At 43.2% G+C, this 72,089-nt stretch overlaps 1 protein-coding gene across 1 annotated transcript; it reads right to left on the reverse strand.

Moving 5' to 3' along the window:
• Positions 1-8,628: 8,628 nt before the first annotated feature.
• NUDT12 (nudix hydrolase 12) lies at positions 8,629-49,003 on the reverse strand. Its single transcript, XM_030193451.1, is given in 11 exon segments — positions 8,629-9,720; positions 15,028-15,227; positions 21,191-21,304; positions 27,049-27,216; positions 29,103-29,256; positions 29,258-29,699; positions 33,727-33,751; positions 33,754-33,822; positions 33,825-33,937; positions 44,957-45,087; positions 48,941-49,003. Coding segments are annotated over 10 exon segments (1,479 nt in total). The 5' UTR covers positions 45,043-45,087; positions 48,941-49,003; the 3' UTR covers positions 8,629-9,612.
• Between the last annotated feature and the right edge of the window lie 23,086 nt (positions 49,004-72,089).

Here is a 72,089-nt window from a genome sequence, read left to right on the forward strand (position 1 = left end):
CCTGCAAAAAACTAACATGGGAGCTTTAACTGCCTCCTATTTAGGAGGTTCTAAGTGTTCTCATATTAACCCTGTAATATCCAGTTAGTGTGTGCTAATGCATACACACTAGGTAGATAATGCAGGAATGCCTACTTTCTGCCTATGACATCCCCCTTGTTAAAAAAAAAAAAGTTTATAAAAACAGTTAACACATGCTTAGCACACACAAACAGGCAAAATACCACAACATGCTTTAACGTGTTCTATAATAGCCTATTTTTCCCAAGCTAAGCATGTGAGGAACTGAGTTCGATTCCCGGCACAGGCAGCTCCTTGTGACTCTGGGCAAGTCACTTAACCCTCCATTGCCCCATGTAAGCCGCATTGAGCCTGCCATGAGTGGGAAAGCGCGGGGTACAAATGTAACAACAATAATAATAATAATGTGTTAGGGCTTAACACCCTTTAGCAATGGTGTCACAATGTACATTAACAGCGTTAGCGCATATTAAAATAGTAGAATGTTAGTAACTCTAGTTGTTAGTATCCCTTTATTGCTGCCTCTGCCCCTCCAGGTTTTCCTTTTCTCCAGTCTAACCTTCCATTCTGTTTTCTCTCTTACAGTCTAGTCTGTTTCCAATTTCTTTTCTGTCTTCATAGTTCACACTAGCTTACAGTTGTGAAAATGCTCAGTCAATGATGATGTTGATTTGGTAAGAGTTCTCTTCTCTTTCCCAACTACTACTTTACATTTCTAAAGCGCTACTAGGGTTACGCAGTGCTGTACAATTTAACACAGAAGGACAGTCCCTGCTCAAAGGAGCTTACAATCTAAAGGACAAATGTACAGTCAGTCAAATAGGGGCAGTCTAGATTTCATCATTACAATCCTCTGTTATCTAGATTTATTAACCCCTTTTTCTTTTTTTTTTTTTTAAAGAAATTCACCCTCCACTTTTCTCCTAATTATATACATTTTTTTTGTTACATTTGTACCCCACGCTTTCCCACTCATGGCAGGCTCAATGCAGCTTACATGGGGCAATGGAGGGTTAAGTGACTTCCCCAGAGTCACAAGGAGCTGCCTGTGCCTGAAGTGGGAATCGAACTCAGTTCCTCAGTTCCCCAGGACCAAAGTCCACCACCCTAAAACCATAAATGTCTCCCCATTCCATTTCCCTATCTGTTTTCCCATATTTCCCTCTCCAAGTCATCTTTTCTATCTCCCTCTGTTCTCTTGCTTGGTATCCTCTCTCTCCTTGCCTTCTTCTCCACTCAGCTCCCTTCCATCTGCTTTTAGGCCTTCCTCTATAAGAACAGCCATACTGGGGCAGGCCGATGGTCCATCTAGCCTTTCACCACTTTTCTCTGCATCCTGAATTCCTTATCTCATGTCTGATCCTAGGGCAAGATGAAGCCACTATGACAGTACAGAATGCTGAGCAAATACAGCGCTCTGTATCCCTAGCCATCTTTCCTGGGCATTGCACATTTCCATATCAACTAGGAGCAAGTGGGAATAGAAGTGGCAGCATAAAGACAAAGAATGCAGCACTCATCCCTTGTCCTGGTGGCCCATCCTGCTCTGGTACTGAGACAGGAGACATGCAGACAACACAGAGTTAGACCCTCAGTTTGTTCAAGGATTGGCAGCTGTAAAAACACTGAGCACAGCTACAACCAGGTGCTAGGCTCCAGCTTCATAAAACTGCTCACTGTAATTCAAAAAAAGCAATTAGTGAAATAAAAATAATAGTTTACGAAATACAAAAAAAAAATCTCATTTCATGTTATAATCAACTTGAAAATTATAATATGAACTTACAGTTATACATAAACTATTTTAACTGTTGTTTTCGTTGTGAAAGAACTCAGAACTGTTTTTCTATTACAGGAACCACCAATGTGGAATTTGTTACTGCTAAATGTTTATACTATGTAATTTAAGAAATTGTTAAAACATCATTTATTTGTTAAGGCCTATCATTTATTGTGTGTTGCTGTGAGTAGCTCCTGCTTGGGGGGGGGGGTCATATATATGATGGTTATCATTTTAGATTGTGTTATGCCAGAAGTTGTTGTGATTTGTGTTTTTATTACGTATGTTATTTGTGCTCCACTTCGATTTAAGCAATGATAGCTACTGTACAATAATTCAGTTTGTCCAACATATTTTATCCACAGTTTATTGGCAGTGTTTTCATTTAGTTATAGATCATATGACCTACACAGTGAAGGCATCAAATGGACACCAGGAGGAATTAATTATATAAACATTACAAAACTGGACACCAGGAGGAATTAATTATATAAACATTACAAATCTAAACCAAACAGCACTAATAGCCTAGTGGTTAGTGCAGTGGACTTTGATCCTGGGGAACTGAGTTCAATTCCCACTACAGCTCTTTGTGACTCTGGGCAAGTCACTTAACCCTCCATTGCCCCTGGTACAAAATAAGTACCTGAATATACGTAAACCGGTTTGAATGTAGTTGCAAAAAACCTCAGAAAGGCGGTATATCAAGTCCCATTTCCCTTTCCACTAATGTAGTATGCTGGATATAAATGCATAGGAAGGGCAATTCTGTAACAAGCCACATGACTTGTGTGGCAGGAATCTTCATAAGTTCTACTAGTTTTCTAAGGCAAAGCATGTGCACACTTTCCCTTTTGAACATTACCCCACGGAAAATACACAAGCAGATTTACACCTACTGTTTATACACCTTTCCATTGTATTTTACATACATATGCATAAAAGGACTCACCTCTCCCCAACCCTATCCCTCAGAACACTTCCACTAAGATTAGATGAATTTATGTGCATCAGCTTAGGCACACATACCATGAGAAAGTTTAGAAAAGGCTATTTCTATGCATAAAATGAAGTTACTTAAATATATAGCAGGTGTTCTCCAAGGACAGCAGGGCATAAATCTTCACTCATAGATGACACCACTGATGGAGCCAGGCGCAGGAAACACCCAGCAACTTTTATAAAAGCCTTTAAGCAGGCCTATTGTACGCATGCACGGGTTCCCATCTGCTGCTACCACGCAGGATCTTCTCAGTCTACTCTGAGCTAGAATACAACTCCTTGGAGAGGCAGGAGGGTTGAGAGAATTTATGATTACTGTCCTTGGAGAACACCTATTTATTTGTTACATTTTGTATCCCGCATTTTCCTACATATTTGCAGGCTCAATGTGGCTTACATAGTACCGGGAGGCAATTGCCGGTTCCGGTGAAACAAGGTGATATAATGGTAGGATAAAGTTCATGTGGCGCAGCCACAGTTAAGGACATGTACGGGAAGGAGTTGGAGTTTGTCCAATTACATACTTTAGTTTTGATGTGTCGCAGAGGTTAGGGGGTTTAGGTTGGATCCGCGGGGTATGCCTTTTTGAATAGGTTAGTTTTTAATGATTTCCGGAAAGTTAGGTGGTCGTACGCCGTTTTCAAGGCTTTTGGTAGTGTGTTCCAGAGTTGTGTGCTTATGTAGGAGAAGCTGGATGCATATGTTGATTTGTATTTGAGGCCTTTGCAGATTGGTTAGTGCAGATTTAGGTAGGTTCAAGATGATTTGGATGTATTTCTAGTTGGTAAGTCAATCAGGTCTGTCATGTATCCTGGGGCTTCACTATATACCTACTATAGGTAAGCAACTTTGCTGTCTCTGAGGACAAGCAGGACTGATAAATCCTCACTCTGGGACTTCCTAGTTACAGGCTGCCTTCTTCAGAATAAAGGGGAAAACAATGCAACAACTGATATTGCAACAAACACCAAATTAGTTTTGGTGGCAATGAGCCATGCTTTCATTTTATTTTTGTAGAAAGCAACCTGAACTGAAAGTGAAGGGCTTGGAGCAATGGATTCTGAACACCAAATAGATACTGGAGGCCTTTCTGGCAAAACCTATTGTGACACTGGGAGTCCTGCTCTAAGCAAAAGTATGATGTGAATGTATGGACAGACATCCATGTCACAGCTTTGCAAATCTCTTCTTATGGAGGCCAACGTCAAGTGGGCTACCATTACAACCATGGCTCTAACACTGTGAACCATGACATGGAGTCAGTCAATTGGAAAATGTTTGTTAATGGTGGCCCCCATCCTACTGGGGTCAAAAGAAAAATGTTTGACCTGCATGAGAACCTGGGACTAAAGCCCATAGAAAGTTCACCAAAGGATGCAGTGCATGTTCACCTTTGTGGGCATGAGGTTTTGGAAAAAAGTTGAAAGGCTATTGATTGGTTAAGATGAGACATCAACAAAACTTTGGGAAGGAACTTTAGATGGTTGCACTGGACCACTAATGTTAAAAAAAAAAATTGTTTTAAGGTGGCTAAGTCAACAGGGCCTAGGCGTTACTAACCCTGTAAGGTGAAGTAACTGCCACCAAAAATAATATGTTCCAGGTCAGGTAACTTCTAATTATAGGCATCTACTGGCTCAAATGGAACTGTAATAAACTGGGTCCAATGACACAGTGGGAGGCTTGACATACGGCTTCTATAGAAGCAAGCCCCACAAAAAATGAACTAAAGGCTATACACAAATGGGTTCACCTTCTGTGCAATGATTGTAAGTAGCAATTGTAGGAAGACAACTCCTAACCAAGCTGGTCTTGCAACCTACCTCCAACAGATTCAGAGGATATTCATACAGGTTTTGTATAGGGCAAAGTAAAAGGAAATATGGCTCTGCCCTCACTCAAGATGGAAAACCTCTTCCATTTAAATCCATATGCTCTCTTAGTGGGATCCTTGCTGGCAGCCGGCAAGCCCTGTGAAAGACTGTTTGGGAAATTTAGGGAAGCTAATTTTAACTTCTCAACATCCAAGCTGTGACAGATAGGGACTTGATGCTGGGTTGCAACATTGTGCCCTGCTCTTGAGCGATCAGTGTTGGAAAACACTCTAGCCTCATAGGCCATGTGTTGTATAAGTGGGAAATATACCTGTCTTGGCCAATATGGAGTGATTATAATCATGGTTCCATGATCTTATCTGAGTTTCAGGATGGTCTTCACTATTAGAGGAATAGGAAGATACACATACAGAAGGCCCCCTCCACCCCATGCAGAAGGAAGGCATCTGAGGCCAGTTTGCCATGCAACCCTATCTGTGAGCAAAACTAAAGAGCTCATTGAATGAAGTGGCAAAAAGATCTACTGAGGGGGTCATCCTACTCCCGAAACATCCTATGAAGATCCTTGTTATCCACTTGTGGGGTCAGAGCAGAAGCCAGCAGGCCTTGATCATGTGCAGATAATAGAGGATCCTTCTGAAATTCTGCATAATACAGAGTTGTTGCTCCAATTATAGAGTTGAAGGAGGTAAGGAAAGAAACCCCTCATTGGGTGGGGGGGGGGGGGGGGAAGAAAATTTTGGGGGTGCCTTTGCATCCGTTGCTTCCCCAATCTGATGCCTATGGTAGGATGCTATGTGGGACATAAAGATATCATTCTGAAACAGTCTCTTCCCAAAAGATTTCAATGTCTGAACCTTCCATCTAGGGGGCCGCAAGGAGTGAGTCTTGAACTCTTAGCTCTTTTGACTGGATTTGACCACCATGGAAGGGTGAGGAAACTGTTGCTTCTCGAATTCTAGTGTCTTTTGGACTCTGTACATAGTCAACAGCCTTATTAATAGGAGATACAGAGAGAGGGTATCTCATATTACATCCTTCAGGATTCTGTAAATGGGTACTATCACAGCCTCCTTTTTTTTGTGGGGGGGGGGGGGGCGGGAGAATCTGCCTTGGGCTCCTCTAGCTCAAACTGAAATGGGATGGCCTCAGCCAATCTCCCAAACAAATCAATGAAAAAGCTCAACCAGTGGGCATTTGCATCTGTCATGTGTTGGTGATGAATCTGATCTGGATGGAGATACACATTTACCCCCTCATAAGAACATAAGCATTGCCATACTGGTACAGACCGAAGGTGCATCAAGCCCAGTATCCTGTTTCCAACAGTGGCCAATCCAGGTCACAACTACCTGGCAAGATCCCAAAAGAGTAAAACAGACTTTATGCTGCTGATCAAAAAAGATTTAGCAGAATTAGAAAAGGTTTGGGCAACGAAAATGATAAAGGGGATGGGATAACTTCCTTATGAAGAAAGGCTAAGGGGGTCTGTTAGTAAAGTTTAGCTTGAGTTGTCTGCAGCAGGGCCCATAGGAATAAAATGGGCCCTGCTACAGATAACTCCATCTAAGCTTTAGTAACAGACCCCCTCGGAGAAGAGATGGCTGAGGGGAGACATGTTAGAGATCTATAAAATACTGTGGAGTGGAACAGGTAAATGTGAATTGCTTGATTACCCTTTCCAAAAATACTAGGACTAGGGGACATGCAATGAAGCTAAGTAGTAAATTTAAAACTGGAGAAAATATTTTTTCACATAACGTGTATTTAAACTCTGAAATTCCATGTCAGAGAATGTAGTAAAAGCAGTTAGCTTAGCAGTGTTTAAAAAAAAAAAAAAAAAAAAAAAAAAAAAAATATGGCTAATTTCCTAAAAGATAAGCCCATAAACCAGAAATAAGCAGTGGACTTATGAAAATCCACTGCTTATTTCTAGGATATGCAGCATGAAATCTGATTCACTCTTTTTGGGATCTTGCTAGGTACTTGTGACCTGGATTGGACACTGCTGGAAACAGGATACTTCGGTTTGTCCCAGTATGGCATCGCTTATGTCCTTACCCTAGAAATAAGCAACAGATTTTCCCAAGTACATCTTAATAATGGCTTATGGACCTTTCTTTTAGGAAATTATCTGAACTTCTTTTAAACCCTGCTAAATTTAGTAGCTTATAACTTGAGGAACTAAATTTAAGCATCATGTGCATTCTAAAATTATAAAACACTAGCACTTACGTGGGTAAGTATACACTCAGTGCTATTCTATAAATGACGTGTGCAACTTGCTTAGAATACTGTAATTTATATGCTAAACTGCTGCATTTAGACATATGCATTTACTCCTGCTATTGACATGGTGCAAGCCAGTGTATAGATGCCGACTCATGCTAGGATTCTGCAACAGAATCTCTGCACCCAGATGCCATTATAGAATTTACACTCGGTGCATTGCAACTAGGCACCTATCTTATAGCATCCAATTCTACAATTTCTTTCTTAATGGCATTAGCACGCACTACTGCAGCCGCATACATTAGTAAATCTAGCCATCAATGCATTAAAGATCCTTCCTCTGCTCTCATTACAAGACAAGATCCTCGACTGTACTTCTAAACTACTACTACTCCCCTAGGATAACATACTTCTCAAGTATGGTAGAATGCTCTGTGACAGGTACTTTAGACAGATTACTATCCAATTTCTTCCCTTGAAAACAAAAGATAATCCTAAAAAAAGTGAAACCTAGAGAAGAAGGCTGAGTGAATAATGGTATAATTGACAAAGTTAATAGAAGGGGTTCTTAGTAGCCCCTACAGAGGGTCGGGCAGGGCTCCAAGACATCCTGTCAGGTGGTTGTAATTACCTGGAAAGCAGCTCTCTCAGAGCTACAGCAGTCAGACAGCTTGAGCTGGTTAATTGGTCTCCTGAAGACAATCTTGGAAACCCAGCTAGAGTGAAAAGCCAAGCTGTTACAGGGAGTTACACCCAGTGAGCTGGCGGAGCTATGAGAGTCAGTGAACCAGAAACTGAAGCCAAAAGCTAGCTCAGCTGCCAGAGGCACACACATATGCCAAACTCTGAAGGCAAGATGTCTTCTTTGTAAAGAATTCCTATGTACTGAGGAAAGAGCAGAAGTCCAGCATGTTGATGGCTGGCGAAAAATAGGGGGATGATGAAGCTATTCATTCCAGTCAACAATTGTGGCTGTCAGGTTGAAAAAACATGTTTTGAATTTTTTTTTTATTATGTTGTGCAGGTTATGTTGCCTGTCTACTTAAAATGAAAGGGGACTGGCCACATACACACTAGGGCAATTTTATAAGCACCTGTTAGAACAAGGATGGGTAACTACGGTTGCTCACCTCTGTGGAAGAACATTAAAACGCCGTTCTACATATATGGAGGTTAATAGCAGGATGACTTTTTTCTGGGCATATCAAATCCCTCATCCAGAAATCTTTTTATCAAATTAAGAAATTAAGGATAATTTATAAATGTTTTGATACTTTACATTTTAGATCATTAGTTCAAGCTCTAATTTTGTCACGAGCAGATTATTGCAATGTCATTTATGGTGGATGTCCGAACACCCTGCTAAAAAAGATACAATTAATTCAGAATGCAGCAGCCAGATTAATTTTCGCAGCTGGAAGGTTTGAATCTATAATACTATTGTTGATCACCGGTAGAGGCTAGAGTTCAGTTCAAATTCTGTATTCTTATTTTTAAAGCCTTCAGTGTGTTGGCTCCTCCATACACAGGTAATTGGCCTATTCTTCTTCATAATAATCTGATAAGGAAAACTCGCAATCAGATGTTTTTACTTTTTCCATCTATAAAGGAGTTTAAGTCTCTGAAAATGTTTCATTCTTCGGTGTATTACTGGAATCGCTACTAGCATTAATTAAAATTATCTCCAACTACTTAATGCTTTGAAATTGTTTAAAAACTTGGTTGTTTAACAAATATTTGTCTTCAGCAAAGTGAAAATGTTAGTCATCTGAATTGTAATTCTTGAATTCAACGTGTTCAATCCTTGATACTCTGTAATCCGCACATAACTTTTTTTTAGTAATCTATGAAACTTTGTAAGTCTAAGCGTTTAGAAATGAGCCCCTAAGTCATTTATAAAATTAACCCCATAATGAGGAAAAGCAGCCCTAGCAAATTCTATGTAGGCACATAACTGCCTTATTAATTTCTAAGTCTGCAAATAACTGTAAGATGTGAAAATAAAATACATAACTGTACAGCCAATGAACTGTTTTTACGTCGTACATGTCTAACCATTACCAAATGTGCAGGGCTGGTTATTTTTTACCCAAAAGATTACATCCAATAGATATTCAGCAGTATGCCAGCTGTGTACCATTAAACAAGATATCCATTTCAAGTTATACATTTACTACCTCTGAATCTATCTATAACAAATAACTTATCCTTTGAAAGTTATATCTGGTATTTGGCTGCAGGCACTTGCACGGATAAATTGTAAGGAGAAGAGAATCGTGCCATTCTCCATATAACTAAGCCCCACTCCTGGGCCATTCCTGATTCTCCACAGTTAAATTTAGCACCTATATAGCTAAAGCAATCTAAAACATTCATGTGGTTGGTATCGTTACTAATTGCATTGAGTTCTTTTAAATATCAGGGCCATAGTCTTCTGCTGATAAGCTGGCAAAGCTAAACAGATGCCAGATGCCATGTTACATTTTTGACATTTTAATTCAAAAATTTACTATCTGGCCCAACTGCAAAAATTCTGTTCCCTTCAGTTGCAGTCTGTTCATACGAGGACTCACTTGATGTCTGGGCTCAACAGGGTAATAAATGTAAAAAGAGCAGAAAGACAGAGCACTTGGGTACAACCGATTGCCAGATAAGCCTACTCTTCCAATATTTAACTTCACAATTTTTTTTGCTGCTGGAGGGTGTTAGAAATGTGAATGGCTTCCCAGTCCTAATAAAACACTACAGATTGGAGTTCATTCGAATCCAATGTTTTATCAACTGATGAGCAATGGCTTGTCTTGGTGGCACAAAGAAAGAGCGATTTCTTTTCATGATAACTTCAACAACCTGCAATGCAAACAAATCACAAATTGGTGATGTAAAGCAGAGCTGCTCTCTTTTTAACAAATATTCTCTGAAGGCAACTGTTCATTGGTTAGACAAGTGGGTCATATAACCTTAAGGGGCACCAAATGAGACAAAATTTCTAAGGTTTTACTGTGCAGGGACAGAAATTCCAACATGCTGTTGGTCATATAGTTGTCCTCAAGTTTCTATAAATCAGAGTTTATATACGGGAGAAAACACCCATGCTAAGGGGAGAAGGGTGTATGTGTCTGCTATCATCAAACAACATCTGCTACAGAGAACTTTCACAAAAGACAATCAGGTATATCACGTCACCCAAGTGATACTCCATAGCTAAGGGTTGTCTTCAACATGGGGGTGAAGGGAAAATTATGTCTTACCTGATTTTTTTCCTTTAGTTGCAGTAGATGAATCCAGGAACAAGTGAGATGAATCCGTCTACTAGCAGGTGGAGATAGAGATCACTGAGTTCAACATGGCACTATAGCACAACTAGCTCCTCAATAAGTTAGTATGTCACCTACCAAAAAATCCCACCGCATCCAGAGGGTCAGCCTGTTCGGTCCTCAAGCTATGCTGCAATCCTCTCGATTTGACCTGCCAGTCCAAAGCTGAATGGACAGACAACTATTCCTCAGCCATCTGTACATCAGAGGAAACAAGTAGATTCGTACCCTTGTCCTCAGGCAACACACATCACAAGAAACATCAAACTGACAAGTGTGTTTTTTTTCTTATGATAAACATTGAAAGCGGTGTCCTCTTGCACTTGACAGTAGCCTGCACTAGGAAAACAAGAAAAGAAATACAACAGATAGGGAGGGAGGGATGCTGGATTCATCTGCAGTGACTAAAGGAAAGAAAATTATCAAGACAGACATAATTTTCCCTTCCTTATCGTCAGCAGCAGATGAATCCAGGAACAAGTGGAATGTAGCAAAGCAGTCCCTACAACGGGGAGAGGGAAGAGGAATCCGACTACCTATGGACAGCATTGCCACTCCGAAAAGAGCCTTGTGTCACACCCAAATGATAATGCTTACAGAAAGAGTGCAGGGAAGCCCAAGTTGCCGCCCTACAGATGTCCCTTAGGGAAAAAAAATCCTTGACTTCATCCAGGAGGAAGCAACGGCACACATGGAATGCACCCGCAATCCTCCCGGGGCTTGCCGACCCACAAGCACATAAGCTGACACAACTGTCTCCTTGAGACACTGCATCACAGTCGCCTTGGAGGTGGCCAGAACCTTCCTGGGGCTGGCCATCAACACAAACATGTGGTCAGATCCACAAAAGCCATTTGTCACCTGGAGATACTTGATCAGTACTCGGCAGACTTCCAAACACCCCAGAGCCGCAAAATCCCATGGATAATTCTCTTCCGCAAAGGAAGGAAGAAACAAAGGTTGATTGGGGTGGAATGCCGACACCACCTTACTTAAGAAGGAAGGCACTGTCCAGATGGTCACTCCTAAATCCGAAAAAATTGGAGGAAGGGATCCCAACAAGAGAGCCTACAGCTCCAACATGTGATGCGCCGAAGCTGCAAATTGTCTAAGTAAGCATGGGGCACTGGATACAGGTGCACCATGGCCTTCACCACCCAGAGCCCCGCATCTGGTGTGGACCACTGCACCACAATGAGCTCTTCAATAGCCTGATGCACCAGGGAGGACCCGGCTGGGTACCTGGTGCTTGCCATCTTGGGATTTGCTGCGGAAGGCACTGGGGTGTTGTCCACCAAAATATTAAAAGCCTGTAGGGTGTGGACAATTAATGAGGGCAACTCCTCCTTTATGAAAAATCCTGACAGCCGAATTCTAAAGGCAGCAGTTCTCCTTCCTCCAAGTTCTCTCCCAGAAGAGATTAGTCACCCAGGGCCATATCTGACCCAGGAGGAGAGGGCAAGGCCAATGACCTCACCTTAGATTCAGCAGAGCCCAGCCGCTGCCTTTTCTCCAGGAGGTCCAGAGACGTCTGAGAAGGAACTGTGAGGCCATTCTGCCCAACATTCCCCACCTGCTGCTGTGTTTGCTTCATCAGGAAAGCCTGATGAAGCAAAAGAATAAAGTTTGGGAAATACAGAGCCCCGGCCCTGCCAGCCCCCAAACTTCCTGCCCAAGGAAGGCACCAAAGAAGGGCCAGGTACAGCGGGATCCAAAGCCAGCCCCCATCCCCAAAGAGCAAATGCACCGAAGCAGGGAGATGCTCCACAGTCAAAATGGCCGCAGGAGGCGCTGCATCTACCTGAAGGGAAGGAGAGTGTGCATGGGAAATCCCCACATGAGCCAGCACCATGTTGTCCACCACTCCCACCGCAGGTTTAACGCTGTGGATTCTGTCCAACTGCCTATGCTGAGGTCAGATGCTGCCTGCCACTTACTACAGCGCGAGCAGTACTTCCCGGCCTCTGCCACCAAGAACCCACGACAAGCAGGAAGAGAAAAAAAAAAGAGAACACTCACCCAGCAGCCGCACCGGCAACAGCAGCCCTAAACACAGACTGTTCCACCACAGAATGGGTCCTCCGCTCCTCACTCCTCCAGCTCCTGCCCTGTCAAAGATGCACCGCTGTTTTGCTTGATTTTTTTTTTAAAGCGGCAGCTGCTTACAGTCCAGCCAGCAAAGGCAGGGATCAAACCCACTCGGACACCCCCTCCCAGACATGGCCCAATACTAAAAATTATTATAATTTTCTTTTTAAAGAGAAGTGGCACTGAGCAGAGGAGAGGGCACACTGACAGGACAGAGGCAGGGGGACACCCAGGGTGGAGGAGGAACCTGGGGTGACCAGGTATACCCCATAAAGCTGGCGCCAAATAACCAGACCACCCCCATGCTCAACTGCCCACGTGACCTAGGCCAAGAGCACCCCTAACAGAGGACGCCAGGAGCTAGTGAGAGCTGTCCATCCACCTGCTGGAGATAGAGGTATACTGATTTACTGAGGAGCTAGCCGTGCTATATCACTGTGTTGAAGTCAGTGATCTCTATCTCCACCTGCTGATAGACAACCCACTCGGATCCTGGATTCATCTGCTGCTGACGGTAAGGAAAGACACAAAAACAGTTACTGTTTATTGGGAGCAAGTAATTTCTGTTTGATACATACATTTAATTACAGTTGTGTTCAAAAGTTTTGGACTAAAGCATAAGTTGAGAAGGGATATAAAATAGGGGGTAAATCCCAGGCAGCTGTGCATGAGGCCTCATGGTGCCAGATACCAGCTCTAGATCTTATTGAGATGGAAGCCCAAAACAGAGCAGGAGGAAGCTGCCAGGTCAACCCCCCCCCCCCCCCCCCCCAAAAAAAAAAATAAAAAACCAAGCCCAAAACTTGCTCAGCTTGTAACCTTGGAGTCTTTCTCTGCGCATATCCAGACTACTAAAATCTGTTGTTTATATCATCATCACAGTTTGTCCCATCCTTTCTGAACATACTACAAAAGCCTCATCCACACTCCAGCACCTCCCGCTTAGACTACTTCAACTTGCTTCTCATAGGTCTCTCACTGAAAACCATCTCCTCTCCTTTTCAAAATTCCTCTGGACAACTTATATTCCACCAGTGTCGCTACTCTCACATAACCCCTCTTCACTAGCCACTTCATTGTCTACCTATCGGTTTCCACATACGATTCAAACTAGAGCAGTATCAAATAGCATATTTTACTATTTGGCTGAATATGAATAATGAAAAATATTATTCAGCCGAATACGAATAATGGGCATTGAGCTTTAACATAACAAATAGTAAAAGAAGCAACGTGAAATCAGAGATCAAGTGTTTATTTCAGTGGATTTAGAACAGTAGCGTCCCGGATTATTCGTATTTGAATTTTAAATCACTATTCAACAGAATACGAATAATGTATTCGGGGCACTATTCGGGGATGAATCGAATACGAATATTTGGTACAGACCTAGTTCAAACTTCTCTTCTTGGCTTACAAGTGCGTTAACTCTGAAGCTCCTCGGTATCTCTCCTCTTCTCTCTCCCTATATTCTTCTTCAGGATCTCTGTTCATCAGGTAATTCACTCTTATATGTGCCCTTCTCCGAGTCCTCCACTACCAACTTCAGATTCCATTCTGTAAGCCTGGAACAGACTTCCTGATTTGGTACGCCATGCTCATCTTGGCTCTATTCAAATCAAGGCTAAAAGCCCACTTTTTGAAGCTGCTTTTAACTCTTAACTCCTTATTCATCTGGTTAATACCCATGTTTTAATCATTCCCATAATAAATGAAACTGCCTAATCTCTCATCTGTCCTGTTTGTCTGTCTTAAATAGATTGTATCAATCAGGGACTGTCTTACATGTTTATATTCAGCGTTCTGTACCTCTAATAGTATTACAGAATAAGTAATAGTATTAATATGAAGCTAAACACATGGATTAGAATTAGTGGTATCCCCAACAAATAAAAAAACAACTTTATTTTTTTTATAGGAAATATTTTTGTCAGCATTATCCTCTACATATTTGTAGCCATTCTGTCTTAGTAAACAGATATAAAAGAATTTCCCAACTGAAACAAGGTCTCTTGTGAATACCATCATCACTCTGCTTGTTTTCTTTCCTCTAGCAAAAGGGATTAGTTTTATTTCTTTAAGATTTATTTTGATATTTTACTCTTTACAGGCAATAACAGGAAAACGGTCCTCCATACTCTCTTAAATCTGTCTTGCCTTCTGTTTTTAAGAAACTATTCACATGGTTCTTTGCATCATTTTGGGTTTTATCAGAGGAGCCGTGGTTTTGGCATAAAGAGAGGAAATCACTACCAGCAGGAAAAGGTGCCTGCAAATATTTCATTCCAGCTACCACTATTATTACTGCCTTGCTAGTGCGTGTTTGAATGTTGGAATGTTTTCTGAGAATGCAGGAAAAACAGGATTTCCCATCCTCCATATGTTCAGTTCAAAAACAATGCACATTACTGAGTACTGTTTTCTCCAAAATACAGAAGGGATCACTGAAAATTGAATGGGATCGATATCAGCTGACAGATAACTCCAGAAAGAGCAACAAATTACAAATCACTGAAGAAATGTTCTGTGATGAATATATAATGAAGACTGCTGATCTCAGTCACATGTTCACTCCCTACGACTCGCTTGGTATATGCAATTTACTATTACAGCACAATCATTGCAAGATGAGAGGAGGGTAAACACTTGCCCATTTGGTGGGGAAGACAAAAGCAGTTCTTCATTATTTTACCTCAAAGCAGCCACAGTCAGAGAGCAATCAATACAGCCAGGAAATTAAGTTGAACTTTACCTGTTCTCTAGTGAACCAGTGGGCCTCCTCTATTTCGTTCTTGTCAACTTTAATTTCTGTAGAGATCGCAACAGCTAAGCAACCAATCATTAAGGAGGAGGGCATTGGCCATGGCTGACAAGAGACATACTGAACATGGCCGACTCTTATTCCACTCTCTTCCTCCACTTCTCTCCGAACAGCATCTTCTATCGTCTCTCCTAATCAAACAGGGCAGAGGACAGCCAGATGACAATAATCATTCAAAAAAGAATTCTATTCCCTACTCCAAACTGATGAGAAAGATCTTACGTTGCCCCAAACAATTATGTGCAGTGATGACCCCCCTTTTAAAAATGCATGAAAGCCATCTAGAACTCAACGAAGCAAAAGTCTACAGTCAAGAAACAAGGCAGGGAATAAAAGCAATGATGTGCATTTATAAAGCAGCTGTCAGTCAGACAGAATTTTGTTTCAACTTCTATGGACTGTTTTGTGTAACACTACCGACACGCTTCTAAAAACAACAAATGTCAAAAACAAATATCTATACACACACACGCGCACACTTTTACATGACATGCACGTGTGTTCCAGGGAATGTCATTTGTGCAGAGCAGCAGTAGAAATGGGGTATTTGTGTATACATTATAAAATATGTATGTACATGAGTAGATTACAAGCGCGTTTGTGTGCCTCTTTGGCCAACTTTGCTCGCTGGAACACACATGTACAAGTCATATAAAAGTAAGTATGGTCTTAACATAGTAAGTGATGGCAGAAAAAGACCTGTACGGTCCATCCAGTGTGCCCAACAAAATAAACTCATATGCACTACTTTATATGTATACCTGACCTTGATTTGTATCTACCATTTTCAGGGCACAGACCGTAGAAGTCTGCCCAGCACTAGCCCCACCTCCTAACCACTAGCCCCGCCTCCCAACCACCGGCGCTGCCACCCAATCTCCGCTTAGCTTCTGAGGATCCATTCCTTCTGAACAGGATTCCTTTATGTTTATCCCACGCATTTTCAATGTCACCCTTTCTCACACACCCCTCAACAAAACACCACAGTCACACTCAGCCATTCTCACACCTCCACTCACACTCACCCATTCTCAAACACCTCTCAGCAGAAAACCCCACTCAAGTCCTCTTCACCGGTACATCCCCATTCACACTCATTCATTCTCACACTCGTCAGTGCATATACACCTGTGCAATTTTATGAGTCATTTTCCACATATAAAACATGCATTACATGTGGAAAATGCTTATAAAATTCTCTGCAGATGTATTACAATTTAGCATTTAATTCTGATCTTCTAAAACTGTCTAAATGCTGAGAACATATATATATATATATATAATTTTATAAATGAGCAATAACTGCTCATTACGTGCCATATATATATATATATATATATATATATATATATATACATACATACATATATATATATATATACAGTGGGGGAAATAAGTATTTGATCCCTTGCTGATTTTGTAAGTTTGCCCACTGACAAAGACATGAGCAGCCCATAATTGAAGGGTAGGTTATTGGTAACAGTGAGAGATAGCACATCACAAATTAAATCCGGAAAATCACATTGTGGAAAGTATATGAATTTATTTGCATTCTGCAGAGGGAAATAAGTATTTGATCCCCCACCAACCAGTAAGAGATCTGGCCCCTACAGACCAGGTAGATGCTCCAAATCAACTCGTTACCTGCATGACAGACAGCTGTCGGCAATGGTCACCTGTATGAAAGACACCTGTCCACAGACTCAGTGAATCAGTCAGACTCTAACCTCTACAAAATGGCCAAGAGCAAGGAGCTGTCTAAGGATGTCAGGGACAAGATCATACACCTGCACAAGGCTGGAATGGGCTACAAAACCATCAGTAAGACGCTGGGCGAGAAGGAGACAACTGTTGGTGCCATAGTAAGAAAATGGAAGAAGTACAAAATGACTGTCAATCGACAAAGATCTGGGGCTCCACGCAAAATCTCACCTCGTGGGGTATCCTTGATCATGAGGAAGGTTAGAAATCAGCCTACAACTACAAGGGGGGAACTTGTCAATGATCTCAAGGCAGCTGGGACCACTGTCACCACGAAAACCATTGGTAACACATTACGACATAACGGATTGCAATCCTGCAGTGCCCGCAAGGTCCCCCTGCTCCGGAAGGCACATGTGACGGCCCGTCTGAAGTTTGCCAGTGAACACCTGGATGATGCCGAGAGTGATTGGGAGAAGGTGCTGTGGTCAGATGAGACAAAAATTGAGCTCTTTGGCATGAACTCAACTCGCCGTGTTTGGAGGAAGAGAAATGCTGCCTATGACCCAAAGAACACCAGTCCCCACTGTCAAGCATGGAGGTGGAAATGTTATGTTTTGGGGGTGTTTCTCTGCTAAGGGCACAGGACTACTTCACCGCATCAATGGGAGAATGGATGGGGCCATGTACCGTACAATTCTGAGTGACAACCTCCTTCCCTCCGCCAGGGCCTTAAAAATGGGTCGTGGCTGGGTCTTCCAGCACGACAATGACCCAAAACATACAGCCAAGGCAACAAAGGAGTGGCTCAGGAAGAAGCACATTAGGGTCATGGAGTGGCCTAGCCAGTCACCAGACCTTAATCCCATTGAAAACTTATGGAGGGAGCTGAAGCTGCGAGTTGCCAAGCGACAGCCCAGAACTCTTAATGATTTAGAGATGATCTGCAAAGAGGAGTGGACCAAAATTCCTCCTGACATGTGTGCAAACCTCATCATCAACTACAGAAGACGTCTGACCGCTGTGCTTGCCAACAAGGGTTTTGCCACCAAGTATTAGGTCTTGTTTGCCAGAGGGATTAAATACTTATTTCCCTCTGCAGAATGCAAATAAATTCATATACTTTCCACAATGTGATTTTCCGGATTTAATTTGTGATGTGCTATCTCTCACTGTTTCCAATAACCTACCCTTCAATTATGGGCTGCTCATGTCTTTGTCAGTGGGCAAACTTACAAAATCAGCAAGGGATCAAATACTTATTTCCCCCACTGTATATATATATATATATATATATATATATATATATATATATATATATATATATATATATATATATATAGGGAACACTTAAATAACTGTCTACTGATTTCTCTGACTTGTAAGGTCTTTGCTAATTTAGGGGCCCTTTTACTAAGCCATGCTAAAAAGTGGCCGGTGCTATTGTCAGTGCATGGGTTTCCCATGCACTGCAGCCACTTTTGGCGTGGCAGTAAAATGACCACATTTCCATATCTTCCTTTAACGGCTACGTGCTAATTTCCCAATTAGTGTGTGGCCATTTCTGAGGTAGCCCTTATTGACACCTATTTTGTAGATGCTAAGGGCTCTTGCGTTACCCCATGATATTCAGGCAGTATGTAGCAATGTGTCCACACTACCCAATTAGAATAAGGCACGCCTACTCTCCATCCATAGCCACGCCTCCGCACTGAAAAATCTAACATATTTTCCAGCGCGGGATTAGTGAGTGCTGATGGGCACATTACCAGACGCATCAGCGTGTTCCGGGGCATTACTTTTTGTAGCACAGTAGGCATGCATTAGTGCATAGCGCGGCTTAGTAAAAGGACCCTTTAATCACCAATGCAGCTTAAGCAGCAGCTCTTCTCTGCCCTTCCCTGTCCTTGGGAAAGGGAAGTGACCAACCAATAGCAAAAAGCTATGAAAAACCAAAACAAAAGATGAAAAGATGCATATGGTATTTATTAAGGACACACAATTTACTAATCAAAGAGAAAGACCATGATAAACAGAACATCAACTTTTAAAGTTCAACGTATGTGAAGATTTTGGCTGAAAAATTACAAGAGGACCTTATGAGACTGGGAGACTGGGCGTCTAAATGGCAGATGACGTTTAATGTGAGCAAGTGCAAAGTGATGCATGTGGGAAAGAGGAACCCGAATTATAGCTACGTCATGCAAGGTTCCACGTTAGGAGTCACAGAAAGGGATCTAGGTGTCGTCGTTGATTATATGTTGAAACCTTCTGCTCAGTGTGCTGCTGCGGCTAAGAAAGCAAATAGAATGTTAGGTATTATTAGGAAAAGAATGGAAAACAAAAATGAGGATGTTATAATATATTTGTATCGCTCCATGGTGCAACCGCAACTCAAATATTGTGTTCAATTCTGGTCGCCGCATGTCAAAAAAGATATAGTGGAATTAGAAAAGGTGCAGAGAAGGGCGACAAAAATGATAAAGGGGATGGGACGACTTCCCTATGAGGAAAGGCTAAAGCGGCTAGGGCTCTTCAGCTTGGAGAAAAGGCGGCTGAGGGGAGATATGATAGAAGTCTATAAAATAATGAGTGGAGTTGAACGGGTAGATGTGAAGCGTCTATTCACGCTTTCCAAAAATACTAGGACTAGGGGGCATGCGATGAAGCTACAATGTAGTAAATTTAAAACGAATCGGAGAAAAATTTTCTTCACTCAACGTGTAATTAAACTCAAATTCGTTGCCAGAGAATGTGGTAAAGGCGGTTAGCTTAGTGGAGTTTAAAAAGGTTTTGACGGCTTCCTAAAGGAAAAGTCCATAGACCGTTATTAAATGAACTCAGGGAAAATCCAATATTTCTGGGATAAGCAGTATAAAATGTTTTGTACATTTTTGGGATCTTGCTGGGTATTTGTGACCTGGATTGGCCACTGTTGGAAACAGGATGCTGGGCTCGATAGACCTTTGGTCTTTCCCAGTATGGCAATACTTATGTACTTATGACATCACCCGTGACATCATAAAAACTAAGCAGAAAAAGACAATTTAATAAAGTTTCCCACATCAGCTGAGGAAACGTATAAGGTTTGGGCACTTTAACTCATGCTCATGCACAGTCAGCTTACTTCATCAACAGGATGTACTTGATCAAGCAATGCACAGTGACCCAGTCTTGGTACAGACATGTTTTTTAATATCCCCACTTTGCTTCTTTTCATCTACTCCCCAGAACAAATGCCACGTATCAAGTATCATCGTTATTGGTTATACTGCTAGGCAACATAAGAGGTTTAAAAGGTAAAATAGGGATTCAGGAAGGGAATAAGACACATCACATGGATGTCCACAGTAGGCAACCAACTCAATTCAAATATTTAAACCAGTAAATAATAATTCATAATCAACAAATCCTGGAAAATCCCATACCTAAGCAATTTACAGAATTTCACAAATGTATAAAAAGAAAAGAAAACAGAACGCCATTGAGTGACAGGACAGATCCCAGGTACACCAGAAAACAGACACACCCAAAACTAACTTTAGAAAGCTACAGAGGAAAGCAGAGGCGAATAAAACTTAACAAATAAAAACTATAACTAAATTGTTACTGAAAAGTTCACCTGATCTAACACTTAAGACACAGCAAAAAGATGAAAATATGTTGTTTTAAAGCTGTTTGAAACTAGGCAGTTTGCCAGTCAATTTAATGCTTTACAGATTATCATCTGTTTACATTTTGCCCGTTCTTCTGTTGGTAAATAACGAAGCAGAACCAAAAAGGGCATGGTATGCTTATTTTTCCAAATACCACAGATTAGTCTAGCTACATTTTGAATATATTGTAAAACTTTAAAACATTGGTGTAGCAGACCCAGATAAATGGAATTAAAATATATTTGGATTACTGTAATCAACTGCACAACTAAATCAGAGTCTTCACATGACAAATACAGTTTCAGCTGTTTCAATACATTCAACCCATAAAAGGTTCCCTTTAGAACAAATTTTAATTGAGGTCTAGTGATCAGTCTGGAATGTAAAATGACACCCAAGTACCTCACACACCTCTGCAAACATAGGTAGTATGGAATAATCAGTGCCTCAAGTCACCACCAACATCTCAGATTTCTTTAGGGTCAAAACAAAATAGTTAGAAACAGGTCAATGTGAAGTCTCCCTAGCACCTTTCTTCAGTAACACAAAAGTATGTGGTAAATCAATTAGAGCAGGTAGAAATATTACAGTATCATCAGTATACAGTTGATAAAGAAAATCTAAATCCATGTTTACATAAGGGACTACGATAGAAAATTGAACAGAGTGAAAGAGAACATTTGGCTTCAGGGAAGGACCTTTATTTTGAATCGTCGGAGTCATGAGGAAAATCTTACCAGGCTCAATGAAGCCAGCCAGACAGGAAAACATGCCACCAGGGAATTGCGTTTTCCTGCCCAAGAGGCACCGATTTCCATCAGGATGCAGGACCAGCATTATCACCGTGGGATCTGAAATACATCTAGAATTAGTGAGTAAATCCCGACAATGTAAAGCTCAGAGTACCTTTTACTAAAGTTTGTGTACACTAATGAAATTAGCATGCACTAAATGCCAAGAAGCCCCCGTTTATATCTACGGGCTTCTTAGCATTTAGCACGCACTAAGCTTTAGTAAAAGGGCCCCTCAGTTCCTTATTTCAAATAGACATGAATCCAAACAATCACTTTATTCCCAATACCTGACTGTTATATGGATTTGAGATGTCTCTGCTTCAGCTCCCATGTGCTATAGGGCACATTTTCAAAGTTTTTCCACAAACAATATAAAAGGACAACGATGCTGTATACATCCAAATATAAACCAAAAAAAAACCAAAAAGGCACACAACTGCTTACAAAACAGTAGATAAGAAACAACAAAGCAATGGAATCAAATGCATTTATTTGGAATAATACCCGACGTGGCCACGTTTCATCCTCAGGCTGTGTCAGGGGTACAAACTATCAAAAGTGTATATAAGTACTACTACTACTATTTAGCATTTCTATAGCGCTACAAGGCATACGCAGCGCTGTACAAACATAGAAGAAAGACAGTCCCTGCTCAAAGAGCTTACAATCTAATAGACAAAAAATAAATAAAGTAAGCAAATCAAATCAATTAATGTGAACGGGAAGGAAGAGAGGAGGGTAGGTGGAGGCGAGTGGTTACAAGTGGTTACGAGTCAAAAGCAATGTTAAAGAGGTGGGTTTTCAGTCTAGATTTAAAGGTGGCCAAGGATGGGGCAAGACGTAGGGGCTCAGGAAGTTTATTCCAGGCGTAGGGTGCAGCGAGACAGAAGGCGCGAAGTCTGGAGTTGGCAGTAGTGGAGAAGGGAACAGATAAGAAGGATTTATCCATGGAGCGGAGTGCACGGGAAGGGGTGTAGGGAAGGACGAGTGTGGAGAGATACTGGGGAGCAGCAGAGTGAGTACATTTATAGGTTAGTAGAAGAAGTTTGAACAGGATGCGAAAACGGATAGGGAGCCAGTATATATCATATACACTAGTAGTGAGATGAGAACAGTTATTCCAAAAATCTAGTTCCACTTTTCTGCTACTTCCAACTGAATTGTTGTTTTTTATCTACATCCAAATATATCATTCCATTTTCTCAATGCATGCATGTGAAAACTGAGCTAAATGTATTTTAAATGTTTCCAAAAGCCCATTGAAAATGACTTGTTGTCAGGCTTGTAATGATGACACTCACCTGAAAATGGGTGCTCCATGAAGGGACTGATAGAAAGCGATGGGCAGGACACAGTGCGGGATGCCCCCTGAAGTTATGGTGGAGTTTTCAAACATTGACTCCAAAGATGAACAGCCAAGGGGACAGAGAGGGGGGCTTACAGAGCATCACAAGGGAGGACATACAACGCTGGATGGCTGAGATTAAAAGTGAAATTGACCAAGTGAAGGACAAAATTAAAGGGGTGATGAAGGAGCTTAAGTTGGAAATGGTGGAATTTGGGGCTCAGATCAACACAATGGAAAGATGGGAGGATTGCATGGTGCTACTGGTGAATTTTCAAAGAAACCAAAAAAACCACTGAAGAGTTGCAGAAGGTGCAGAAAGATAAGTAAGGAGCAGGATCCCACAGAAACATTGGGAGAAATAAATGGGGGTGGGGGGGGGGGGGAGAGTGTATCCCAGGAATAGATGAACATAAGGATGTGGATGCAGTGACGCACAAGATTTGTTTGATCAGGCCTGTAGGAGGAGATGATGGTGGGAAGCAGATTAGTTAAGCTAAAAAATAGATCAGGCTTGTAGTCATAATTATATAGAAAAAGAAAAAACATTTGGACTGGTTTGCTAGACTAATCACTTGATTGAGCTACACAATGACTTTCTGCAAAAGGGGAAAGCTTTTTGGGAAGAGACCCAAGTTCCTAAGAACCTGCAGTACAAATGGATCTTCCCTTTTGGTCTTTTAGTTGCCTTCAGAGGCGTACATTGAAAGGCAGCATCATTGGAAGTGGATAAGGAGCATTTGGAGAAAGAAGGAATTAAACTGCAGACAAGGCACTTGTACAAGGTGCCAAACAAAGATTGATATCCTTTAAAAAGCAGCGGATCGAGAGAGTACAGAGGAGGAGCAGAAAGACTAGTGAGGGAGCGGACTGGCAATCCAGCAGGACGTTCAGGGAGAGGATACTACTAGATTCTTGAGTTTTAGACAGAAAGGATGGCTCTCCACTTTTGGTGACTGGAGAATGCAGATGGGCGCTGATTGGGAGATTACAGGGGAGGGAGGAAGGGGAAGATTCAGGGATGAGGAAGAAAATTTGAGTGTGGAGAAGGAAAGGAGGGAGAGTATTGGAGATTTTATGATGGGGTGATTGATTAAAATGAGGAAAAGTTCTAAGACTGTGCCTTTTTTGTAGGAAAAAAGGTACCAGCACTCTTACAGGGCAACCTTAGGGGCGGAGAAACTATGGCCGTACCCCTCTAGTAGCCATACCCACAGTAGCCACACCCCTTTTACCAGCCATGGAGCATATAAAAAGGCATAATTGAAAATATTACACCAGTATAGAAGACAAAAAATAGAATGTGATTTTTTTCATTATAAATAATTTCTGTAAGCTGTTACAGCTCCAGTATACCCAAAATGACACAAACCAAATTAGGACACAGACCAGGAATTAGGAGCTTGCCAAATCTAAAACACAATGGACTTCTTTTACTAAGCCGCACTAGTGATTCCCCTATGGAAAATGCGATGAAGTGCAAAATAAGACAGTAGATGTAAATTCTCAAATTGGGCATATTCCAAACACCAAACTGAAAATAAAATGATTTTTTTTCTACCTTTGTTGTCTGGTGACTTTGTTTTTCTGATCATGCTGGTCCCAGGCTCTGATTCTGCTACTCTCTATCTGTTCTCTTAACTCCATTTCCAGGGTCTCCAGTCCATTTATTTCTTTACTCTCCTACTTTCTTCTCCACTTACTGCTATACGCCCATAAGTAAAAGCTGGGTCCTCCATGGACTTGACTGGAGGAGGTATAGTGTGGATCACGCTTTTGCCTATTTTCTCCACCCATGTCCAGCATTTTATCTCTCTCTCCATGTCCAGCATTTCTCCTCTCTCTCCCGTTCCCTCCCCTCTATCCATGTCCAGCATGTCTCCTCTCTCACCCTTCCCCCCATCCATGTCCAGCATTTCTCCCCCCATCCATGTCCAGCATTTCTCCTCTCTATCCATGGCCAGGATTTCTCCTCTCTCTCCCCTCTATCCATGCCCAGCATTTCTCCTCTCTCTCCCCTCTATCCATGTCCAGCATTTCTTATCTCCCCCCTCCATCCATGTCCTGTATATCCCCTCTCCTCCCCACTATCCATGTCCAGCATTTCTTCTCTCTTTTCCCTCTCCTCCCCTCTATCAATGTCCAGCATTTCTTATCTTCCCCCTCCATCCATGTCCTGTATTTCTCCTCTCTTCCTTCTCCTTCCCTTCAGATCCAGCATTTCACCTCTCTCCCTTCCCCTCCCCTCCTTCCATGTCCAGCATTTCTCCTCTCTCACCTCCCCTCTCTTCTGTCCATAACATTTCTCCTCTCTTCCCTCCCCTCTAAGTCCAGCATTTCACCTCTTTCTATCCATGTCCAGCATGTCTCCTCTCTCCCCTCCCTTCCATCCATGTCCAGCCTTTCTCCTCTTCCCCTCTCCTCTCTTCCATTCAAGTCCTGCATGTCTCCTCTTCCCCCTCCTTGCATGTCCAGCATATCGCCTCTCTCTCCTCCATCAAAGTCATTAAATCACGGGAGGATTGTGAAAAATTACAAAAGCACGTTACGAGACTGGGAGACTGGACATCTAAACGGCAGATGACGTTTAATGTGAGCAAGTACAAAGTGATGCATGTGGGAAAGAGAAACCAAATTATAGCTATATCATACAAGATTCCACATTAGGAGTCACAGACCAATTGATGATACACTGAAACCTTCTGCTCAGTGTGCTGCTGCGGCTAAGAAAGCAAATAGAATGTTAGGTATTATTAGGAAAGGAATGGAAAACAAAAATGAGGACGTTTTAATGCCTTTGTATCGCTCCAAGGTGCGCCCACACCTTGAATATTGTGTTCAATTCTGGTCACTGCATCTCAAAAAGATATAGTTGAATTAGAAAAGGTGCAGAGAAGGGAGACGAAAATGATAAAGGGGATGGGACGACTTCCCTAGGAGGAAAGACTAAAGCAGCTAGTGCTCTTTAGCTTGGCGAAAAGGTGGCTGAGGGGAGATATGATAGAAGTCTATAAAATAATGAGTGGAGTTGAACGGGTAGATGTGAAGCGTCTGTTTACGCTTTCCAAAAATACTAGGACTAGGGGGCATGTGATGAAGCTACAAAGTAGTAAATGTAAAACGAATTAGAGAAAATGTTTCTTCACTCAACGTGAAATTAAACTCTGGAATTTGCTGCCGGAGAATGTGGTAAAGGCGGTTAGCTTAGCAGAGTTTAAAAAAGGTTTGGACGGCTTCCTAAAGGAAAAGTCCATAGACTTTATGGCCGTGATATTGTTCAGTGCTTAACCATCGATATTGTTGCAAGGACCTTTCCCCTCCCCCTGTCCCCCTGCAAACGAGGTGATGTATCAGAGTTTACAATATAATTGAGTTTTAGAGGAATGGGTGACATTGTAGCCTTTATATAAAATAGACTTTTTAAAATACTTTTCATATAGGAACCATGTTTAGAAATTCCCCCCTCATGGTTTAGAACTGCTGCTCAGAAGTTATGGAAAATTCACCATTCATTCACTTTTTTTTTCATTTCAGTATTTATATACCGCTTAGACTTAATCTGAGGTATGGCGTAGATAAAAAGTCTGAAGAGTTTGTGGATGTAAAAAGACAGATGTATCCATAGAATGTTTACACATTCAAGATCTGCACAATTGTACACAAAATCATACACGGAGACGCCCCGACATACATGTTAAACCTTGTGGACCTGCCCCCCAGAAATGCCAAAAGATCATCCCGAAAATTTCTTAATCTACACTTCCCCAGCTGTAAAGGCCTAAAATACAAGCTTACACATGCGACCTCCTTCTCCTACATGAGCACACAGATATGGAATGCACTACCAGTTGACCTAAAGTCAATCGATGAAATATCCAACTTTCGTAAAGCTCTGAAGACGTATCTCTTCAACAAGGCCTACAAAGAGGGCCCTTAGCTTAAATATATCACCTCACCAACCCAGCCCAGTCTGAAAGTCATCTTTCAATATCTATTTTCCTAAAACTTCTTTCTTATCCTTAATCTCTTTATATCACCATATGTATCTAATAACCTTGATTGGCAATGCCAAAACAAATCTCTGTACCAACTCATTGTATCATACTTATCTCTTTGTATTACCAATTGTATCTGATAACTTGGAATGGCAATGGCAACGCCATAACAAATCTCTGTAAGCCACATTGAGCCTGCAAATAGGTGGGAAAATGTGGGATACAAATGCAATAAATAAAAAAAATAAACGGTTTACAGTTTCATCTTACAGGTGCTGGGTCTGTCCCTAGTGGGCTCACACTTACAATGAGTACGAAGAAAACCTATCTAAAAGACAGCCATCATCAGAACCTATAATGAAATACTTATTTGATTAAGTATAAGCATGAACTGAAATATCAAATGGGATATCTAAATATAATAAATGAAATGCATCAGAAGACATGAAAAGTCTACTTACCAATTCTTGGGTAGCACGTATTATGAATGCCCCGAGTACTGGAGCAGTTTTCATTTAAGCAGGTCCTTTTGTACCCTGCCTCTTCGATCTTTGTTGCACTTCCACAAGTTGGGCAGAATCGATATCGACTGTGCCAAGCGAGAACAGATCTTGCTTGTGCTACTACTCCTACAAAAGAGGAAACAAATCACAAATTTTTACAGCAGATAAGGATTACAAGAGCCATCTAGTCTGCTCAACTTGCTTTGCCCTACCCTTCTTAGCAATGAATAATAACCTGTGCTCATCACATGATTTATTGAGTCCTGTTACCGTTTATGCCTTTACTGCTTTCTTTTGAATCCCTATTCCAGATATCCATCATTATATCCATCACCTTTTCCATGAAGAAATATATTTATATATTTTCTAACGTTATTCAGTCTATGCACTTTTGGTTCTGAAATTTCCTTTACACTGAAAAAAAGTTTCTTTCTGTCCATTTATGCCCTGAATGCTCCTGTCATTGCCATATCTTTCTTCTCTGACTTCCACCAGCTGAATATTGACCGGAATATATATATACTTGTGTGTGGTCAATGTTCAGCTGGCGGAAGTCAGAGTTATTTTTAAAACATACAGCGGGCAGAATTAGACCCCAATATTCAATGCTGGGCCAGGTCCGGTGCTAGGGTCTCTGGTGCCAACCCCTCCAGTCCAGCATCTCCTTTCTCTCTTCTCCCACCCCCTTTTCAGTGCAGTGCCTTAAAAGGTGAAGAACAAAAGCGTTTTTTTTACTCAACAGCTTTTTAATTTATTTGAAAGCTTCCATATGTAGATATAAATATCATGAAATAAAATTAAATATCAATAAAACTGTTAAAAAAATTATTGTAGCTGGTGGAAACAGTGCTAATAAAGGTGATATTTTGTGCTCCTTTTTCTACACTGTTCTATACAATATAATAATACATGGCCAAATTTCAGTGAGGATATCCTGTTTACTGATCTGCCTTGGGAAACCTGGTGTTATAAAAATTGGAAATAAAAATAAATTCTCCTTTCATTGGGGCCCATGGAATCACATCTACACCATATCCCTTTTGTACACATGGATTATTCTGTTTTGAGCATGTTTCAGGGACGAGTTGTTTTCATAAGTCAAAATAATACAAATAAATATTTTCTTTCATGCAGATCTCTCATTTGCTTAAACATAACTAAATGGGCTATAAGCCTCTAATGAAGTCCACTGGTTTTCTTATATTTTGTCCTTGTGATGACTTATACTGTGCCAAAACCTGCCCCCACCGCCGTAGTAATACTGCCATCCCCCTGCTGCATACTACAGTCCTACCTTGAAGGGCCTGCCCTGGTGGTGTAGTGCCCTCTGCGAGGGTAGGAAAGAATCCCACTCTTTCCTGCCTGCTGCCGCTACTCCATCTCCGCTTTGCTCTTCTGTGCTGTGGGCGGCACCACCATGTTTTCAAAATGGCCACTACACCACCAGGGTGGCCTTCAAGGATCAAGGTAGATCTTGAGAGGGCTGTAGTGTGCGGCAGTGGCCAGTGGAGCGTAACGCAACGAATGGATAAGCACGGCAGTTTCTGGCGCCCCTCGAAAGTTGGCACCCTCCTGCCATGCATACCCTGCTTATTGCGTTCCGCTGGCTCTGTGCTGGGCCATGTCCAGGCACTAGCATATTAGTATTGAATATCTGGGGTCATCCTGGCAAATGCTGGTTGCCAGATCTTATGCAGGTCCAGGCCGATATTCAGCTGGGACCTGCATTAGACAATTATGCAAGCCCCAGCTGAACATCAGCCAGGACCCACAAAAGGAGAAGCAGATGCCCTCACCTCGTCTGAGTCTACCCTTTCCCTGAATCTGATTCCCCCCCCCGGGCCAGGTCCCTAACCCTCTCCTCCTGTCGGCATCCCAGGCCTACCTTTGACAGGCAGAGATTTCTTGATCAAATATCAACTAAACTAAAAGAAAGTTTAGCAAGGAAACAATGGGTTGCTCACAGTGTTCCATCACTCTTATGGCTACACCTCATATTTCTGATACGTTACCTGATTCCTCTTGGCTAAGCAATAGAAGTTGCGGCATTGGAGGCTGAAGAAAGTGGCAGCTGCCATGCTTTTGACTAAATTGTTCAGCAGAAAATATTGTCTCATTGACAGCAAACCAGGCAACCATCTGATCCTCCAGTTCTTCTGTAAGACTGGCCCCTTCCATGGGATTCCAACACTTTGCTATCAGTCTGCTTTTCAATGCCAAGAAATATCAGAAAAACCTCTTCAGGTTGAGACAAATACTCCTTGAGATCTTCATGACGCAACCTACAAAGTCTGACTTTTGGCTGTTCTGAATTTTCTTCATCTCCCCCCGAGCTAACCATTGGGTGTAATTTTGAAAAAAGAATATAAACCGTAGTGCTCTGATTTTGTTTTGCCTCTAGCCAAGCAGCATCTGTTCTCTTCTCAGTTTTTCTGTCCAAAAGAGAGCTGCCAAAGTAATTTTCGGTCCCCTCTGCTGCATTAAGTAGAAACCAGGGTTTTGGTCCACCCTTAGTGCTGGACAGTAAGTCAGACACGTGTTTATGGCCCCAAAACTTAGCAATGTCCAGTGCAGTTTGGCCTGATTTGTTGGCAAGGAATCTGTCACACCTATAAACAAGAACAATAATTGTCATGCAGGCAAGAAGAAAAATCTCATTTTTCCAGTAAAATGTTACCCATATGACAGAGATTCTAATTACACTTTTATCGCCACTGCATGAAAACCAAGTTACTTACCCATAACAGGTGTTCGCAGTGGAAAGCAGGATAGAAGTCCACATAAATGAATGATGTCATCTGACAGAATCTATATGGGAAAAAGCTTCCTTTAGTTTTGGTACTTTATATCATTTTTAACTGGATTGTGCATGTGTGCCACTTCCAGCAATGCGCCATAATGCAGGATTGTCTAACAGTTTTTTTAATAGTTGAATATGGAATATAACTCAAGGGGAGGCAAGAGGGTTATGTCAGGACTTCTATCATGCTGTCCATGGAGGACATTTGCCATAGGTAAATAACCTGGTTTACTCCAAAGGGTAGCAGGATAGAATGGCCTCACAAATAGGACTACCTAATTACAGGTTGCATTTAACAAAAAAAAAAAAAAAAAAAGAGGGGAAATGGTATAATTCAGACTTCTAACAGGCAGACACAAACATGCTTTTAAACAGGCAACCTGCAAATCATAAAAAAATGAAATGGGGTGGCGGTGGTGGGGCAGTTGGATTGAAATCTTCAAAGAACAGACTGACCCAACTCTCTTGTTGAGAATCCCTTTACAGATAATAACGAGATGTCAATGTATAGACTGAAGTCTGTGTCACAGTCCTGCAGATCTCTACAGACGTCTGTTTTAAATGAGCTACTGATGCAGCCAAAGCTCCGACACTGGAAGCCATGATATGGTCCATTAAACTCAGGCCAACTCAGGCATAAGTGAAGGAGTGAAGTCCACTAGTCAATTAGATAGTGTTTGTTTGGCAATCCTATGCTTATTGGATTAAAAAAAACAAAACCCGAAGAATCAAAAAAGCTGACTGGACTTTCTAAGGGATTCAGTCACTCCAGCTAGAATGCTAAAGCACTTTGGCAATCCAAAATGTGCAAGGCATGTTGGCAGGGTAAATGATTGGTTAAGGTGGAAATTAAGTACTACCTCAAGCACAGACTTGGGTGCATACTAAGAATTATAGTATTGTTAAAACATTTTTGTAGGGTGGATATGTCATTAACTCCTTGAGCTCACTGACTTACATATCAAAGTGACTGCGATCAAAATATGACCTTCCATTTAAGGTAATTCAGCTCACAGGAGCCTAGTAGCTCAAACAGAACTTTCATCGGTGGGGAGAACCCCAAGACATAACAGGAGGCTCCAGAGGTACTTGGCAAAGATGATAGCCTTCAATATCTGGGCTCTTGAAGCTCCTTGTTGAAGCACAATGCTAAGTTAGTGCATCGTCACCTCCATTTGATGCATGACATCAGTAGCTTTAGATGCCAGTATGAAAGAGGCAAAATCCACTGACTTCTATGGACAGTTTTATCAGTTGATGTCCAATCCTAATGCATTCTGTCAATGCTTGATGTCAAAGGAGATTAAGGTTTCCCTGATGCATCCCCCAGGTCTGGTGTCTCCAGTGCTGATAAATGTGGATCATTCCTTTAGCTCTTCACAGCCACAAAGACCTCTATGTGTCATAAGCTGACACTTAGTATGCAGAATCTTTGTGTTAAGGGCCCCAACACTGTATGCACCACAGGAGCCGACTCTGTGGGTGCTTGAGCACTCCCAATATTGAGAAAATTCCTTGTATGTGTCCAGGGAGGGGTTATTTCCATTGGGCTTCCATTTTGAAAAGTTGGCTCCTATGGTATGCACTAACTGATTTGTCCTGGATACAGACTTGCTGCACTGCCTGTATTTTTTAAGCCACTGTGGACCCTCTTTTGGGACATGAGGGAAGGAAAGGGAAGAGATTATATGCTGAATTTAGCATGTCTTTTTCAGCAGTAGCTTAAGGCAAGTTACATTCAGGTACAGTAGGTACTTTCCTGTCCCCGGAGGGCTCACAATCTAAGTTTGTTCCTGAGACAATGGAGAGTGAAATGACTTGTCCAAGATCACAAGGAGCAGCAAAGGAATTTGAACCTGGCTTCCCTGGTTCTCAGACCACTGCTCTAACCATTAGGTTACTCCTCTACTCATAGAACTGAAAAGATGACAGAGGCAAAAATCAAATAACTCAACTGAATAACCCTAAGGGCGTTTACTAAGCAGCGTTATAGGTGCTTTAGCATCTTTACGTGTGTTAACCATGTATGCGCCTACAATATCCCTATAGGCGCCTACACAGTTAAAGTGCACGCTATTTGTAGGTGCATTAAAAATGCTAACGCACCTTAGTAAACAGGGCCCTAAGTAAGGAATAGCCGGGGGGGGGGGGGGGGGGGGGGAGAGAGAGAGAGGGGTGATTTCTATGCAGAAACACTTAAAAAACGGATGATTATGCCAAGGACATACATCTTACCAGCTACACATAAAACTAGGAACTGAGGCAATCCCTGTGCAACAATGTAATACTGAAAGTGGCGCACATATGCATTTCAGTTAAAATTAATAAAAGTACCAAAGCTAAAGGAAGATTTTTATCATATTTGAAGTCATTCTCTTCTGTATGTCTTCGAAGGAAGATACTTTTGCAATATTTTTTGATTCCTTGAGTTTTTCATTGTTTTTAAACCCTTCCTTCAATAATTTGTTTAGGGCCCTTTTATTAAAGGGTGCTAAACCCTTAATGCATGGTTAGTGTGCATCAACAAGCTACTGCACAAATGTGTTGAAGCATTAATGCGTAGTAACCTGCATGTTAACGATTTCTGAAAAATTTGGGAAGTGAGTATTCCCACATTATCCAGCTAGCACGTTCTGATTTGCAAGCGCTAACTGGAAACACAGAGTTAATGTGGGAGCACTTAGCGCCTCCCAAATAAAAGGCAGTAAGTGCTCCTACATTAATTCTTTTGCAGGTACCGCATACTATTGGGAACATTATCATCTGACCTGCAAAAAAACAAAAAAAAACAAAAAACAAATCTCAACCCAAAACAGTGTCACGTTAAATCTGGCTTAGTGTGCAGGAAAGTCTCGCCAATAAAAAGCTTTAAACCAAATTTTGCTGCACTTTAGTAAAAGGGCTCCTTAGTCTATATTCTAAGTAGATTACAAAAGAAAATCAACTATATACACAGTATATTCCACTCACAAATAAAACCATTCTAAATAAAACAAAAATCAAGAAAAGAAACTTTTATATAATTTTTTCGCAAGATAATCTCTGTCCCTAACCTTGGCCCAGATTATTGAATTAAAGATCTTTAGTCTTTTCCATAAACCCAGCTCTCCTCAGACTCTGGTGCAGGGTAAATCCTGATCCTGCTTAATACCTGTTACTATTATGCAATGGCTCTGATTCCCTAATGAGTGTTGTGACATCACCTGTGTACTGCTCTAGCTATCACCACCCAATGAGCAGAAGTCAGGTCTGAGAATGGAATATGGCCTCCAACAGTTCTTCTGCCAATGGTTTGGGTCAGTCTTTACCATACTAAACGAAGAGTGTTTATCAAGGACCAGAATTACTGCCTTTCCACTATAACTGTGCATCTATGCACAACATATCACTGATGTATCCTGTTTAAACACCAAATTGAAGACAAAATCTAAAATTATTTTCTCTGCCTTATGTCTAGCACCAATATGATTCTATTCAGCTTGAACAAAAAACTGCATAGAAAAGAACTCACTCCACATCTTGCTCTTCTCTGCTCATTATGACTAGTTCTATTCGCCCCGCCCTCCCGAAGACTCCAATTTGACTGCATCTTATAGTTTCAGTTATTTTCTCAGAGTTCCATTTCTATATTTTACATAACCCAATCAAGAAAAGTTACACACAATGAAACAAAATGGTCAATAAAGACTTGCAGATAAATGTAAAAAAAAATAAAAAATTCTCGAAATGAAATGGTAAATCAAGCATGTGGTCTTTGTTATTGCAAAATGCAGCAGATCTGTAGTGTACACAAGGAGTGGTAGCAGAAACTGAAAGAATAAAATGGCCTCTCTTACCCCTTCTCAAGTAGCATCTGTACACATCAAAGTGTCCATCGGCGCCGTACATAAGCGCAGTCCAGCCATTCTCAGTGGCTTCGTCAATAAGAGAAGAGAGTGACTGAGCAGTGCTGACAGCCGTGCTTTGTCTCCAATTGCTGCTGAATTGTGAAGCTGGGAAGCCATTTCTTGCTTGGGGTTCTTCTGCGTTTCTGACATATTGTTCACTCTAAAGCAAAAAAGCATTTGATTTTTTTAAAATGTTCTTTGCAACTTACTAACAGATCTTTACAAAGCCGTGGTAAGCCCAATGCGGGCTTACCACTTGCTAATCTGGAACTACCGCTGGCTCAGCAGTAGTTCCGGCTGGAGTGTGTGCCATTTCTGGCGCTCCAGAATTTTTTTTACTGAGGCATGGCGCTAACCCGCTAGTAATTGGGCATTGCCTTGTGTTGCCTGGTTACCGCCGGATTACCATGGCAGCCCTTACCACCACCTCAATGGGTGGCGGTAAGTGCTTCCCACTGCATGGCCACGCAGTAAGGGTTACCTTACCATATGGCCACTTTTTTTGGGAGGGCATTTTACCCGCTGCGGTAAAAAGGGCACTGGCGCACAGGAAAAATGGCCCCTGCCGCTACCGTAGGGCCCTTTTTACCGTAGCTTAGTAAAAGGACCCCCTAGTGAAAAGCATGCAAATGATTTTTCACTATGTGGACTTCTGACAGATTTTCACAGCAAAAAATACATACATTTTTTCTGCACTATTATTCCAGGAAAATCACGTGCACACATTCACACCTGCTTTTTGCTGCACACAATCTTTTTGAGGTAAAATGCACGCAGAATGTTGAAAACACAGAAGTATGCATATATTTCCAAACCCTGTCCTAACTTCACCTTCAGGAAAACTTCCCCATCCTACAGGTAAAGTTACACAGGCTATATACACATAACTTTATCTAGACAAAAGGTGAACAATCCTATAAAAGCACTGGTTTACCTATGGAAATACCTTCAAAAATTACCCATCCTGGGGATAACTGGGGGGGGGGGGGGGGGGGGGGGTGAGAATCTATATAAAAGACACCTGCTCCCTTAACCCAAAACTACAAAATATAGAACTTTTACGGTAAATAAGAAACAAATAAGCTGTAATTTTTATAAAATAAAAGTTTTTTTTTTGTAAAGTGCTGACAGCAGTGTTCTAGGGCTAAAGAATCACATGTTTATTCAGTAATCAGTAACCATCTTTACTTATATTGAATCAGGGACTAAGATGTGGACTTTATTTTATTATTTACACATTTTATATTGAAAGTCAATAAACTGGTGCAATAAATTATTAATATATGCCACACAGGTACTCAGGGTTAGAGGGAGTTCAGTGCTCCCATAGACCCTATGAAGGAATTCTCATAAAACATATATATTCTTCCAATCTTTCTTCAGTCTGAATGTCATACTCCATGAGCAATGCAGTTCTTCTTGGTCAAGTTTGCAACAGAAGCTCTCATATCTATTATGCATCTGAGACAGTGATTGATACTATAAAAGAGAAAATTTTAAAAAGAACAACCTATGATTTATGTATAATTTACACTCCTACAAATATCCCACATATCTGTGCTCACCACACTTTCAGCTGGCTGTATACCAGAATACTACCTGCAATGGGATGAGAAACTGCATGGAGAATCATGACATCATCATCTTGAACTGAGAAAACCCAAATCATGAACTCTCTTTTTAAGTCACACAGGCGACTGATAAATAAACGGAATGCCCTTGGTATGGGACCTAAAGTGACTGACTGGGTTAAAAACTGGTTAAATGGAAAGAGACAGAAGGCCGTGGTTAATGGAGCTTGCTCTGAGGAAAGAGATGTTATCAGTGAAGTACCGAAGGGTCCGGTCCTAATGCCAGCTCTTTTTAACATCTTTGTGAGTGATATTGCGGAAGGACTGTCTGGTAAGGTTTGTCTCTTTGCGGATAATACCAAACGCTGTAATAGGGTGGACACCTTGGAGGGTATGGATGGCATGAAAAAGGATCTAGCGAAGCTTGAAGAATGGCAAAAAATAATTAACAACTAGGATTTAATGCCAAGAAATGCAGGGTCATTCACTTGGGTTACAAAAATGCAAGGGAATAGTACAATAAAGGGGGCGAAGTGCTTCTGTGTACAAAAGAAGAGAGGGGCTGGTTTGTGATTGTGTCTGATGACCTTAAGGTGGCCAAACAGGTAGAAAAGGCGACAGTGAAAGCCAGAAGGATGCTTGGGTGCACAAGGAGAGGGGTAACCAGCAGGAAAAAAAAAGAGGTGATAGTGCCCTTGTATAAGTCTCTGGTAAGGCCCCATTTAGAATATTGCATGCAATTCTGGAGACCACATCTATGAAAAGATATAAACAGGATGTAGTTGGTCCACAGGGCAGCTACAAAATTGGTAAGCAGTCTCTGTCATAAAACATATAGGGACAGGCTTACGAACCGCAACATGTATATGATAGAAGAGAGGCGGGAGAGAGGGGATATTATAAGAGATGTTTAAATACTTCAGTGGCATTAATGTACAGGGGGAATGAGAGGGCATAGGATGAAGTTAAGAGGAAACAGACTTAGGAGGAATCTAAGAAAACACTCTTTCATGGAAAGGGTGGTGGACACATGGAATGGCCTCCCAGTGGAAGTCATGGAGATGAGGACTGTCACAATTTAAGAAAGTGTGGGACAGGCATGTGGGATCCCTTAGGAAAAGGAAGCGTTAGTGGTTACTGAGGAAGAGCAGACTGGATAGGCCATTTGGTCTTTATCTGCCGTAATATTTCTATGTTTCCAAGTTATTTTGTAGTACATTTAGAGGAAAATTTAGATACAACATGAAGAGGGGAGTGGAGGAGCGGCCTAGTGGTTAGGGTGGTGGACTTTGGTCCTGGGGAACTGAGGAACTGAGTTCAATTCCCACTTCAGGCACAGGCAGCTCCTTGAAACTCTGGGCAAGTCACTTAACCCTCCATTGCCCCATGTAAGCCACATTGAGCCTGCCATGAGTGGGAAAGCACGGGGTACAAATGTAACAAAAAAAAAAATTCACACATCCCATATTATTAGGATCTGCCAAATATAAAAAACTCTTGTAAACTAGGAACAGGGCTGAACACCTAAGCCTCTCCACATCCAGAGGGAGCAACTATTTTGGAAAACTACACCTGGGATTTAAAAAAATATACATTCCTCCCTACCCAACACAAAGATGTAGGACAGCTTTCTGAAAGAGCTCCTCCTACCACCTGAAGTCCCCCAATAAAGCCCTCACCATGATGACTGCTTACTCCTGCACTGTTAGAGGACCTCCTGAGCAACTCCTTCTCTTGGCATATGGACCCTCTGAGGAACACCTCCTTGACAACTCCCCCCCCAGGAACTTCACCTCAGTGGCACCCTCCCATTACAGTCCTGTACCAGTAGCACTTGATTCCCCACAGATCCTCCCTAATCGCACTGAAATACCTCCAAAGCAGCCTCATCCCTAGCAAGGGAGGATCTTAATTGTGGGCAAGAATGCGGCATGTGACCTCCTCCCCTTGGGGTAATTCACCCAGGGCTCAACACCCTCAAAAATGACCCAACTTCAGCAGGCCCCTTACCCCTGACCTTTCTGGGGGTTCCTGGTGTCTAGTGCGGTGGGAGCGATGCCCTTGGTCCCACCTTGTGTCTCAGTCAAATCTGATCTGGCCACCAAGACCTCTATTGGTAATATCATGGTATTACCGCCAGGGGTCAGGCTTCCACATATAGGCACATGTTCTTTATAGAGACTGATTTCTTACTAGCTATCGTCCCAGGAATACCATTCCCACTCAATTTTTTTCTCTTGATAGCAATTGCATAACTCTCATATCTGCAGCAGCATGAGGGCTGCTTTCCCATATCAGGAAATGTACAGCTTTGCAGCACTGATGGAGCTACAAATTCTGCTTTATATCAGAAAATTCTAGAGCTGAATAGATTATCCATCTGTGAGCTGAAGATGGTATAAAACGCCCACAGTGGTTGGTGTTAAAAAAAACAAACAAAACAAATAGACTGCCATGAGCTGAATTCCCAACCTAAACCCTACTGCAATATTGTAGCACACCCCTAACCTGCCCATGTTCCTATTCTTCTACAGGTTCTGCTTGAAATCAGGCTTTACCTTTGGTTCCCCACAGCTAAGGCTCTTCTGTGTTTAGCCCATGCACTCTTGAATGTGTGCCTCCACTGGAAGGCTGTTCCATGCATCTACAACCTTGTGCAGAAAACTTCTTTTAGTCCATTACTACTGAAGTAATCACCCTCTCTGCCTCAGGCCATAAGATTAGTTCTAGAACCCCCCTCCTTCCACAATACCATGCATGACAATGCTTCTAGAACTTGTTCAGAACACCTAGATTAGGTACAGAAGAGACTGTGAGCAGATGCAGGCCGGGTTACGACAGAGGTGCAGTATGACCGCTGCCCCCTCACTGTGTTGGAATGTGACAAACAGAGCAATACCTGTCAGACAACACATTAGCAGGCAAGTTGCTTAATACCGAATCTAAGCACACTCTGCAATCAGCCAAACACAGCTTAAAGCTAAAGACGGAAGCCCACTCACTGTCACCACAGCACATGCTTCACCAGCCCTCACATGACTTTCTGATCAACAGTATCACATGTGGTTCATTTGCAGAAAGTAAAGGAGATTGGTTATATATATAAGATCCCAAGCTAGAGAAATGTAAAAGGAGACATACTCAGGAGTTACGTATATTCTGTTAATAGTTCGCTATCAACACCCTTGATGAGGAGAAACGGGCACACGGAGGATTTACAAGGCTCTGCGGCGTGTACTGCAGAATGCAACAGGTTGCAGTCTCCATACTCCTGGACTTTGGACTTGTCCTGAGATTCCGTTACCAGACAGACCTCTGGATATCGTAGTCCTACAGAAGGAAAGGGGATGGCATAGCTGAATCACTAGCTATTTGACGTCACTGCGAATCAGTCTGGCCTGACAGACCCCTTGTACAATGTGTGTGTTCAAATACTCAAAAATCAATAATAACGACAGAGAGAATCACAGAGGAAAAAAAACTGTCACTGACAAAGGACAGAGACAAAATCTTGCAAGCTGTGGCAGAAAGGCTTAACCATTAACTTAAAAACTAGCCTGCTTTGTCTGGCTGCTTTCCAGCTTCAATTCTTGGTTTCTTGCAACCACTCAGCTGAATCTGAATGAGTCCCCATTCCTTCCACCCCCCCACCCCTATATTACCGTCCTGCACTTGTCTGTAGCCAATCAATTAAACTCCCCTTCTTGAGACGGGGGTGGGAGGGTGTGGAGTACAGTGAAGCTTCCTCTTTTAAGGCCTCTCTTTATCAAGCTGCACTAGCGGCTCTGGTTTGGTAATGCTGACAAAGCCCATGGGCTCTGTCGGCATTGCCACTTGGGAACCACTAGCGTGGCTTGATAAAAGAGGTTCTTAATTTTTTGTCCTAGCAGCTATTTTCCCATTTCTTGTTGAGCAGAGTTTGCTGTTTCAATCTAATCTCTGTGCCCTTGCTGCCAACTGCTGAAAAGTGGAGAAGGCTTAGAAACTCTATGGTGGTATATATCTTAAACTTACACCTGGGGAATGCCATGCACAAATATATATATATATATATATATATATATATATATATATATATATATATATATATATACATACACTAGTAAAAAAGGCCTGTTTCTGGCACAAATGAAACGGGCGCTAGCAAGGTTTTCCTTGGAGTGTGTATGTTTGAGAGAGTGTCTGTGAGAGTTACTGTGTGTGAGAGAGTGAATGTGCAAGTGTGTGTGTGTGTGTGACAGAGTGGAAGTGGGTGCGAGTGTGTCTGTGAGAGAGTGTGTGTATGTGAGAATGAGTGTGTGCGAGTGTGTATGTGAGACAGTGAGTGTCCTCCCCTCTCCCCCTTCTCAAGTCTCAGGACCCTCTCCCCTGTGGTCTGATGACCCCCCTTCCCCCCTCTCTGTGTTCTTAGGGACCTCCCCCCTCTCTAGTCTTAGGGACCCCCCTTCCCCCCTCCTTCCCCCCCTGTGTGGTCTTAGGGGCCCTCCTTCCCCCCCTCTTGTCTCAGGACCTTCCCTTCCTAGGTCTCAGGACCTGCAAGACACATGTTGTGTGTGCAGAAATGAAATTAGAGAAGAACTCATTCTCCAAAATTGCCTTTCTGTCTTCTATGGCTCTACCGATGACCTTTATACGTGACAATTAGTTGGGGGTATAGATAGGCATTCATAAAAGCGGACTTCGTTAGCTTTTGGTTGCATCCAAACCAAACCAAACCAAAGTTTCAGCGTGCTTGTCTGACATTGCTGTCTGGATGTCTCAACGCCACCTGAAATTAAATATGACCAAACCTGAGCTTCTCATTTTCCCCCACCAAACCCACCTCCCCGCTCCCCCGTTTTCTATTTCTGTTGATGGCTCTCTCATTCTCCCTGTCTCCTCACCTCGAAACCTTGGGGTTATCTTTGACTCTTCTCTCTCCTTCTCTGCTCATATCCAGCAGATCGCCAAGACCTGTCGTTTCTTTCTTTACAACATCTGTAAAATCCGCCCCTTTCTTTCTGAGCACTCTACCAAAACCCTCATCCACACCCTTGTCACCTCTCATTTGGACTACTGCAATCTGCGTCTTGCTGGCCTCCCACTTAGTCACCTCTCCCCTCTCCAGTTGGTTCAAAACTCTGCTGCCCGTCTCGTCTTCCGCCAGGGTCGCTTTACTCATACTACCCCTCTCCTCAAGTCGCTTCACTGGCTCCCTATCCGTTTTCGCATCCTGTTCAAACTTCTTCTACTAACCTGTAAATGTACTCACTCTGCTGCTCCCCAGTATCTCTCCACACTCGTCCTTCCATACACCCCTTCCCGTGCACTCCTTTTCCTTGATAAATCCTTCTTATCTGTTCCCTTCTCCGCTACTGCCAACTCCAGACTTCGCTCCTTCTGTCTTGCTGCGCCCTATGCCTAGAATAGACTTCCTGAGCCCCTACGTCTTGCCCCATCCTTGACCATCTTTAAATCTAGATTGAAAGCCCACCTCTTTAACATTGCTTTTGACTTGTAACCACTCGCCTCCACCTACCCTCCCTCTCCTCTTTCCTCTACACATTGATTTGTTTGCTTTATTTTTTGTCTACTAGATTGTAAGCTCTTTGAGCAGGGACTGTTTTTCTTCTATGTTTGTGCAGCGCTGCGTACGCTTTGTAGCGCTATAGAAATGCTAAATAGTAGTAGTAGTAGGGTTAGGGGTTCCCCCCCCCCCAAAAAAATGTATGTAGTGAGAGGTGAAGGGCTTGAGAAGTCAGAAGCAGGTGCTGCATTGGGTAAATTGGACAGCCGCGGGAAAACCAAAGAAATGGTCCAGTGATGGGGGCGCAGTGAGGTCAGCACGCCGGACCCAGCAGCACCTTTGCCACGTCTCATACTCACCCCTCCACCTGCAGCGTGACAGCCGGCTGCCTGCGATACCGGAGGACTTAGCAAGTGCCGGGGGAGAGCGAGAGAAGATGTGCCGAAGATTGGTTCTTCATGCGTGTTATGTATCGGTCCGTGTCGTCCGGTTGGCTAGCATTGTTCGTGTTGTTTGATTGGTCCTCCGTGGCTCCGCCCTCGACGTCATGACGTTTCACGCGAGGGTGGGGCAGACAGTCATGGTGCAACTGCGATCTACACCATGTCTCATTCCCCCCACCCTCTGTCTTGTCCCTTTTTAATTACCTGTTCCCCTTCTCCTCCCTCCTCAGTCAGACCCTCAGTTCGCTGTCATTGGGGGGGGGGGGGGGGGAATTCATCAAGCAGTGTTATGGCCTTAACACACCTTAAAGCATATTAAAGGAATTAGTGCATGCTAAATAAAAGCCCATAGGTATAGAATGGGTGGTGGTAAATGGAATCCGCTCGGAGAAAAGGAAGGTGAGAAGTGGAGCTCAACAGGGGTCAGTGCTGGGGCCTATTTTGTTTAATATATTTGTGAGAGATATTACTGAAGGATTGGAAAAAAAGATTTGCCTTTTTGCAGATGACACAAAGATAGCCAATAGAGTGGATACCCTGGAGACAGTAGAAACAATGAGAAGGGATCTCCAAAAGTTAGAAGTATGGTCGAGCATCCAGCAGTTAAAATTTAATGCCAAGAAGTGAAGAGTGATGCATTTGGGGTGCAGAAACCCAAAAGAGAGATACTGAATAGGAGGGGAGAGATCAGTACACTCGACTCAGGAGAGAGACCTTAGGGTGTTGGTGTCAGAGGATATGAAGGTGAAGAAACAATGCGACAAGGCAACGGACAGAAGGATGCTAGGTTGCATAGAGAGGGGCATAACCAGCAGAAGAAAGGAGGTGCTGATGCCCCTCTACAAGTCGCTGGTGAGGCCCCACTTGGAGTATTGTGTTCAGTTTTGGCGGCCGTATCTTACTAAAGATGTAAAAAGAATTGAAGCGGTGCAAAGAAAAGCTACAAACTGGTATGAGATTTGCATTGCAAACCGTACGAGGTGAGACTTGCTGACCTGAACATGTATACCTTGGAGAAAAGGAGAAATGGGTGACATGATACAGACGTTCAAATATTTGAAAGGTATTAATCTATTACTACTACTACTATTTAGCATTTCTATAGAGCTACAAGGCGTACGCAGCGCTGCACAAACATAGAAGGAAGTCAGTCCCTGCTCAAAGAGCTTACAATCTAATAGACAAAAAATAAATAAAGTAAGCAAATCAAATCAATTAATGTGAACGGGAAGGAAGAGAGGAGGGTAGGTGGAGGCGAGTGGTTACAAGTGGTTATGAGTCAAAAGCAATGTTAAAGGGGTGGGCTTTCAGTCTAGATTTAAAGGTGGCCAAGGATGGGGCAAGACGTAGGGGCTCAGGAAGTTTATTCCAGGCGTAGGGTGCACCGAGACACAAGGCGCGAAGTCTGGAGTTGGCAGTAGTGGAGAAGGGAACAGATAAGAAGGATTTATCCATGGAGCGGAGTGCACGGGAAGGGGTGTAGGGAAGGACGAGTGTGGAGAGATACTGGGGAGCAGCAGAGTGAGTACATTTATAGGTTAGTAGAAGAAGTTTGAACAGGATGCGAAAACGGATAGGGAGCCAGTGAAGGGTCTTGAGGAGAGGGGTAGTATGAGTAAAGCGACCCTGGCGGAAGACGAGACGGGCAGCAGAGTTTTGAACCGACTGGAGAGGGGAGAGGTGACTAAGTGGGAGGCCAGCAAGAAGCAGATTGCAGTAGTCTAAACGAGAGGTGACAAGGGTGTGGATGAGGGTTTTGGTAGAGTGCTCTGGAGACGGGAAGGTGGTAGAACTAGAGGACACGAATTGAGGTTGAAGGGGGGCAGACTCAGGAGTAATGTCAGGAAGTATTTTTTCACGGAAAGGGTGGTAGATACATGGAATGCCCTCCCGCGGGAGGTGGTGGAGATGAAAAAGGTAATGGAATTCAAACATGCGTGGGATAGCAGGAATGGATCTATGAAATCTTAGCGGAGACTGGGTGGCAACGCTGGTAATTGGGGAGCAAAACCAGCGATGGCAGACTTCTATGGTCTACACCCCGATTGTAACTGAATATACATGGATGGGCTGGAGTGTAAATTTTAAGGGGCTTCAATGTTAGCTTCTGAACTTTTAGTACAAGAACAATGCTGGGCAGACTTCTACAGTCTGTGCCCTGAGAATGGCAAGGACAAATCAAACTCAGGTATGGAACTATGGAATGCACTACCAAAAGTAGTAAAAACTATGCTCAACCACCTAAATTTCCGGAAAGCACTAAAAAGACCTATTCAGAAAAGCATACCCTACCGACCCAACATAACATATCTAGACACCTGCGACATAACGTAACCAAAGATCGTAATGAACATATCCTAACTCTTCCTCTCCCTCTCTAAGTTCCCCCAACTGTATTTACCGTACATGTACCTCATCCTATCGGAATATTACTTGTATTTGTTAATACCTTGTTTTGTTCATACTTTGTATTTGTTCATACCAGAATCGGCTAACGCCATTTACGGTACTATGTAAGCCACATTGAGCCTCCAAAAATGTGGGAAAATGTGGGATACAAATATAACAAATGAACAAATATAAAGTATCACATACCATGTAAAATGAGTTTATCTTGTTGGGCAGACAGTCTATATCTGCCGTCATTTACTATGTTACAATGTAATTGCATAGAGAAAAGTTTGCAAAGCTCTGTGGCTGAGAGACAGTGGAACAGTGACCCTAGCAAGTAGAAGGGGATGTACAAAGCATAGAGGTGATGAAGCAGTAACCCCTCCAGGAGGAAAAATGGTTCAGCAGGGGAGCTAGCCAGAGAGGTAGAGCTCTGGGACAACAGAGCAGCAGGGCCAGACCAGGCCCCACAGATCCTTCTGGAACTTCCAGCAGACACCAGTACAGTTACACACCTGCCTAAAGGTGAGACTAAGGATAATGTGGGAAGAACAGAGAGGACAACTAATACTTTATATAAATGTACTATATTGGAGAATCTTGTTGTTCCTTGACTGGTTGTGCTTCAAAGAATTAAGTGCACTGTTGGTACTTGCTATTATATTAAGTTAAATAAACTTTTCAATACTGCCTGCCAGCCTTGTTCACAGACACACTTGTTTCTGTGTTTTTCTGCTTTTCTTATTTGGCAGGTTCTTCTAGTGGCTACACTAGTATACTATATTGTGACCCATTTGTAATCATGCAGTTTCCCGAACTGGGGAGGGCTCCTTCTGACCAGTGAGGTAACGGTGGGAGGACAGATCTCTTGAAGGGAAACTCAACAATTTTCTGTGGCTACATTTCTAGTACTGGCCCTGTCAGCCATCTGATTCTGTTGGGAATACAAATACATTCCATCTGTAACCAAACCAGGAGGCTTAACCTGTCAACCAAAATAAAAGCATAATCAAACACATGGCCAATGGTAGGCTGGGCCCAGGGCAAAAACTGGGGAGGAGGTCCCAAAGCCTGCTAAAAGGCTGTGCCTCCTTCAGGTTTCAGCAGGTTTTGGGACCCCTATAGTATGGGGACCCATAGCAATTGCCATGTTTGAATGCATCTAATGCCAGCTCTCATTAAATAATATATTTGAAGGGGCTGCACGACTCCTCTTATCTACCCATTTTCCTTTTGTACTTCAAGTTCTGCTTTGTATCAGGTTTTACCTTTGTTTCCCCACAGCTAAGGGTCCTCTGTGTTTAACCAATGCTTTCTTGAATGCATGCCTCCACTGGCAGCCTGCTCCATACATTCACAACCCTGCTGGAGTTGGGTGGCAGATAAGAAAGATCCTGAGCTAGAGAAAAGAGGAGGGAAACATTATGTGGGAGTTGTGAGTGCTCCTTCAAGAGTTCACTATCAACATCCGAAGAGGAGAAACAGGGGCACTGTGGTATGTGCTGCACAGTGCCACAGGTTGTAGTCTCTTTACACTGGATATCAGATTTGTGCCAAACCTCTGTTACCAGGTTGCATTCAGGATACTGTAATGCCAATGAGGAAAAGGGGACAGCACATAAGAACTGCCATACTCGGTCAGACCTAAAGGTCAATCAGGTCCGGTATCCTTTTTCCAACAGTGGCCAATTCAGGATACAAGTACCTGGTAGGATTTGACATCATTGAGCATCAGTCCGGCCAGACAGACCTTCATACAATATACAAACAAATCCTCAAACCATAAAAATTACAACACTTTTTTTATTCTCATTCATGCTCTTTGTGGCTGTTGGCCTTGAGGAAAGTGTGAGAGGAGATGGAATAGAGTGAAATTTCCTCTGTTTATTTATTTGTCCTACTGGCTGTTTTCCACTTCTTGTTCAAGAAGTTGGGAAGGAAGGGTTGCTGCTTAAATCCAATCTCTGTCCTCTTGTTGCCAGCTGCTGAAAGGTAGCAGGAAAGGTATGGTGACCTGTGTCCTAATCTTAGTCCTATGGGAATTCTGTGCAGAAAAATTAAAAATTCAGAATTTTGTGCACAAGAGTCTTAAATTCTTTATTTGTAAGGGTTTTGTTGTTGTTGTTTTTGCTTTAAGCCTGATGCCTTGTCAGCTTTCTCCATATTAGACTTCACCCTTCCCAGCAATCTTATTCCTGAACATCCCTCGTGAGCTCTCAGTATCCATAATGTAATTGGGTATGAAAACCTTCCTTGACTTCATCTCTCCCCCACTAGGCTCAACTGCAAGCTTTCTCTGCTGCTCTTAGCAGAATAGACACACCCCAGCTGTCTTTCTCTGCCCCCAATTCTCTCATCTCATCCTCCAGGTTCATTTCCCTCTATTTCCTGTTCTCTTTACCCTCACGAACCTTGCATGAATTATAGCTACGTCATGCAAGGTTCCACGTTAGAAGTCACGGACCAAGAAAGGGATCTAGGTGTCGTCGTTGATGATACGTTGAAACCTTCTACTCAGTGTGCTGCTGCGGCTAAGAAAGCAAATAGAATGTTAGGTATTATTAGGAAAGGAATGGAAAATAAAAATGAGGATGTTATAATGCCTTTGTATCGCTCCATGGTGCGACCGCACCTCGAATATTGTGTTCAATTCTGGTCGCTGCATCTCAAAAAAGATATAGTGGAATTAGAAAAGGTGCAGAGAAGGGCGACGAAAATGATAAAGAGGATGGGACGACCTCCCTATGAGGAAAGGCTAAAGCGGCTAGGGCTCTTCAGGTTGGAGAAAAGGTGGCTGAGGGGAGATATGATAGAGGTCTATAAAATGAGTGGAGTTGAACGGGTAGATGTAAAGAGTCTGTTTACGCTTTCCGAAAATACTAGGACTAGGGGGCATGCGATGAAGCTCCAATGTTGTAAATTTAAAACAAATCAGAGAAAATCTTTCTTCACTCAACGTGTAAGTAAACTCTGGAATTCATTGCCAGAGAATGTGGTAAAGGCGGTTAGCTTAGTGGAGTTTAAAAAAGGTTTGGATGGCTTCCTAAAGGAAAAGTCCATAGACCATTATTACATGGACTTGGGGAAAATCCACTATTTCTGGGATAAGAAGTATAAAATGTTTTGTACTTTTTTCGGATCTTGCCAGGTATTTGTGACCTGGATTAGCCACTGTTGGAAATAGGATGCTGGGCTTGATGGACCTTTGGTCTTTCCCAGTATGGCAATACTTATGTACTCAGTCCCCCCTCGCAAGCTCCCCAACTATACCTATCCCCCGCCTCCACCCTCCACTCCCAGTTTGTCTCTAGCTCCCAGCAAGAACTCCAGTTCTCTTCTTTCTGAGCTCTCTTCTTTTCCTCTGAGGAACACATTCTCACCTTCCTTCTTCTCTTCCCAGCCATCCAGGTCCTAATGCACAAAAGCAGTTCTGCCCCAAGATACCTCCATGTTTGACAGCTCAAATGAGGTTCTTACTTTGGAGGGCAATGTTTGGTTTTTACCGAACAAACGGTTTTCTTACTGTAACCAGAAATTTAAATTTTATCTATTAAGAAAACATTATTCCAGAAGCCGTAGAGGCATCCGGATGCAAACCTGATGCCGGCAGCGGTGTTCTTTTCGTAGTTATCTCATGCACACCATTTCCATTCAGTTTTTTCCCTGATAGTAAACATATGAGCCCTCACATCAGCTGCAGCTAGACAGGGTTGCTTTGCCGCATCAGACCTACATGGCTTCCAATATTGAAGCGTAGGATGCCATCAGAAAAAAAAAGAAGTCTACATTACAAGAGTGAAGCAGCTGCCAGAGAAGCACTTTATTTACTGCCCTGCTCACAGTACATGCTGTATTTTTAGAAATGACCTTGCCTAGAAGCAATGCGTTTATGAAAATTGCAAATAATGAGCACTGAAATAAAAAAACAGTGGAAATTTACTTCAAGTATCACTTAAAATGTACACAAATCATGGTGAAAAACTTACAGTATTATAAAAAGGAACACAGTGATTACCCAACACCTAATCTAAATGAAGTCTGTAATACAGGGTCTGAGGGAAGAATATGAAGGAATGTACCATAATCAAGCCTTTAAACCCACTGATCCAAGGGGTGAATTGTCTATGGATGATGCTCAAAAGTAAATGCAGGCACTACAGGTAATTAGCACCATACTAGCACCTGCATTACCTGTGTAGAATGTTCAGTGGGCGTTGTAGCATGGGAAACAAGTGCTCCAGGCAATAGTGACCATGCAACTGTAGTCAAACTCATGTAAATGAGGTCATTTTGTATTCCTCCCCAATGCTCACAAAATAATGCCTGAAACAAAATTGCCTTACTGCTGCAAAAAATAACACCAGGTTGGAACAGGCATTAGGGTGTGGAAGAGAGTCTGTCTCATGATTCTTTCTGCAAAATCTGCTGGTTCTGATTGCTTTTTGTAGCAGAAGGAAGCTCGTGCAAGCCCTTAAGCGCTGGTCATAAGAAACGGCAGACCCAAGCGATATTGATGTCTGTTTCCTGCGCTTAAATTTAAATGGTCCATGTAAAAAAAATGCCCAGTGAAAGCACACACTGGCGTCTGTTTCATGTGTCTAAATATAAGCGTACAAGCTAGAAAAATTAAAAATGCTTTTAGGATACAGAAAACAGACACCAATGTTTGCTTCATGTTCAGGTTTTTTTTAATCAGGCACATGTGCACAGGTACTGAGCTTACCGCGGAACGCTTCTGCGCATGCTCCAGCACTATCCTCCCGCCGAACTAATGCTCAATGCTATGAGCGTGCCTATATTTGCATCCAGCAATATTTTTACAGCGCTATGTCGGCATAGCACCAGAGTTTTGAGCATTGGGGACTGAGTAGCCAGGGCAGGGTTGGCACCTCTGTCAGTATTAGAAACGTGCCTCTTATATAGAAAGCCTTTTGCTGAATAGTTTGTAGTATATGGGCTTCCAAAACTGCTATGTGCACAGACCAGAAACTAGCAAACATGCTGTCAACACAAGCTTTCAGAAACAATTCTGTATAGAACAGGCTTTCACTGATTTTAAGCCCTTAGTCCTGTGACACAGTGCTTCCTTACCTTGTTTCCATTTCTCATACTGAATCTTAACCGGAGGTGGCTGCTCGCAGCATATTCAACCATTTCTTTCTGTATGGAAACCACAACAGTTGTAGATAGCCGAGTTTTAACAGCACTTGACTGTGTGTAAAGACGATCAGAAACTTCCGCTTTTTACTTACTCAGCGGAAGATCTCTTGATATCTCTTCCCTACTGTAGAAACAAACGAGCAAACTCAGCAAAGGGTTTCTCTCTCTCTTCTACGTCTAATAACCCCACCCCCTCTTTACGTCATAAAAAGGGACGTCCCTTAGGTGATGACATCAGAATGGAGAGCCCACACTTTTATTGGCTCGCTGCTGGGGAAGTAAGGAAGGCACGGGTTGTTTTTTTTTGTTTGCCTTGCAGTTTTTCTCTAACTTCTGCATAGTAGTATTACATGGTAAAGAGACTTGGCTTACTGTTTTGATGCATAGTAATATTGGAAAAGCAGCTATTTGGCAGTCCAGAGAAAAGATCATAAAAAAGAAAAACAGCAAGATGGACTGTCATGAATCTGTATATGCTATTTTTTGCAAAGCTCCGGTATTATATTCACATAGACATGCAGAAGAAAGGTGGAAAGAAAATATAGTGGGCACACTGGAGGGAATCTTAACTTTGTAAAGTTGGAGCTACAGAAGCGCACTGTCACATTACCGTTTACTGTTAATGTGACAGCACTACCTCACTCTGAGCAGTTAAAGAGGGTTGTGCTTTCTCTGTATCCTCATGCTTGTTCTTTCATTTGTTGTCATTTTCCGTTGCCATAATTTTATATTTTTTATCTTTTTTTATCATAAGATTATTCAATTACAATCACCACAAAACATTGTGACAAAAGGAAAAATCAAAACAGTAGATTCCAGTACATAAAACAAATAATAGCCTTTGCTCACAATGAAGCATAGGGCAATAAATTAGGAAATATCAAAGAAACAGGGCTAAGGTCATGGTCTGTAAAGCCAAGAATTCCTGTCGCCTTTTTTGAGTCAATCTAGATAAATCTGGAAATATTCTAACCTTAGATCCCAAAAAGAGAGAATGAATTGTATGGAAATGTAAACATAATACAATTTCTATCATTGGCCATCAATACAGTGGTTCTCAGGGTTATTTCTTCCAAAGATGACTCCAAAAATCTGTAAGGTTCATCACTGAATTATCCTTCCACTTATCCTCGGAATCAGGATGTTTCACCAGTGATAGATACTGAGCAGGAAAGTTTAAGAATCTCAATGTGTTCTTCCTCTGCTGATTCTCCATATATTCCAGCCTCTTATTCAAAAAGTTATTGTCTTTAATGAGGGCCACAGTTACAGATTGCATATTCATAACCTTAACTTCCAAGAGGTCAAAGTACCAGTTTGTTGTTCCAGCTTAACAGCCTGAGTCTCTGCATTTTGCCCGACAGTCTCAATATCACTCACAAACTTAGAAGACAGTTGATTTAAGGAAGATGTTCAGTACCTGGATGGCATCTCACAAAGCGTCCAGTATGACTGAAGCAGGCAGCTCTCTCACTACCTGCCCAGATCTTTCTTCACCCTACTACTACTACTTATCACTTCTATAGCGCTACAAGGCATACGCAGCGCTATACACCATACATGAAAAGACAGTCCCTGCTCAAAGAGCTCACAATCTAAATAGGACAGGCAAACAGACAGAACAACAACCCTGATTTATTATTATCAATTTGAAATCATGCTGTGCTTCTTGTTTCTTGGGTGGGAGACAGCTCACAACAGGGGATGACAACAAAGTAGGAGACCTTTCAAACAGTGAGAAAGATGGAGATTCTGCCTATTCCCCTACTGAAAACTCTTCCAGTCGAAAAGTCATTCCAGGTTGTTGTGGAGTTGCCTGCTGCACAGGGATTAAGGAAACCCCATCTCTACTGCTGTTGAGGGAAGCCTCCTGCAGGATGGCTGATAGAACGAACGGGATCCGCTGAAAGCTCAAACTGCTCCAATGTAGGCAATTGGGGAACACCACCTGGTAGTGAGGGCACAGAATGGGAGGGACCCCTTCCTCTTCTTCCCCATCAGGAAGGATCATTAGGGCCACGGAGAGAGACAGGTTTCCGAGGAGGAACAAGGAGTGTCCAACAGTGCATCTCCTCATGATGCCATCTTGCCCTCACTATTCTATAATGTTTAACTTTTTGTAGTCCTTGTTTACAGTTAATATTGCTGTATGCATTGTTGTACTTCATGTGATTTGCTGAAGTCATTCCTTTATTATTTGTCTTGTCAGTGATGATAAGTACTACTAAAGAATATATTTTCTTAATTAAAAAAAATAACCAATGGAGTCAACTTTTTTTACAGATTATAGAGCTGCCAGTTATTCAGTTCCAGGAGGGAGACATTTTGAGTACTGGTGACCCTCCAACAGGGGTTTTTTTTAGGAAGAGGATTACTGTGCTGGAATAAACTTGTGGATGAGAAAGGAAAAGGCTGTTGTTAAAAGTTAGAATAAGTTCTCAGCACAGGAGATCATGTTATCAAGGTTAATATGATATATTAAGTGGATAAGTGTTATGATTCTGCCGGTTTGGCTGAGGGGGAGGGGGGATGTCTCTTCTGATTGGCTGCCAGGGGTTGTGCTGACGTCAGGGATAGTACTTTAGCCTGCAGCTTGAGGAGTTTCTCTGCTTTTGCGTATACTTATTGGTGGTAAACAGGAAAGCCTGATAGGTTTCATCTCAGAACGTGCTCTAGGTTCTGACAGGGATCTGTGTTGATTTAGAGTATTCTTTTCCTTCCTCTGGGTTAGCTGCCTGCTGTGTGTGTGTGTGTACGTAGCTCTGTAATCAGGGTCAGCTGCTTGGTTGTTTAGTGGGGCTGGGCATTGCTCAGCCTCTGGGGCTCTGGGCTGAGTGAGAGCGTATCTACTTGTTTGTTTGTTTTAAGGATTTCTCTTCCCAGTGTCCTGCTGGCTCAGTGGTTTAACACCTTGTGTACTGTGTGTATTGTATTCCTGCCTCTGCCAGTGTGTTTGTTGGATGGGCCCCACTCCCTCTCGGGAGGGGAAGTGTTCTCCTCTGATTGTTTGTTGATTTATGGCACTAACTCTCTGCTGGCTCTACAAGCTTAAACCTTTGTGTTCGTGTGCCTCTGTCTACAGTGGTTTGATGGCAAGGGCTTTCTGCCTTCCTTTTGTGTTTGGTTCCTCTGGCTTCTGCCTGGGGCTCCTACCCTGGTGGGGGGTTTGCTGTGTTAGTTCCACCTGTCCTGCGCTAGTCCCCTGCGTGGGCGTGGCCCGCTCTGGTCCTTTGTTTCCCCCGCTGCCCTATTGCTGGTGTTCAGCGTGTGTCTGGCCTCTTGGGGCCCTCTGGGTTCTTTCACCCCTCCCTGTGTGTGATTGGGTTCCAGTTCAGCCGTGAGGCTCGCACGAGTGGCTCTGTCTGCGTGGGTTCCGGTTCGGCCGCGAGGCCCGCCTGTATGCCTATTTCCCTTCTTCCTGAGGGACTGTGGGGAGGGGTAGCTTAGGGGGTATTGTGTAGCTGGGGTGTGCGGGTGGTGGGTCGGTCTCCCCTTGGCCTGGGTCGGCACCCTGCTGGCCTCGGCCAGGGCCCAAGGGCTCACAACCAACCCAACTGATTACAGAAAGCAAAAGCCATGAGCTCGATCCGATCCATCCTCCATGCAACTGCTCCAGCAATTGCAAGCTCAGCTACAACAGGTATCGGGAGTCATGAACGCACTGTCTCAACGGGTAGACGCTGACTGTCACGGGGGCTGCGGAGGTCCCACCAGCAGCTACTCCGCCAGGTTCCCACGCATGCGGCCGAGGGATTCGGGTGGCTACGCCCCCGAGGTACGAGGGCGACAGTAAGACCTGCCGGGGGTTCCTCAATCAATGCCAAATTGTCTTCGAGTTGCAGGCCCGGGATTTTCCTTCGGATCGGGCGAAGGTGGCTTTATTATCTCTCTACTGGCAGGCCCCGCTCTGGCCTGGGCCTCGCCTTTATGGGAGAAGAAGGATCCCCTCTTGGATAATTTGGCAGAGTTCTTGAAACAATTTCGGCTCATCTTTGAGGAACCCGGGAAGCCCTCCTCAGCGGCGACTCAGCTGTTGAACCTACATCAGGGGCGACTCTCTCTGGTGAGTACGCCATCCAGTTTCGGACCTTGGCCGCGGAGCTAGGTTGGGATAACCCAAGCTGACTGCGGTATTTTGGCATGGGGTCTCGGCCAACATTAAGGACGAACTCACAGGCCGGGAGCTGCCCTCAGATCTGAATGACCTCATCCGTCTCTGCACCCAGGTGGACATCCGGTTCAGGGAGCGGGCCTGTGAACGTCGCGCTGGTCAGCAGGTTGCAGGGGCTAACTCGAGCTCGCACAAGAGCCCTGCTTCCCCGTCGCTGGGTGTGCCCGATGGGTCTGAACTATGCAGGTTGACCGGGCGGCCCAGGAGAGACAGCGGAGACGCTCTAAGGGGCTGTGCCTGCATTGTGGAGTGAAGGGGCACTTTGTCCGTGCAGTGCCCGAAGAGAAAGAAGTCGGGAAACCAGCAGCCCTGATACCGGCTAGGGAGACCGGGTCAGGGCCAAAGTCCTTCTCCCCTGGATGCAGGTTTTGGTGCCAGTTCTACTGGCGATTAAGGATACCCCTTGTTTTGAAGGCGCTAGTTGACTCGGGGGCGGGAGGCAACTTTATCAGCGCGGACCTGGTGCGGGTTCATCAAATTCCTACGATGGAGTTACCTCAGTCCCTCACTGTCTCAGCGGCTTGGGGACTGGTTCGGGGAGTTCTCCGCTCCAGAACCGTGCCTATGACATACGGGTAGGAGTCTTACACAAAGAAGTTATCTCCTTCTACGTCCTTCCGTCGGCCACTGAGGCCATAATCCCTGGGATTACCCTGGCTTCGCCTGCATAACCCTTGCATTGATTGGGCCCGGGGTGAATTGACGGCGTGGGGCCCGGGCTGCCAGAAGGTCTGTTTGGATAAGGTCTCGCCAGCCCCAGTGACGCTTCCTTTGGATCGAGCCAATGTTATGTTACCGGGGCCCTACAGATCCTTTGGAGATGTTTTTTCCAACAGCAAGCAGAGATTCTGCCTCCTCATCGCTCCTATGACTGTGCCATAGAGCTACTACCTGGCACTGAACCTCCCCGTGGCCGCGTTATACCCCCTATCCCGGCCAGAGACGGAAGCCATGTCCCAGTATATTCGATGAGAACCTAGCTCGAGGCTTCATCCGGCCCTCTAAATCACCCGCGGGGGCTGGATTCTTCTCGTGGAGAAGAAGGATGGGGGGTTGCGCCCCTGTATTGACTACAGGGGACTCAATGCCAATCACGCGAAAGGGACAAATACCCCCTTCCCTTGATTCTGAGATGTTTGACCGCCTCCAGGGGGCCCAGATCTTCTCCAAGTCGATCTCAGGGGGGCCTACAACCTTGTACGGATCAAGGAGGGGGATGAGTGGAAGACGGCGTTTAACACCCGCGACGGGCATTACGAATATCTGGTAATGCCCTCTTGGACTTGCTAATGCTCCAGCCGTCTTCCAAGCCTTCATGAATGACATCTTCAGGGATCTCCTGTATAAGTTTGTGCTGGTCTACTTGGACGATTATTTTGATTTTTTCAAGGGCTGAGGAAGAGCACAGGAGCACCTGAAGACCGTATTGCAGCGGTTGAGGGAGAACCACCTCTATGTGAATTGGAAAAATGTGAATTCCATCGCTCCCGAACTGCTCTTCCTGGGGTACATCATTTCTAACCACGGGCTGCGTATGGACCCCAGTAAGCTGACAGCCATCCTGCACTGGCCAGCAACCTATGGGGCGTAAGGCTCTACAGTGCTTCTTAGGTTTTGCCAACTACTATAGGCCAGTTTATTTGGAATTACTCGTCCCTGACTGCCCCTCTTACTGCCTTGACTAAGAAGAACGCTGACGCTCGCACTGGTCGCCTGAGGCGTGTCAGGCCTTTGAAAATCTGAAACAGGCATTTTGTTGGAGCTCCAGTGTTGCGCCATCCCAACCCGACAAATAAATTTTTTGTGGAGTGGATGCATCATCGGTTGGCGTAGGAGCAGTGCTGTCCCAGGCCCACCCCAGTGGGAAACTTCTCCCATGTGCATTCTTCTCTAAAAAGTATACCCCTGCCGAGAAGAATTATGCCATCGGGGATCAGGAGCTATTAGCCATTAAATTGGCCCTGGAAGAATGGCGTCATCTGCTGGAAGGGGCGCAGGAGCCCTTCACGGTGTTCACGGACCATAAGAACCTGACTTATTTACGAGAAGGCGAGAAGGCTGAATCCTCGCCAGGCCCGGTGGGCACTATTCTTCTCCCCGCTTTGATTTCATTCTGACCTATCGCTCCAGCGGAGAAGAACATCAAGGCAGATTGCCCTCTCCAGGTCCATGGAGGCTGACCTGGAGGAAGAACCCCTGCAGTATGTAATTAAACCCGATGTCATTGTGCCCGCGATGACGCTAGCAGTACCTGCAGGTATGACCTTTGTGCCACCCCCGGCTGAGAGAAAAGACACTCTAATGGGGGCATGCCTCTCGAATGGCAGGACATCCCGGGATCCTGGGAACCCTAGCGGTTCATCTCCCAGCAGTATTGGTGGCCTTCACTTGATCGGGATGTGCAGGAGTTTTGTGGCTGCGTGTCCCAGAGTGCGCCCAGCATAAAGCTGACCGTCGGAGACCCCGGGGTTGCTGATGCCTTTACCGGTACCTGAGGAGGACCGTGGACCCACATTGCCATGGACTTTGTTACGGATCTGCCTAACTCTGAAGGCACACAGTTGTCTTGGTAGTGGTGGACCGGTTTTCTAAATGGCCCCTGTCATACCCTGCCTACCCTTCCTTCGGCGGTGAAGCTTGGCACAGTATTTCATCAGCTCTATTTTCGTCTCCATGGTCTGCCAGAAATCTATTACCTCTGATCGAGGAGTACAGTTTGTCTCAAAGTTTCTGGAGAGCCCATGAATATCGGCCCTGAAATAAAGCTGAACTTTTCGTCGGGATATCACCCACAATCCAATGGCCAAACAGAACGAGTGAACCAATGCTTGAAGCCAGTTCCTACGGATAGTAGTGTCAATGAGCACCAACAACACTGGAAGTCAGCTGCTGCCTTGGGCAGAATTCGCTCATAACAACCGAGTGAGCTCGGCCACGGGCGCTTCGCCCTTTACATCGTATATGGACGACATCCGCGGATACCAGCCCCTTGAAAACCAACTTGGATGTCCCGGCAGCGGCCGATGCGGTGACCTCGCTCCAAGCAATTTGGTCATCAGTTCAGAAAGCGCTGCGAGTGACCTCCGCTCGTATGGAAACGCCAAGCGGATCGTCTCGCAGAGTGGAACCGCAACTTCCAGCCTGGCGACTTGTGTGGGTTGTCCACGCGTATCTTCGTCTGAAGATTCCCTCCTCCCCGCTTTGCACCTCGATTGTGGGGCCCGTATCCCATTGTGAGGCAAGTGAATCGGGTCTGTTAGCAGCCTAAAGTTACACACTACATACGGTACATACACCTTTCATGTGTCCTTGCTGAAGCCTGTGATTCTGAGAAAAGGGGCTTTGCCCGCGTGCCTGCTAGTCCAGCCATCTCAGCCCTCCCAGGGGGAATACGAAGTCCGGGATGTCTTGGATGCAAGGCGCTTCCGGGGACATCTCCAGTATCTCATTGCTTGGAAGGGATATGACCGGCAGACAACTCCTGGGAGGATGCTACTCATGTCCACACGCGCCAGTCCTAGTCAGACGGGTTCCATCGCCTTTTCCCTCACAAACCTAAACCTCGTGGACGGGGTAGGGGGGGGCCCTTGAAGGAGGTGATGTTATGATTCTGCCGGTTTGGCTGAGGGGGAGGGGGGATGTCTCTTCTGATGGCTGCCATGGGTTGTGCTGACGTCAGGGGATAGTACTTTAGCCTGCAGCTGAGGAGTTTCTCTGCTTTTGCGTTACTTATTGGTGGTACCAGGAAGCCTGATAGGTTTCTCTCAGAACGTGCTCTAGGTTCTGACAGGGATCTGTGTTGATTTTAGAGTATTCTTTTCCTTCCCTCTGGGTTAGCTGCTGCTGTGTGGTGTGTGTGTACGTAGCTCTGTAATCAGGGTCAGCTGCTTGGTTGTTTAGTGGGGGCTGGGCATTGCTCAGCCTCTGGGGCTCTGGGCTGAGTGAGAGCGTCTCCTTTGTTTGTGTGTTTTAAGGATTTCTCTTCCCAGTGTCCGGCCTGCTGGCTCAGTGAGTTTAACCCTTTGTGTACTGTGTGTATTGTATTCCTGCCTCTGCCAGTGTGTTTGTTGGATGGGCCCCACTCCCTCTCAGGAGGGGAAGTGTTCTCTCTGATTGTTTGTTGATTTATGGCACTCTCATCTCTGCTGGCTCTACAAGCTTAACCCTTTGTGTTCTGTGTGCCTCTGTCTACAGTGGGTTTGAGGCAAGGGCTTCTGCCTTCCTTTGTGTTTGGTTCCTCTGGCTTCTGCCTGGGGCTCCTACCCTGGTGGGGGGTTTGCTGGGTTAGTTCCCCTGTCCTTCGCTAGTCCCCTGCGTGGGCGTGGCCCGCTCTGGTCCTTTGTTTCCCCCGCTGCCCTATTGCTGGTGTTCAGCGTGTGTCTGGCCTCTTGGGGCCCCCTCTGGGTTCTTTTCACCCCTCCCTGTGTGTGATTGGGTTCCAGTTCAGCCGTGAGGCTCGCACGAGTGGCTCTGTCTGCGTGGGTTCCGGTTCGGCCGCAAGGCCCGCCTGTATGCCTATTTCCCTTCTTCCTGAGGGACTGTGGGGAGGGGTAGCTTAGGGGGTATTGTGTAGCTTGGGTGTGCGGTTGGTGGGTCGGTCTCCCCTTGGCCTGGGTCGGCACCCTGCTGGCCTCGGCCAGGGGCCCAAGGGCTCACAACCAACCCAACTGATTACAATAAGTAGGCAACTATTGTAACTTGACTACAGGGGTGGGACATGTAAATAATTTACGGAAATACATATAGTTAAGCGTAGTCTATACAGACACTGGGAGAATGTTCCACAACCAAACTCAGTTGATAGCTAAATGAGCTTTTGTTAAATCTTTTAAGTAATACATTCTTAACTGTAGAAAGCCCAAACTCACCCCCTAATATACTGAGCCGCATGGCAATGCTGACACAGCCCTCTCAAAGTGGGTCGGGGGGAGGAATCTAAAATGAATCAGGGAATCTAAATTGAAACGTTTTAAGGAAAGGCATAGCCCTAACATCCACCATCTCCATTTAAATTATACTGGATTATAGTTTAACAATCTTTTTCAGGTTTATAAACTCTCTTAATTGATTTGGCACAAAAAACACATATTTTATACCTAAATATTTAACAATACACTTGCACGGGTAGGCAAGTAGAAATGTTGCCCCCAAAGGACCTAGTTTTCCTCTCTCATTTCCAGAACTGTTTCCTTCTCTCCTGAGTAATCTTAGTCACATCCGGAAAAATCCATAGTTTCTGACCACAAAACGTTTGCTGAATATTTTAAAATATAGTCTTAATACAGCGTTAAAGTTTTGCTCAAATACAAAGAAATTAGGAGAGTAGCTCTATCTGTTACTTCGGACAATGAGTCCTCCAGAATCATTGAAATATCCTTCAGCTCCTCAACTTTTTCCAAATTCACAGGGGTCCATCTTGATTTTTCTTAGTAGGTAAAAAGAAATCTTATTTATTGGGTGGAATATTTTGAGTGGAAAATTTAAGATTTTCTACAAGAAATTTTTTAAATTCCTGTTGGTTTGGGGAAATTAAGAATTCACATATTCAATCTTCTGTTGTTAATTCTCGATTTGTTCAATCCTTTGACGCATATTTATATTATCATTTATCACTGTTGAAACATTTTCTTTAATTTTAACAGTTTCTTCCTGAGAGCGCTTTTCCTGAATCTTTTAAGTCTTGATTCAACTTTTCCATAGACTTGGAAAGCTGGTCAACAGTGTTTGCAAGTTTTTTAGTTTCTTGTGTAGAGTTAATTATTAGAACTTGCATTTTCTCCATTGCCTGCCAAAGCGTGTCAAAGCGTTACCACTCTGGGCGGGTCTCCCCGCGTGGATTACCTCCCACTGCCGACTCCACTTCCAAAGGGGGACCCTCTCCACTTGCCACAACTTGTCCGACTTCCGGATTGTATGAGTCAGCTCTCCCCTCTCGAATCATGGCAGGACAGAGTAGATTTCCAGTATCTGGAGGAGACAGAGAAATCTCACCCTCCAGCAACGCCTGGATCCCTGCACCAGCATCAAGCGGAGTTTCTCCTCCAGTGTCAATTGGTGGGTGCCGAGTGGCGAACTCGTTGAGTGTTCGCTGCGCCAGGGAGGTCGTGCGAGCCTGGGAGGGTAAGGCTCTCACCGTCCCCTTTCTTTGGTATGGGGCATCGTTCATGGGGGAAAAAAAGGCAGTCAACCAGCTTGCACTCTCCGGTGATTTCGCAGCGCCAGCGTGTCGGCGCCATCTTGACTCCCTCCATATCATTTATAAATATGCTAAATAGCACTGGTCCCAGTACAGATCCCTATGGCACTCCACTGATCACCCTCCTCCATTGAGAGAAATGACCATTTAACCCTACCCTCTGTTTTCTGTCCAATAACTAATTCCTAATCCCACCAGAACCTTGCATCCTAAACTCGTGACTCTTTAATTTTCTCAGGAGTCTCTCATGAGGAACTTATCAAAAGGTTTCTGAAAATCTAGCTATACTACATCAACCAGCTCACCATTTTTGACATGTTACTCATGCCTTCAAAGAAATGAAGCAAATTGGTGAGGCAAGACTTCCCTTGGCTGAACCCATGCTGACTCTGTCCCATTAAACCATGTTTGTCTATGTGTTCTGTAATTTTATTCTTTATAATAGCTTCCACTATTTTGCCTGGCACCAACATCAGACTTACCGGTCTGTAATTTCCCGGATCACCCCTTGAAACCTTTTTAAAAATCAGCTTCACATTGGCCACCCTCCAATCTTCAGGTACTATGGACGATTTTAATGACAGGTTACATATTATTAACAGCATATCAGCAATTTCATGCTTGAGTTCTTGAGTACCCTTGCATGTATTCCATCCGGTCCAGGTGATTTACTATTTAATTGTCATTTTGGCTCAGTACATCTTCCAGGTTTACCGAGATTTCTTTCAGTTCCTCAGCATCATCACACTTGAAAACTATTTCCTGTGCAGACAGATCTCTTACATCTTCTTCTGTAAAGACCGAAACAAGGAATTCCTTCAGTTGTTCCGCTATGGTCTTGTCCTCCCCGAGCGCCCCTTTTGCTCCTTCTTGATCTAATGGTCCCACAGATTCCCTTGCAGGCTTTCTGCTTCTGATGTACCTGAAAAAGTTGTTACTGTGAGTTTTAGCCTCTGCAGCAAGTTTCTCTTCATATTCTCTTTTAGTCTTCTTTATTAATGCTTTGCATCTGACTTGCTAGTTCTTATGTTGCTTCTTATTTTGTTCATTTGGATCCTTTTTACATTCTTTGAAGGACAATCTTTTGGCTGCAATATCCTCTTTTACTTCACCTTTTAACCATGCTGTAGCATCAACCAGGAAGAAAGTTCCACAAGAAATACAAAATTTCACCCAGGAAAGAGACCAGTTTCAAGTATGGAGTGTAAGAAAAGTTTCAATTGCCAGAAATTATTGTCAGCGCAGCATAGAATCTCATCAGGGATGAAACTGTTTACATGCACTGAATGTAGAAAAAGCTTTATTCATAAATCACAGCTAACAAAGCACCAGAGAATCCACACAGGAGTAAAACCATTTACATGTGCTGAGTGTGATAAAAGCTTCTGTCAGAACATACTCTTTATTATTCGCAAAATGAAGCATACAGAATTCAAACCATTAGCATGTACTGAGTGTGGTAAAAGCGTCTGTTATAAGCACTGGAAGGCCAATGAACATGGCAATGCTGATGGACTCTCCAGAACGTAAGAGCCAGAACTACCTTGATACTGGACTGTCAAAACCCAACCAGTTGTCTGTAGAGGCCGCAGTCTGGGATCTCTCTCTAAGGAGGGAGGCGTGACAAAACATTGGATTTTAAGCTTGTAAACTGTATTGATTATTTCTTGAAGTGTATTTCTGTAGTTTGGCCAGCAGGTGTTGCATGTTTAAAGCTGTTACAGAGAAATGACTGTTCCCTCTGTAGTTAACACTGATAAGAGGTAACCTGCAGTGATGTGGCCAGCTACTTTTAAAACTTGTTGTTCTGGGTTCTGATTGGCCTAGGAGCTCAGTTCATCTGGGATGTACTGGCCGTTGCCCCAGTCTTAGCCAGGGAGAAGTTTGCTGAGGTCCTGTGAACAGTTATATTGGATTACCTGTGCGCAACTATATTTCCTGTACGCTCCAGGCACTATTCAGATAGTAAACAAATGTTTAGATAGTTTTATAATTGATCCATACTCAGTTACTTGTTACTGTTTGCTGATTGCACTTTTTCTGTTCATTGTTCTAATTTTTTCATGACAGTAAACATTTTTAGTTTATTGCCTCTGCATGTCTGGACTGACTAAGAATCCTAGTGGTTTGTGTGTTGAATCTGTGAGTGCTTTCCAGGAACTGTGGGACCACTGGGAGAATGGCCCCAGTAACTTAGAAATCACTGAGGATAATTTGAGAGTGGGAGACTCGCCCAGATGCGGTTGGGACCCAGTCGGTGGGAGGAGGGTGCTAGTGTAGAGCACAAACAGTAGGTGCAGGCGGACCTCAGCTGTGCTGGGCATAGACCTAAATGGCCACGGGGTAGCCCCAGGTGGGTGGCTAGGTGTTTCATGACATTAAACTACAGGAAAAAGAAGGAAGGACGGTATAACAAATCATACAGGTCGTATTTCTAAATTTATGGTGTAGATATCATCATTACAGACCCTAACTGGGGTGGAGTGGCCACCAGCTTAGAATACAAGAAGGAAACCAAGCAGTCAGGCTGAAAAACATTTCATAGAGCTTAGATTCATCATGTACTAGCAAGGGAAATCAAGCCAAAAAGCCCCCCCCCCCCAACTGCACGACCCTTGAACGCAGGTTAAGAAAAGCTTGATGCCTCCTCTGGGTCTGTTTAGCTGTATCAGGAAATACACTGACTTTGTGATTCAAAAGCATTTCTTGTCAGTGACGGAAATATATTTTGAGGATCTAGTCCTTATCTGGTTGCAACATGAAATTCCCAATCATTGTCACAGTTTGTAGCTCCTTATTGTCATTTTCAATAGCCTGAGTTAAAATTAAATTGTCAAATGGAATGTCCGATCCTCCAGTTATAAATTGCTCTGTAGATTTCATAACATAAGGCTGCAGGTAATATTTTTTTGAAACTGGGGGTGAGGACTGCTCTGGTATCTTCAAAATTTCAGATAAATATTTTTGAAATATAAGCAAAGGAGCTATAGAAGGTTATTTTGGAAATTTTATAAAATGTAACATCTTCATTCTCTGTTAGTTTTCTAGGTTCTCAGTCATCTGCTGTAACACCATATTATCCTTAACAATAGCATACTGTTCCTCTTTAATCTTTGTAATATCAGTTTCATTCTGGTTGTCACTTGATTCCAACGAGACAATTGTTTGTTCAACCAGTGACATTTTCCCCACAAGAGATTGATTTTGAGTCATCAAAGCTAAAATCTTTTGAGAAAAAGAAATTTCTAAATGGACCAAAGCATCCTAAATAGAATCCAAAGTAATGTTCAAGGGCCTACCAGGCAGCGAGGACTTGGCCTGATCTTCCTGGGACTCCAGAGATTCTTCACCTTGCCACTCCTGCAACTCCTCGACTGCTTGCAAACCACCTCTAGAATCCCAAACCAATCCAGAATGAGCAGTTGAACTCAGCTGTTGATTGCTTTGGACTGACCCTGTGCCTGGGAGCGCCAAACTCTTTTTGAGGGATGACAAACCAACACCAGCCTCCAGTAATGCTGCCAGCATCGTCGTGGAAACCTGCAAAACAGGACTGAAACATATGTCTGCTTCAAGCAGGGAGGACAGTTCACCTGCCACTGCACTCCCCTGCAGAGAGGACACCAACCCAAAGAACCTGGTACTGCAAAGCGATCCATAGGACCCACCACAGAGGGAGCAGGAACATCAGGGTAAGTTTGTTGCTTCTTTCTCCATTTAGGCATCAAGACAGCAGAAAATGATGAGAAAAAAGTTAAGGTGAGCAGGAGCATCTGAGCAGTGCTTTCTTCATGCTGCCATCTTGGATCTCCCTTCCCTTTTTAAAGGAGCTATTTTTTTCAACTTATCATTCCCACCCCCAATTTCCACAGCAACAAAGGATGCCCCCATCAGAGTCACCCTCCCAACAAACACTTCACCACTCTAATCTCCCCCCACTCTGCTGAAGAGACCTACTACTGCCCTATCCCCCTCCCATGACTTACAGGGCCTATCCCTGGTTTGTAACAGTGGCTGAACATCTCTGGTGGAAGGCTAGATTCACTGGAATTTCCCTCCATTACAAGTAGCAGATCTGCTATCACTGTTTTCCCCGTTGGACAGCTAGTCATCAGTATTATTCTCATCTGGTTGCTAGGGTCTCTAACCATTCGAAAAAATTGTTTTCTATCATATTTAAACTTTCCTCAGTGGGAACTTCATTTGCTGTCCCCCTCCCCCCAACCTCACAAGGTTTTCTCTTACATTCTTCTTTTCTCTCTTTCCCAACCCCTACCCCCCCCTCACTGCTCTACCACCCTCTCCCCCATTCTGCAATCATCCCCCCTCTTCTCCTGCCTGTTAGAATCAGTTTGGTAGTGGAGCACCTGCAGCAGTGTTTGTGATTCTGTTTTTTTTCCTTCTCACTATCTGCTAGAATCATGAGAGAAGTATATAGCTGGAGTTTGATCACAACATTGGCAACACAGGAAGTTCTGCTACGGTGACAAACCACACCAGTCATCCCATGGTGGCAATTCTCAAATTATCATACCATGCAGTGTTTACTCAGTAGTAGCTTTACCAAAACTGCTCCTATGCACGGTATGTTTTGTTAATTTTAGAGTGTCTTTCTGCAGTTTTTCTGCTTGAAATCCCTCAGTTTCTTAGGGAGGGGAGACTCTCTAGTCGTTTTGATACACTTCACTTTCCAGTGGGCATCTTCAGCTTAAAACTTTGTGTTATAGACAGAATAAAACAGAGATCCAAACCATCCCTGCATGCTCTTTTAACATCTACCTTTTCATTCTTATAGTCTTCCTGTTATGCCCTTAGGATGTCCATTTCACAGCAAAATAACTGCACAATATTGCTGCAAAAAGTAATGAGGAAATTACATTCCATCCCCAGAGAATTCATTCCTGTAAAAGGACATAATTTCAACTAAGGACTGCCATCAAATAGGTTTTTTTTATAGCTCTTATATAATTTCTCAACTCTTAAGAGTCTAAGCACACCTGGAAATTCTATAGAGAATCTGTTTGTTATCAATAACATATTAGTTGTTAGGTACTTAAAGGTTTCCAGAATAGAAAAGGTCATTCTGAAAAATGAGGTTGTAAGTAAATTATTTCAGTGCTCATTTTTTCCATGCCAAAATAGAGATACTGGCATTTAGGCTTTTGCTAAAAAAAATAAAATAAAATAGCTTAAAAACCAGGGGAGATGAATTCACATGGGCCTCAGTTATTGAATGTCCAGAAACAGTGTATTACAAAGCACTTACATGACAAATGAAAGAAATGGTAACGGCCATTTTATTCATCTTTCTGTACCCCACCCCGGCCCCTTTGGAATAATTTGGGCCTGATTGGCTATGGCATTTCTCCTATTCTTGGTCAATGGAGAAAGGTTTTATGAATCAGGGCCTATAGGCCAGGGGTGTAGCTAGACAACAGATTTTGGGTGGGCCTAGGCAAGAAGTGGGTGGGCACCAAGTGTTATCCCCTCCCCCCCCCCCCCCCAAAAAAAAAAAAAAACCTCAGCTGGCGAGAAAACGCTTCTTTCCACCTTGGCAGTCTAAAGCAGGCATGACTGAAAACTGAGAATGCACAGGTGCTGGTATCGTGGAGAGTAGTGTTTTCATTACCATCAGGGGGAAGTCTTCAGCTGGCGGAGTTTGGGATCCCCACCAGCTACTGCTAAACATGTTCTACTGTTGGGTGGGCCTGAGCCCTAAGTGGGTGGGCCCTGGCCACTGCTATAGGCCCATCAATTCATTTAGTAAATAGGTTCATACAATAACCCCCAGCACTCCACAAGCATGAACAAATTTATGGCTCCAAAGAATGCACATGTGTGCATGTACATTACGGGGATAATTTTCAAAAGGTCGCCTAAAGTTAGGCGCGAGGATGATGTGTGCTAAGCACAGATTCTTTCAACTGCCTTTATAGTGTACAAGCGTAAGTTTGCATTTAAATGCGTTTAAACTTTAGGCATCAGCACGTAGGCCAGCTAAATGACTGGTGTAGATGCTCATGCCTAATTGTAGGCAGTTAGCCGTGTAAATGTTAATATTCTTTAACCTGCACACGTAACTGCCTGACCCACCCATGCCTCTCCTAGGTCCACGCCTCCCTTGCAGTTGTGTACTCAGGAACTGGAGCGCATAACTTATAGAATACCAAATAAGGAGAGTTATGTACGCATCTGCAAATTAATGCCAATTAGTGCCAGTTAACAACGGTTATATCTAATAATTGGTTAAGGCCAATTAGCATCTAATCATGTAGGGATCCTTTTTCTAAGGTGTGCTAATGGATTTAGCGTATGCTAACGATTAGTGTGTACTAAATGCTAAGAAGTCCATTTTATACCTATGAGCTTCTTAGCACTTGGCATGCACTAATCGTTAACACCTGCTAAATCTGTTAGTGTACCTCAGTAAAAGGACTCCTAAATTAAGTTACACATGAAACTGACCTTATTCTGTAAATTGCGTATGCAAATTTGGGCGCCACAACTTTATAGTTGTATTCTCACAGCTGGGTGAGGTCATCTGATGGAGCTCACTGTGGACACTGACTAGCAAGATTAATGTAGAATTTTCTAGCAGCATCCCACAGTACATATACTGGTGCCTTCCCGCCTAACTCGCAAGTGCAGGTCCCTTTGTCTTAGTTTTTCTGCTGAGCATTGTGTTCTCCTCTCAGTACATTTTTTTTCTCTGATTCTCAGTGCCTTCCTGTGCAGGTATTTTTGTCCCTTTCGTGATTATTTTTCCTTCCTCTTTAATTTTTGTAGTATTTTTGGCTCTTCAAGTTTTCTTTCTTTTTCACGAGTTGCTAGGCCTGTTTGGGCTGGAGCACTGACCTCAGTTTGAAAGCTACTTCTTTTTACAGTTCACAGTTGAGGAGTTTAATTTCACTGCAATTCTTTTCTCGATGTCCAAGAAGACCCCCAATGGATTTGCTTGCTTTTGTAACTTTATTCAGTGTGAGTAACCCTTGCCAGTCAGGAGAAATCCTACAGGGTTGCTTGGCAGATTGGAGGCACACCTTCAGGGAAGTAGTACTGACTTGTAGGGTTGTTCTTATTGACTATTGTACTTCGGTCCAGGTTGGTACCAGTAGAACTGGGCCACTCTTGACCAGCACTCAATAACTCAGTCCAGGCCAGAACTGGGGTTCCTAGCCAAATGTTTATTTTTAAAAAAATAGTCTTCAGACAAAAGGACAGACTTTATAACAATAGCAAAGGCAGGGGAAGGGTGGTGAGTACTCCCAAATAGGGGGAGAAGAACTTTGATTTTCTAGCCTAGAGGCAAAGGAGAGGAAGGAGAGCTGGAGGGGAAAAGGCCAGGAGAAGGGCCTGTTTTCTATAAGCAGAAATATGGTGGGATTAAGCCTGAACTACAGCTAAATCCCACGGTACAAGGTACCCTTAAAAATGAAAAGTCAGGGATCATAGGGGAGATCCCATCCCCAGTAGGAGGGAGAGTGAATCTTCTGCTAGCTCTACAATCCAAGACCAGGAAAGGATTGGAGCTCAGGAATGATGGAGATGCAAGTGCAAGAGATCTCTGTGTTAGGAAGTAGGTTCCAAGCCTTGCATGTAAATTCTTCTTGCCTATTCAAGAGGGTTAAGCGCATATGGTAAACAAGAGGAGAAAATGAATACCTATAGAGCAGAGGAGGACAGGGGGTACACAGAGATACAAGAAATTGTTTACTATTTGTTAGATTTGATATACTGCTTTAACTGTGCAGCAGGTCCAAACAGTTTACAGTAGTTCCAAAAATTCAGTGTAGGAGAGGAACCCCATTTATTTATAGGATAGTTCATAAGCACTCAAGAGTAATCAACATCTTAGGTAAAGTTCCCATGAGTTGGCCAGCAACTTAGACTGCACTACTATTAAAGGTCTGATGAAAGCAATGAGTGTTACGTAAAGTTATGAATTTTGAAAAGAATTGTTCTGACAACAAGGAAGGGGGTAGCTCATTCCAGAGTCTGGGAGTCAGGTAAACAAAGGCAGAACATTTCATAGATTTTTAATTAACCATTTACTTGGGTGCTGACCCCCAAGGTGGACCCTAGCATCTGGTAACTATGATTCGGGTTATTCTTCCCAATGTGCATTACTTTGCATTTGTCCACATAAATTTCATCTGCCATTTGAATGTCCAGTCTTCCAGTTTCCTAAGGTCTTCCTGCAATTTTTCACAGTCTGCATGTGTTTTAACAACCTTGAATAGTTTTGTTTCATCTGCAAACTTAGGGGGTTGTTTACTAAAGCTTAGTTGAAGTTATCTGCAGCAGGGCTCATAGGAATAAAATGGGCCCTGCTGCAGATAACTCGAGCTTAGCTTTAGTAAGCAAGGGGGTTAATCACCTCACTCGTCATTTTGATTTTCAGATCATTTATAAATATGTTAAATAGCACTGATCCTAGTAGAGTTCCTTGCGGCACTCCACTATTCAACTTCCTCCATTGAGAAAAATAGCCATTTAACCCTTCCCTCTGTTTTCTGTCAAATAATCAATTCCCAATCCACAACAGAACTATTTGTCTCCTAACCCATGACTTTTTAAATTTTCTGAGGAGTCTCTCATGAGGAACTTTGTCAAAAGCTTTCAGAAAATCTAGATAAACTGCATCAACTGGCTCATCTTTATCCACATGTTTATTCATGCCTTCAAAAAATGAAGCAAATTGGTGAGGTAAGACTTCAGCTGGCTGAACCCATTCTGACTCTGTCCCACTAAACTATGTTTGCTTATGTGTTCTGTAATTTTATTCTTTATAACAATTTCCACTATTTTGCCCGGCATTGAAGTCTGGTTTACCAGTCTGTAATTTCCCAGATCACCCCTGGAACCTTTTTTTTAAAAATTGGCATTACATTGGCCACCCTTTAAACTTCAGGTACTATGGACGATTTTAACAACAGCAGTTTCATGTTTGAGTACTTTCAGTACCCTGGGGTGTATACCATCTGGTCCAGGTGATTCATCATTACTACTACTACTTATCATTTCAATAGCGCTACCGGACATACGCAGCGCTTCACACTTGAACATGGAGTGACAGTCCCTGCTCAATAGAGCTTACAATCTAATTATGACAGACAGGACAAGTAAGGGATAAGGGTTAGGACAGACATGACATATCAGGGATAGGGGACAGTTGAAGGTTTAGGAGTTAAAAGCAACATCGAAGAGGTGGGTTTTTAGCCTAGATTTGAAGATTGCCAGAGATGAGGCTTGGCGTACTGGCTCAGGAAGTGTATTCCAGGCATACGGTGTAGCAAGATAGAAGGAACGGAGTCTGGAGTTAGCGGTGGAGGAGAAGGGTGGAGATAAGAAAAATTTGCCCAGTGAGCGGAGTTCCCAGGGAGGAGTGGAGAGGTACTGAGGAGCTGCAAAGTGAATGCATTTGTAAGTCAGTAAGAGGAGTTTGAACTGAATGCGGAAACGGATAGGGAGCCAATGAAGTGACTTGAGGAGAGGGCTAACATGAGCATAACGACACTGGCGGAATATTTAACTTGTTGATTTGGCTTAGTATGTCTTCCAGGTTCACCAAGATTTCTTTCAGTTCCTCCTCATTGTCACCCATGAAAACCATTTCTAGTAGAGGTAGGTCTCTTATATCTTCTTCTGTAAAGACCGAAGCAAAGAATTCATTTAATTTCTGCACTATGGCCTTGTCCTCACTGAATGCCCCTTTTGCTGCTTCATGATCTGATAGTTCCACAGATTCCCTTGCAGGCTTTCTGCTTCTGATGTACCTGAAAAAAATGTTACTATGATTTTTTGTTTCTGTGGCCAGTTTTTCTTCATATTCACTTTTTGCTTTCTTTATCAATGTTTTGCATCTAGCTTGACAATGGTTATGTTGCTTCTTATTGTCTTCATTCAGATCCATTTCCATTCTTTGAAGGATGTTCTTTTGGTTCTAAGAGCCTCTTTCACTTCACTTTTTAATCATGCTGGCTGTTTGCTCTTCTTTTCACCTTTGTTAATACCTGGAATACATCTGGTCTGGGCTTTCATGATGTTATTTTTAAGCAACATCCATACCTGATTTAAAGTCCTAAGCTTTGTGACCGATCCTTTTAGCTTCTTTTTAACCATTTTCCTCATTTTGTCATAGTCACTCTTTCGAAAATTAAATGTAGCTACAGTAGATTTCATTAGTGACTTCACTCCAGATAGCTCAAATTTGATTATGTTTTGATCACTGTTTCCAAGCAGATCCAACACTGTTACCTCTTGTACCATGCCCTGCATTCCACTAAGGACTAGATCTAAAATAGTTTCCCCTCTGTCAGTTCTTGAACCAGCTGCTCCAAAAAGCAGTCATTTATTACATCTAGGAATTTTACCTCCCTAATGCTCTCTGATGTAACATTTATCCAGTTAATATTGGGGTAATTGAAATTACCCATTATTATAATGTTGCCCAGTCTGCCAGCTTTCCTAATTTCTGTAAACATTTCTTCATCTGTCGTTCTATCCTGGTGGACGGTAGTACAGCCCTACCAGTATATTCCTTCCCTTCACACATAAAATTTCTATCCACAAGGATTCCACGCTGCCATTTATATGATGTTATATTCATATAATGTGTGATTATTTAATTTACTTTTTAAACTTGTGTTGACATTTTATTTGCCCCTGATTTAGGCTGCGGTAAGGACGAAACATGGCTATGTTAGGCATTGTATTTTAATCTTCAGTGTGTTGGAGACACATACACGACCTGAGATTGGAAAGTGTATAGTCAGTGCTGTTACAGCTACAAGAAGCCCATGAGCCTCGACAGGAATGTCACAATATTGACCACAGTATCATACTGTATTTATAGTAAAACCAAGAGAAGTATTAAATATGCAATTGACACTACACATGGTAAAGTGAATAAAGACTGTTGACTGGGGAAGAAGGGCTAGAAAGAGTGCATGACTACTGGCTGGGCATTGGCGGGGGGAGGGCTTGGGATGAAGGGGATGTTGATATTCTCACAGCACTACTCTTTATCTGGATGGAAAGGAGAGTAGGGATGGGGGAGGAGTACTGAGAGAGAGAGAGAGAGAATGCTGGGAACAGATAGGAGACAGAGAGGCATATTTTCAAAGCACTTAGCCTTCCAAAGTTCCATAGAAACCTATGGAACTTTGGAAGGCTAAGTGCTTTGAAAATGAGCCCCAGAGTGTGTGTGACTGCTGAGGACAAGAGGAGAGAGTGTGTGTGAGTTCTGGAGACAAAGGGGGAAGGGGAAGTATGTGACAGCTGGGGACAAGGGGAGAGGAGAAAGCAATTTATATGAGTGTCTGGATGTGTGTGTGTCAGCTCCTTCTACTATTGACCTGCCATTGCCTTATGTGTAAACTTGCTGCCCAATATTAAAATCATTTTAATTGGGAGCAGAGGCAAATTGGACTTTGGACAAATTGTACATAAGAACATAAGTGTTGCCACACTGGGACATCAAGCCCAGTGTCCTGGTCCCAACAGTGGCCAATCCAGGTTACAAGTATCTGGCAAGATCCCAAAACAGTACAGTACATTGTATGCTGCTTATCCTAGGGCTTTTCAGCTTGGAGAAGAGACGGCTGAGGGGAGACATGATAGAGGTATATAAAATAATGAGTGGAGTGGAACAGGTGGATGTGAAGCGTCTGTTCACGCTTTCCAAAAATACTAGGACTAGGGGGCATGCGATGAAACTACAGTGTAGTAAATTTAAATCAAATCGGAGAAATTTTTCTTCACCCAATGCATAATTAAACTCTGGAATTAGATGCCGGAGAATGTGGTGAAAGTGGTTAGCTTGGCAGAGTTTAAACAGGGGTTAGACGGTTTCCTAAAGTACAAGTCCATAAACCACTACTAAATGGACTTGGGAAAAATTCACAATTCCAGGAATAACATGTATAGAATGTACGTTTGGGAAGCTTGCCAGGTGCCCTTAGCCTGGATTGGCCGCTGTCGTGGACAGGATGCTGGGCTCGATGGGCCCTTGGTCTTTTCCCAGTGTGGCATTACTTATGTACTTATGTATCCTAGAAATAACTTACAATAACTCCGTAGCAGAGGTAAAGGTGGGAGGACGAAACAAAACTATTAATATTTGTTATATGTTGGGAAAGTCTCATACAGTCACTGGGGTGATTTTTAACACCAGTTCAGGTGAGCCCCTGTTTAGTGACGTTTATAATCATAGACTGACCCCCTCCTTCCGATGTTTGAGATCTTTTATGAATTAAATCAATCCTTTTTTAATTTTTTGTTTTTTTAATTATTACATCTCCATGGTGCTTCTAGTTAAGATGTACTCCCTTATGAGTCTGAGTGTCTGGCAGTGTAAGATATATCATAACTGAGGTGGCTGAATTTATACCACCCAAATGATTATAGAACCGCACTTATCTGTAGTGACTCTGTTTAGCTCGTAGTCCCAAACGTGTAATCCCGACAGGTGCCTGTTTCGCTCCTTGCTGCTTTTTCAAGGGATACTTCTGCTCAGGATCATCAGCTTAACTCAGGACCTACAGGAATAAAGTTTTGTTTCGTCCTCCCACCTTTACCTCTACTAAGGAGTTATTGTAAGTTGTAGACGATATAGTAGAGTATAGCCAATAGTATTTGACAGTTCAACTATCCTAGAAATAAGCAGTGGATTTTCCCCAAGTCCATCTTATTAATGGCTTAAGGACTTTTCTTTTAGGAAGCTATCCAAACCTTTTTTATACCCCACTGAGCTAACTGCTTTTACTACATTCTCTGGCAAAGAATTCCAGAATTTAATCACACGTTGAGTGAAGAAATATTTTCTCCAATTTGTTTTAAATTTACTACATTGCAGCTTCATTGCATGTCCCCT

Source organism: Microcaecilia unicolor, chromosome 2, assembly GCF_901765095.1.
Source record: "Microcaecilia unicolor chromosome 2, aMicUni1.1, whole genome shotgun sequence".
NCBI classification, from domain to species: domain Eukaryota; kingdom Metazoa; phylum Chordata; class Amphibia; order Gymnophiona; family Siphonopidae; genus Microcaecilia; species Microcaecilia unicolor.